Raw genomic sequence first — 72,089 nt, 5'->3', positions numbered from 1 at the left:
AAGCGCCGAATATTGCATATTCAAGCGCCTTAAATTGCATTAGTTAAGTTCTTTATTTGTGTATTTTATATAGATTATCTCCAATTGTATGTTTTTGCACATTTTCAGGTTAAATTGCAAAAAGGAAGCAAAAATGATGCTTTGTGGAGTTTTGAACATAGGAAGGTGCAATGCTGAATTCTGGCAACAGTGAAATCCGGATTTGCTCACCATTTTTGACCTACCAAACTCGAGAACTGGACTTCCCTTATAACATGAAAGATTTAGAGCTCTGAATCATATTTCTAAATCATCAAATAGTTCGTCATTCGGAGTTTGGAGCAGAGAGTTATGACCTTCTTATCAGAGGTGCTCAGAACTGCCTGACAGCAATGAAAGTCTGCCTTGTTCTTCAATTTAGACCAACCATACTTGAGAATTGGATCTCTAACAAAACATAAAGTTTTTAGAGCTCTGAATTAGTTTTCCAAATCTTCAAACGGTTTGTCATTCGGAGTTTGGAGCGCAAAGTTATGGCTATTTTACCAAAGTAGGTCCGGGCGAAGCAAAGCAAGCATGGAGCAATCTGCTCCATTTTCGAGTGCTCGAGGCCCTATTTCGAGCACTCGAAATTCAGGCAGATTGCACTTCGAAAATGGCTCATTTCAGCCCACTTGCACCTTGGTTTCTTCATTTTGTTTTCCTCTTTAATGAAGTGGTTGGAGATGTTGGTTGGTAGCCTCTTGGAGTGGATAAGATATCTAATAAAGGGAAACAAGGCCACATATATCATTAAGCTACATTTTGCAAGAGAGAGGAAAGAGAAGAGAGCAAGAAAAGAAGGTGTTCATGAAGCTTAAAGGAGGGAGCTCAAAAATTGGAGATGGAGTTCAAGCTTCTTCTTCATTCTAAGGCTCCAATGGGTAACTAACTCTTCTTCTAGGGAGGTGATGAAGTCCCTCCCTTGTAAGCATGTTCTAGTGTAGATTTTATTTTGGGATTTCAATGTATAACCTATGGTCTTGTCATGGTCTAGAGCATTTTGCTTCTTGTAATGGATCTTCATGTATTTTAATGATTATTGTTGAATTAATTATCTATCTTAGATGGTTTATTCTTTTAATCATAGTGTTTGCACTCTTATGGTGACAATGGTAGTAAGATCATGGAATAGTTTTAATGGCATAAAGTTGGAGAACTTTGATAGTCCATTGCTTAGGTTCCCCCTTTGATGGTCTATTCTTGATTCCTAACTTTATGTGCTTTCATCATTCAATTAAGGGCTTGATAATCTTTGGCTTAGGGAGCATGTTGAAGACTACACCCTAGTTTAGGTAGTTTAAGCATGTATTTCTTTGATGGATTATTCTTGTTTTTGATTCAATGAACCTCTTGAGGATATTATAGCAACCAAGGGTTGTTATGTATCATGACCATCGTTTATGTTGATTTCCCGAATTTAAATTTAGCCTAGCATGTGTATAGGGATGGAGACGGATTCACTTCCTTAGTTTTTCTTACTCGCATCTTATCTCGCTTCAATTTTTGCAAGTTTCTATTTCATGCACTTCACATATTCAATTTAGTGACAAACAAACAACTCCTTATTTCCCCTTCATCATTCTAAGAACGATTCTAGACATTTAGGTTGTCTTAGACTAGCGCAGTCCCAGTGGTTCGACTTACCCGACCAATAGCCCTATTTTACAATGATTCGTGCTATTGCGAAGGTTGATGTATAATTGACCAACCGATCATGAGCCCTCATCCTCTCAAAAGATGCTTTGAGGTGGACTAGATACTCTTTCCTCGTTGCTGATTTCACCACCACATCATTAATGTACACCTCCATAAACTTGCCGAGCATATCATGAAAAATAGAATTCATGGCTCGTTGATATGCGGCCCCATCATTCTTCAACCCAAAAGGCATCACCACCACTCAAAAGTTCCAATCGATCCGGAGCACTTAAAAGCTGTCTTTGGAATATCTTCCTTGGCTATATAAATCTGATTATAGCCTGCGTGTCCATCCATAAAAGACATAATTTGGTGCTTTGCAGCCGCATCAATCAGCTGATCAGCTATCGGCATTGGATACTCATCTTTTGGAGTTGCCAAGTTTATGTTTCAGAAATCAACACATATACGTAATTTTCCATTCTTCTTGATAACAGGGACTACATTTGATAACCATTCAACATACCTTGTAGTTCGAATGAAGCCAGCATCTAACAATCGTTCGATTTCTACTTTGACTTTATCTACCAACTCTTGAGACATTCGATGAGGTGGTTGTTTATATGGCTTGTAACCATCTTTAATGGGCAGCCGATGTTCCACCAGATTTTTGGATAAACCTGGCATTTCTTCTAAGCAAAATAGTCACTATATTGCTTCAACATGCCGATAACCTCGGCTTTTAATTCTGGTTCTAACCATGCACTAATATAAGTTGGTCTAGGCTCTGCGTCAGTGCCTAAATTCACCTCCTTTAATGGATCCTGAGTTTCTGCTTTAAGATCATCGAGCTTAGCTGGTGCTAATTCCAACTCTTCCAATTGAATTGCATCTAATTTTTCATTATTGAACCGATCGATCTCAGTTAGATTAACCAATGGTCCTGGCTCTATTATTGCTTCTTTTTCTAGCCATTTTTCGGCTATGTATGCTTGAAGCCTAATTGAAGCAGCCCTAAAGGCCTGCTGCCGAGCTGCTTCTCTTTTAAGTTTCGCTTCCATCAATAACTTCTTCAATTATAGCAAACTGAGGGAGTTTTACCTTCGGCCTAGAATTCTCCTACTGCAACTCACCGATTTCGCGATCGGCAAGACTTTTTTTATGGTTGCCAATGTAGGTCTTCCATCTATTCCTGTTCCCACGAATCAAATAGGAACACACTCTTCATTATACAAAACCGCATCGGCCAAGTATACCTTCGCCACAAATGGCTTGTCATTGGTATTCACTATCTTTACCTTATCTCTATCCCAAAAAACCAGTATATGGTGTAATGATGATGGAATACACATATTTGGATGAATCCAATCACAGCCTAATAACAAATTATAGGAAACCGTGGATTCAATAATAAAGAATGCCATAAAAGATGTCCTACCTCTAACTTCTACTTCTAAAGGAAGGATCCCTTTAGTGCTAGTAAAACCTCCATTGAAACCACAAATTGCTACATCAGTAGGAATAACATCTTCCATACTCTTACCGAGTTTCTTCAATGTGTTTGCTGGAATGACATTCAGAACTGAGCCATTGTCTACCAAGACTCGATTAACAGGTTAACCTTCTACCCACACCTTAACATATAAAGGCCTGAGCTGTTGAGTCATTGCTAACAAAGGTTTTTCAAAAACCACTTTCTCTGCTGATTCTGAGGAAAGAATTGATAAATTCTGAATTGGCTGAGTTTCCTTCTCATTCTTCTCAGTATTTGCGTTTGATATCGATGGAGCTTGAAACATTACAAGTAATACAAATGCCATGTTACATGACATCTCATCTGGGAAACTGCCAAACTGAATTCTGAACTCATTGTTGCATCTGGGCCACGTCGGCTGATGCTCCTCATCTTTATCTAGAATGCCGACTTCCTCGGCTTGTACTACTTTGCCTCCTTCCTCAGCTTTCCTTTTCTGCTCAGCCCTTCTCCTTTGTTCCCTACGTTTCTGAGATCGAGTTAGGCCCCCGTTCTGATATTGTTGTGCTTTAGGAAATTTTGGATGATTAACTCGAGTCCATCTATCTTCAGTTGAGTCTGTCCTTTGTTTCACAGTTCGTACTCTATATGAATCAGTTCCTTTCTGTACCCAAATTTCTGACTGAACCGGCGACTGCCTTTTAAAACTTGGATGCCGATTTTGAGGATGAATTTGGCTAGATATATCTACTTGCCGAGTTTGCATTCCCACTTTCAAATGGCTGTTGCTGGTACCACCTTGCCGAGGCTCTTCCCCAGGCTTTAATGGGAAAATAAGCCTCTTAAGGATTCCTTTCTTCTTTGGTTGAACCTCCGTTGACACATCTTCCTTTTTTTTTTTTTCTTTCCTTTGCAACTTGGGCAACAAACATGGTTAATCAGTGCTAATTGACCCTCCCTTAATTGCTTCTGCAATTCTGCCATCTTTTCAGGTGTCACAGTTGATGAAAGGAACTCACCAGATATCTTCTCAACTTCCTGCCGATCCTCTCGCTTGACTAAGCTTATCACATTATTAGACATGATCGTGGGGAATGGATTGGTATCCACCTTCATGGTCCCTGAAGTTTTCTCTGGGAACTTCAAAGTACCTTCATCGATAGCTTTCTGTAATACACCTCGTAGAACAGTACAATCATTAGTAGCATGGTTCCAAGAGTTGTGATACTTACAATACTCTTTTCCTTTCAAGTCATTTGCCAATGGAATCTTATGCCCTTTAGGCAAAGCTATCATCTTATCGGCCATCAAGTGATCAAAGATTTGATTTGTTTTTTACAAGTCGAACGAATAATTCTTCCCGGTATCGGCAGGACCTTTCCTTGCTGCCGATGTTGATGACGATGAGGCATTGCCCCCCGTAGTCGGTTTAGGTTTAACCAATGCCTCACAAACATATGGCTTTTTGATATTGACTTCTACAACATCAATTTCTAATTCATCTCCAACCTCTGCCGAAAATACCTCATAATTAGGGTCCTTATACCAAGTACCCTTAGAAGAATTCTTCCTTTCCTTCTCTTCTTTTAGTATTTCCTCATACCGATAGGCTCTGTCTGCTAAATCGAAGAGATCTTGAAACTCAACCCCATCAAACCTCTTGCGATGTTCAATGTCTAGGCCATTCAATGCCAATTTAATGTATTCTGATTCTGGTAAACTTACTCGGCATTTGAGTTTAGCCTTTCTGAACCTAGCAATAAAAGTTTCTACTGATTCGCTCGACAACTGAGTTAAACGGGATATATCTGCCAGCGTAGCTTCTGTCTCTGTTCGGTAAAATTAAGTATGAAAAGCCTCCTTCATTTCGTCCCATGTCTGAATAGAGTTGGCTAGTAAATTGTTGTACCATTCAAATGCCGCCCCAATGAGAGAGCTAGAAAATAACCTCATCCTCAACCAAGGACTAGGGCCTGTTTCACCATATTATGCTGTGAACCTCGCAATGTGCTGCACCGTAGAAAAATGTTCGTCACCACTATACATAGAAAAATCGGGATACCGATAATTTCTAGGTAACTCATGGGCATCGACATGATCGGGGTAAGGCTTTCTGTTTACTGGCCTAGCACATCTGCGTCCCTGTGCTACCTCAGCTTGTATTAAAGCCAAAATTTGAGCCCTATCCATCCTTCATTTTGTCCCGGAAGATCATTTAGGTGTAACAGAACGAATGGATTAACCCATTCTCGTTGTTGATTAGCATTGCCTTGCCCCCCAGCAACCGCCGGAGGTACCAATAGATTAGCCTTGCCTTGGTTTTGGTTTTCAACCAACTCCTGCCGATCTCTTACCACTGGGATCGGCTGCATTGGTGGACGTTGCTCATTCTGATTATGTTGATTAATCAACGGTGGTTGATACATCGGTACTACTGTTATTGCCGGTAAATCTGACAATATCGGCGGGTTACCAATCGGTACGCCAAGAGCAGGACTCGGCACATTGCCGATTGTAATACCCAATGGTTGAGTTGGCATCATGCTAATTGGCATTCCGAGAGTTGGATTTTGCAACACTGCTTCTGTCATTGTTGTCCTTGGTTCTTCAGGAATAATCACCTTTGATGAAGAAATTTGCCGAACCAATGACTCATGCACATTTGAGGGTTCGGCCTGATCAGATCAGCTTTGAACTACCGATAATTGATTTGATACTGTATCCATTTTTTGATTCATCCCGTCCATGCGAGCATTAACTTTTTGACTCATCCCATCAATACGAGCTCCCAAACGGGCCTCCTGGTTTTCCATTCCCTGCCTAATGGATTCAAGTATTTGCATGAATGGAGCATCCGATGGGAAAGAAGCTCCTGCTGTATGAGATCCGGCTTGACCAGTTGGCTGGACTTCCTCATCTTCTTCATCATTTGAATTCGTATTCTTTGTGTTCCTCTTGGGAGGCATTGTTGTTGTAAATAAATAATTCACCTAGTAGGTCCCACCGGGCGTGCAAAAATGTTGACCCTAAAATCGGCTTTATGGAGCCAATCTCAAATTGATGTAAGCTGGGTGTGCCAGAACCACTTGTGTGGTTTGATTATAAATAGTCAACGTTAGTCCTTTTGAGAAAGTTGACTCTCAGACGACGCGAGGAAAAAGGGAACAAATAAATTCCTCTTTTGGGTTCAAAAATGCCTTAGTTAAAAGGACTTTCCGTAAACAATTTATAGTAACGTAATAAGAGAATAGAAAGGGGAAGAAATAGATATAGAAAGTGATAGGGAGAAGAGATAGGGAGAAAAAGATATAAGGAGAGAAATAGAACGAGACTGAAATAGAGAGGGAGAGAGATAGATATAGCAATGATGCTATTTGAGGAAAGTGCTTGAGAAAGCAAACAAAATAATAAATTGATTCTAAGGGTGCTGAACCTCTTACAAAGCATGCTTATAGCATTATTTATAGAAAACTACGTAAAACAAATTCCTATATGCAAGTATTTTACTTGTATTACTGTAATACCCCTAATTTCAAAAGGATAGTCTTGGTATTTAATTTGTTGTTTTAATTGAATTTTTAATTATTTAATTGTTTATTTGAATTACTTGAATTACTTGAATTATTTGTCTTATATGACTTAGAATTATTTGAATTATTTGTCTTATGTGAATTAGTTGAGTTATTTGACTTAATTTTAAATTGGTAAGTTGTTTATATGATATAATTTTTATTTCTTTGAATCACTATTTTAATGTACTTATTTGTTTTCATTTAATGATTTAATTTAGGGTTCTTTTAAGAAATCACGGTTGTAGCCGACGTAGGTTTTAATTAAGTTTTTTATGGGCCGATTAGGATTCAGTTTGGGGCTTGAATTAGTTTAGGGTTTGATATAACTCTATAAATATGTAGGATACGTCTGTTTAGGGTTTAAAATAAAAAGAAGATAAAACCTATTCACGTCTGTGGAGGCAGAGAGAGAACAGAGGAGGAATTTGGCAGTCGAAATCGCCGGAATTTTAGAAAACGACGTAGAGATTTTGAACAAAAGTCTCAAAAGCAAGTTCTAATCCTATCTCTGCTCCTTAGACTCATGTTCTTTGCATCTTTAATACAATTCTAGGATCATATAAAGTTTAAAATTCAAGTAGTATGCATGTCTGAGTTTTTAAACTGGACGTAGTTGCAAGATGTGTATTGTTGGTTTAAATTTCCTCTTTGCATAACTTCTATTTTAAATTCATGTCAATTGGTGTTTTAAGCATTTAATTAGTCTGGAACTTGTTGAAAACTACAAGCAGTAATCTGGATTACAGTGTTTGAATTGTTTAAATAATAAGCGTTTACAAACTGTAAATTGTCTGTGTTGAATCCTTAATGTATAATTCAGATTTAAATCATTGTTGGTCACTAGAAAAAGAGGTTAATGGTCTCTGGAACACCTTAGAGTTTAGTTTAGACCTTTTTGAACCTTAGGTTTGGAGGACAGACAAACTGGACGTCACCGGAATAGACACAGGGGACGTGGTTGAAGAGAAGAAGCAGAGAGAATGGGAGGAAGTTGGAGGCGGCTCCATGAAAACATGGAGCCTGCTCAAAGTTCCTTGGAGGTGGCTCCAAGTGGTTTGGAGGCGGCTCTATCTTGGTTGGAGGCGGCTCCAACTTGTTTGGAACCGCCTTTTTTCAGTTCTTCAGTTTTCTGGGTTTTTGGGCGACTGTTTGGGCTGTGGAACTCGGATTTTGGGATTTTCTGATTCTAGAGGAAGCTATCCTTGGGTGTTTTGAGATGTTCTAAGTCTAGTTAACACTTGAGAGAGTGGATTAATGCTTAATAAACCAGTAGGAGTTTATAGCTCGAACACCGGTAAGTCTCGACGGAAATTATTTTATTTCAGTGCAGAGGGATTTTAAATTACTGAACTTTAATTTATTTATTCTCTGTGAGTGGAAGTTTTAATTAATATGATATTATTGATAGTGGACAAGCATGATAATTAATATGGTTTTATTAGACTTGTCATGGTTTTATGGACGAGAAGAATAAATTATCTGCATGCTCAGAGTAAGATAATTGGTAACGAAGATATGGGATGAACATGATGCTTATCTATTTAATTTATGTTCATCATGGAATTAATTGATATGTCTGATTACTTTGATCTATCAGTTACATAAGCATGTTAGTCTATATTTCTATTTATGCTTATTATGGTTCAGTTGCTATGTGCATTGATTATGTATTCTATCAACTGTTGAATGGATTGGATTGTATGTACCGGTATGGGACGGTGACATACTAGGTTTGGATTAGCTCAAATTGCTAAGTCCTACCTACTTTGGAATAAGGGAATGGATCACAAAAATAGAATCCTCCTTCTGTATAAGTCTGTGCAGTTGAATAAGCTGAACGACTTAAGTCTGTGCAGTTGAATAAGCTGAACGACTTACTGGATTTCTTATGGATGAATGTGAACAGACTTTAAATATATTATTATGGTACCGTGACTTGAGCTTGAGTCTTAGAGTCAACGGTTAAGGAGCGTATATGCAATAGGACGCGTAGCTGGCTATGCTAGTTGAGGTGTACCCTGTTAGGCTTAGGTAGTCATGCCTACTCAGGTGCGTTTTTCATGTTACCTTTTACTCAGGTTGAGACCCGTATCATAGTCCAGTGAGAGTCCATAGTGTGGATATATATATATATATAGACACGGATTATATAGTTATTTTTGAGTTGGTTAGAGTATATATGCGTATCGAGTCTCTACTTGGATTGTAGTAGGATAGAACTTGTTCGTGGGCCTGACCCACTCCTATTTTTTAGGTGTACGTCAGTTCCAGGCTTGAGCTTGTTCATACTGAGCAGAGGCGATCTTCCATTCTACCAACGATGTAGGACTTCTTTCCATATATTAGATTTGGATTTTATCTTCAGTTTTACTTCCATTCAGTTTGGGATTTTTATTAGGGGTCCATTAGAGATGGATTCCCGAATTGTTTAACTTATGGAGGTTTTGGATTATTGGGATTTAAGTATATTTAATATTAAAGGATTTTATATTTTAGTTTCTTTCAGCTCATTATATTATTTCTTAAATTCACTTTGTATTCCGTGTTCGTTTTAACATATTAATTGTTTGATATCCCTCGGGTTTGGGCCTGGGCCTGATCAACCCGTGTCTCGGATCCGAGGGGTATCACAATTACAACTCTATCACATAACTAACTACTAAATCCAAATCAAATTCATCGATAGCCTAATTATTAAACTAAAACAAACTAAGTTGCTGATAAACTATACTTAGCTAACCTTAACCAAAAGATAAAACCACAAACTGCAATCCTTATCCATTTTCAAATTCATCCCAATCCTTACACGCTAGTTATGCTAGTTTCCTTCAAAACCCATGTTACAATCGGCCCATCTACCAAACCAACTCCTTACCAAACAACAATTCGAGTCTCACCTTGCAATTGGCCCATATACCAAACCAATTCCTTACCAAACCGCAATTCGGTCTCCACCTAACTCCATTGTTTAACCCAACAACGCATGCCTCCAGCCCAATATCTTTACAGCCCAAATACCTTTATGGCCCAAATACTTTAATGGCCCAAATACCAAAATGGGTGTCAACAAATAGCATCAGTGCTATCCTTTTTGTTTTATTGTTGGATTATAGGTTAAGGGGGGTCAATAAGCGCTATCTTGAATCAACACCACTACACCGAATTGATAAACATTGATTGAAAGGAAAAAATTAAGAGAGCAAGAAATAAAAATAAAATCAGAGTGCTGAAAGAAGAGAGAGATCGACCTGGATAAAGCGGAAGAAGGGAAGTTGACTTGAAAATCACATTCTAGCAATGATATGGTGGTGTTGGAGATCTCTGATGCGGAGGGGGTAGCTAGAGTCAGAGAGGGACACCACTTTTGTTAAGAAGATATGAAATAGTGTAGTGTGACTTTAATTTGTTAAGGATTAAAGCGATAAAGTCCAAGTTCCTGACTTTTTGTTCTTTAAATTGCAGCACTCATGAGTCACGTGTCGTGTCTTTTAAGTGCGACAAGTTCACAAAGGGGCTTTTAAGGCTGGGCTCACCAACATGACTTTTAAGGTTTAAAAAAAGAATTTCACTTAGGACCATTCAAGAGTCCATTTTTTTGGACCACCTGAGAGCCTCATATATTACGGGAATTACATCCTACCCTAATATTTATGCTAAACAACATACATGCAATTAGGCTAATTAGCCACTGAGGACACTCATACATTACCCTGTGCTTCTAAACATAGCATAGCATAATTTAAAATCCAAATATGATTCTTTACTTTGATTATTTTCAAACTTTTCAAGATATATATATGGACAAGGAAGAAGTACTTCTCTAACCAAAAAAAAAAAAAAGGAAAGAAAGAAAACCAGACAACCTATTCTTCTCTATTTGAAAGTTGTACATACAAATCCCTGCATGTTTACAACTCTTTTTTTGTCCAAAATTTTTCTACAAAAAGTGGTGTTAAATTCAACCTGATCTAATAGTAACCCAAGTTCCTGATGACCCTAAATCACCCTCCTCCTTCTGTTGCATTGGCAATGCACTATTTCTTCTGCCACTTTGCATAATCAAGAATGGAATTCTGCTCGGAAGCTCACCTTCATCACGCATTTCATCCTCTTAATCATCGTCATCAGAACCATCTTCATAGTTTCTAAAATCCAAGACACTCGCTGGTGAGCAAACATCTTCCTTTACTGAATTACTACCATCAACGAATAATTCCCCAGTAACAAATGGATGGTTTTTAAGCTCGATTTCTACTAGATCTTCACCTACAAAATGGCTACGGGATTGCATCATTTTGGGGTTTATTTCTGACCTGTTTTGGGTTCCAAGGGTCACATATAAAAGGGGGATTGAACCATTTTGTAAAAGGTATTCATTTTATGTTTTATTTTCATTAAGTTTTCAATCTTCAAAAGTTAGAGATTAGGGTTTGGGGTAGAGAGAGAAGTGGAGGCATAAGAAATATCTTTAGATACACTCTCTTTAAGGTTTCAAGCAAGAAGAAGAAGAGGAAGAAGATGAAGCCATATTTGGGGATTGCTCTTGAGAACTCCTTGACCACATTCACCTCCTCCATGATTGGCTAGGTTTCTCCTTAGGGCTTGGATGAGCCCTAATCTTGTAATCTAAACTCCAGTCTTTCAATTTTTGGGGATTTATATATTGTAATTTGTGCTATAGTCTTTTGTAATGAATTTTGGGTTCTCTTATGATTTCTATGGTTAATTGTTTCTATTGATTTTCTATATTGGTTGCATGTTATCTTATGTATGATTAATTGAAAATCAATCTCTGCACTAGATATTTTTTGTAATTGAATTTAGTGATGGCTATGCATGATTTTCATTAGATGTATTTGCTGATTAATTTGATGGATTATACTTAAACTTGATGGGTTGTGCTATAACTTAGTTTACTTGTTATTAGGTAGACAATTCATGCTTGATTTTGATAGTCCATGGCTTATTATTGCAAATCGCATTATCCTCTTGATTGATGTGTGCAACTATTGTTAATTAGTTTGATGGATTTTGCTTAGGCTTGATGTGTTATGCTACATCCTAATTTACTTGTTGTTAGGTAGGCAATTCATGCTTGAATTTGAAGGTCCATGCTTACAATTGCAATTTGGTAGTCGTATTCTGATTACAATATAATGTTATCTCCATTAGTTGAAAGCATGTGGTTTAGTGAATGAGTTTAGTGGTGATTCCAATGTTATAAACCTCTCTTCCTATCATTCAAACCCTATTCATTTAGTTTAATTTCCATTGAATTTTAAATTAATTGAGTTGCAGTTTAATCAACCAAACCAAACAACTCTTTTTTCAATCTTAAGAACCACTAAAGTTGAATTTGATTCTAGCACGTATTCAATCCCTGAGGGCGTTCCCTTCTCACTATGTTTCATTGTATAAGTGTTAAGTGACTTTTATAAATTGTAAAAGTTGTGCCCATTTAGCATACATTTCTAAATATTCTAAAAGTGTACACATTTTTTGTGCACTAGGAAATTCACATCAAGTTGGAGGAACTAAAGCAACTTTTTTGATTTTCCCAAAAGAAATTTTTGTTACCAAACATGATTCAGATTTTTACCCAAAACACAATAGTTATTTTTTGATATTGACCAAAAACATAACACCTAAAACACATTTTAGGCATGCCAAATAAGCCCTTAAATTCTTATTTTTTTAAATATAATTTTATGCATAGATACTCGTCATTAGCACATTTTTTTTTTTTTTTTTAACCCAAGCTCAATTAAGTTGTGTATTCATTGCATCTAAACCATTTGAATAATATTATCTTTAGAATTTGGTCTGTATTTAATCTAACTTAATAAATGAAATCATGTGATTCAATCCTAGAAATATTACTGAAAAGTGGTATTGGTTTTATATTTGCTGGACATTTTTCATTTTAGTGAAGTTCCTTCCTGACCTAGTTTACGGCTCAAGAAAAATGATTCTAAGTGATTTTGCTGGAGGAAGATACTACAACTGAGGCCACTTGCAAGGAAACTAATCAAACACATAGTAGGCAATGGAGCATCGACCCACATCTGGTATGATTTTTGGCTTGACAGGCCCCTGTCCCTATACACCCAATGTAATGGTAGGAGACTTTATCATTGCTACCACATGGAGGTTCCCTCCCACACTCACTTCCACTCTCCCTGAACTGAACAACATCCATCCTCCTAATCCCTCAACACCAGACCAATTCATTTGGACAGCAGGACCTACAGGGAAATACAGCCTTAAACATACCATAGCAACCATTTCCCAATCCCTCCCCAGCACTATGGTCCAGGTTCGTTTGGAACTCCATTGCCATTCCCAAGCAGAAACTGATCTTATGGATTACAGTCCAATCTAAACTTCCCACTCTAGACTCCAAATGCATTTCTTACCTTAAATCACCCAATGTATGCCATCTTTGCTCATCCCTTCCTGAATTACACTCCCATCTCTTCTTTGACTGTGAATTTGTCTCCCCTATTTGGAGGTTCATTCAAGACAAGTGCAGGTTTTACACAAGAAGCAATAACTGGCCACAATTTGTCACTTGGGCTGCTCACCACTGGAATCAATCTAATCCCAAAACCCATATGTGTCGATTAGCCCTTACCTCCATGGTGTATCATATTTGGCAGGAAAGGAACAACAGGGTTTTCAGAACCTCTCCTTCTTTGCAATCATCAGTGTTGAAGCTCATATGTAATTCAATTGTGGCTGCCCTAAGATCTTACAATAATTAAAGCTTCTCACAATTAGCTATGGAATGTGTCTACTCTCCAGCTGCAGTTCGTCTGCCGCCACTTCCCCCAGACCTGTAAGCAGAGGTCAAGCCTCAGTTTGGCTGTAACCAGCCTTGTCACCGAAATTTGCTGTTGTTGGGTTTGTTGGGACATCCATTCCTAATGGCTACAGTTGTTAGCAATGACTGTCTCTCACAAATTGTTGGGGCTTCTAGCTCATTGTTGATCTCCAATGCTTAGTATTAGGTTGTGATTATGTACTGCTACTTTTCTTATTGGACCTTTCTTGGGCCCAATGGTACATCTTATTATTAATCAATATATTTGTTTTATCGTTCGAAGAAAAAAAAAAAAAAAAAAAAAAAAAAAAAAAAAAAAAACCTACTACTTTCATGTCATTATATATATATATATATATAGTTAAAATATAATTTAAAAAAGAAAATAAAATAATCAATTCTGATAATGTTACTCGTTTTGGCAAATTCAAAAAGAAAGAAAATAATATGAATTTTGATTATAGGAATTGAACTTGAATCCATATATAGCACATATATATAGTTAAAATATAATTTTAAAAAAAAAAAAAAGAATAAAATAATTCATTCCCATAATATTATTTGTTTTGTCAATCCAAAAAGAAAGAAAATAATATATATATATATATATATATATATATATATAAATATATATATATATATTGGTAATGATATAAGAAATAAAACTGAGGAGATGAGGGAACGGCTACTGCAATTAGCACTCCTCTATACCTAACACTCCTTTATACCTACAGTTTAGGTGCAGTGAAACTTAATTGAGCTTCAAATATCTATAAGATATGCATTATTCACGGATATTTAATTCAATTATGGTTTGGAAATATGGTTGTTGTGCCTTGACAATTAACTTCTTTATTTGTTGATTTTCTCAAACATATCCATATTTATATATATATTATCTATATATATTGATATTCTTATATAAATGGAAGTAGAATTTATATATTTGTTATTGTTATTAATAATAAATAAATTACTCAAATTTCCTTTTACAATTTCTATCTATATATTTTATAATTATCAAAATAAATATAATAATAGAATTTTATTTTTATTCAATCTAAAAAAACTAATAGAATATATATCTCTATACCTATATATTATTACTATAAATGAACTTCTCCTTTTGATTTTAATTTTCAAATTTGATGCTTTATAAATATATTACTATTTTAATATAATATTTTTACTTCCAACTTTGTTTATTTTACTTGAATTACCCTCACCGTCTCGCGTGCGATATTATAATGTAATACCCATGGTGGAGTTGTTATTTTTTAATACATACGCGTGTGTGTGTGTGTGTGTGTATATATAGCCCTAAAACCCTTCTGCCTCTAGGAAGAGCCAGATAAAGCTTCAAGAGAATGGTGGGAAACAAAAGAAAGCCAGAATCAAGTCTTCCATGTGATATCATATTCAGTATACTATTAAAACTATCTGTCAAGTCTCTATTGAGATGCAGGTGCGTTTATAAATCATAGCTTGCTATAATCTCTGGATCCCAATTCGTGAAATCGCATCTCAACGAATCAATCAAGTTGGACCGTCAAAGAATCTTTCGCTGGGACCAGCTGTCCAACTATTTTTTCTCTATGGACTGTGGAGGTTTTGATGATGATTCAGAGGAAAAACTATACCTTCCAGTTGGGGAGTATGGGGAGTTCATTGATAGGGCTCAAGTGGTGTGTTACTCTTAGGTCTTGACCACAAGACGTGTGTACTGTGGAATCCATCCACGAGAGCATACAAAAAGTTGTCTTGTCCGTCTCAAAAGTATTATCACAGCTATAAACCATGTGGACTTTGCTATGATTCTTCCATGGATGATTACAAGGTGATATATATCTCTAGTAAAACAAAATCTTTTGTGGTTTTTAGTTGTTTCAGGTTTCAACGTTGGACACAGGCTAAGTCGTTCCCTTATTCGGGTTTTCTTGGTGATATGGTCACTGTGAATGGAGTGTTACATGGGGCTGCTTTGAATTGGAGTTGGAGTACGAGTTCATCAGACAGTGATGGTGACGGTGATGACAATAAAAGCTCCCTATATGAGATTGTTTACTATGATATGGTGGATGAGAAGTTCAAGGAGATGGCGCCACCAAATTGTTTAGATGGGGGAGATAAGTTTCGTTTGGCGGTCATGAGTGGATGCCTGAGTTTATATTGTAATACCATTGATAGGAACTATTCTAAGGTGTGGACCATGAAGCAATATGGTGAGCAGAATTCTTGGACCAAGTTATTTGTCGTCCCTCGTTCCGCAAGACTAACTCCAAGACATTTAGTTTATGTGAAGCCATTGTGTGCTACGAAGAAAGGTGATGAAGTTGTGATGATAGTTGACGACGGAACGATATCCATCTATAATCCTGAAAAAAACAAGTTCAGGAGTCTTCGGCATACATGCATAAAACAATTAAGTGTGGTTTTAGTAGTGGATAGTTTAGTTTTGCCCACTGGTATGCCTCGAGTACGAGGAAAGAGGAAAAGGGAACTGTAAGGTCGACGGAAATGAACTCATCTCGATCTATTGTTCTTGCTTCTCTTCAATTCCTAAGTTAATTCCTTTCTTCTGTGCAATGTATAGCTATATGTTTGAATGTTAAAACAGTGGATGTTTTGGAAAAATTCTTGTTTTGTAGTTTTGAGTACGAATTAAAAAGCTACATGAGCATGCTAGTTATTTATTTATTTTTTCTTATCTATCAGTCAAGCACATTATATATATATATATATATATAGAAGTTCCCTCTCGCTATGAGGGGGGTTCCGGAGGAGGACTAAGACATAGAACAATGCTCGAGTATTCAGGACAAGTTTACACATGGTGTTGGTTGCAATATTTGCCTTCCAATGAAGAGAAAACTATATAATGAGGGCTTTCCAGTTTGCAAGGCAATTTGTTTGTGAATTCAAAGTTGTTCTCCTATTGTTGAACTTTTATTTGCATTTAAGTATTTTTAAATCTTTTATTTGCATTTATGTTTAGATCCTCATATATTCAAATTTTTCTTTTATGTGTTTGGAAGTACTAAATTGATGCTTTAGATTTAGGGCTTGAAAAAAAAATAATAATAATTTAATTAAATTTTTTTCAATTTCAAATCTAAATCCGAATTGATACTCCTAAACATAACATCAGTGTTTTCCTTCTTGAATTTACGCCAGTACTTCAAAGTGCTAAAAGAAAAGAGAGAGAGGAGGGGTAGTCGACTTGAAAACCACATTCTGGCTATGATATGGTGGTGGTGGATTAAAGTGATAATTTGTTATTTTTTTCTTTTTAATAAAAGATTGGTCCCACTTAGACATTTTGTTCCCACCTGTAGTTACTTTTAAGTGCCACAAGTTCACAAAAGGACTTTTAAGAGTGGTCCCATCAATATGACTTTTAAGATTTGAAAAAATCATTTCTAACAATATGAAATTTTGTTTTAAAAAATTCATATGTATTTATTGACAAATTTTTTAAAATTTTTTTTCTAAATCATAAATATTTATTTCAAAATAAAAAATAAAATAAAATAATCAAAATCATAAATTTATTTTTTACAATAAAAATAAATTACATATAAAAAGAAATAGTAAAGAAAAAAACCAAAAGAAAAAAATAAAGGGAAAAGAGCCGTTGCTTGTGGGCCAAAGAAAACAAAAAAAGAAAAAAAAAAAAGGGATAAGAGCTGCAGGGCATGTGGGGCTTGTTTGGCTCGCAAAGGACTTGTTACCAGTTGCGATGTCATTTGCTAGCTTTCCTCTGGGTCTCACAGATTGCTAGCTTCATACCAATTCACATACTAGCAACACTGACTCCAAAGCTAGCAAACAAGCCCTTGTACCGGTTGCTCTTAGAACGTTCATGTAAGACCCGTGTAAAATACATATATATATATTTATATCATATATTTATTTACTTAATATAATTTAATGGTTATCTCTGTTTTAATTTAAATGGGTGATTGTGATAAAGTTTGTTAAATAATTTAAATTTAAAAAAAAAAACTAATTTATCTCACCAGACTCCTTATATCTCTATAACTCTCTAATACGTTTTATTTATATATATATAAAAAGATATATTAGCACGATAACGGGAGAAAAAGGGACCAGAGAGAGTGATTTGACGTCGTGTTTTCCTGCAGTAGCCGGGGGAAAGGAACGGTAATCGGGAAGTCGCGTAGAAAGGAAGAATTATTTATACCAGGCAAGTTAATCTTGCTTTGTACTTTTGTATATAAATGTGACTCGGCATATTATGTTCTTCGTCTATATAATTTATTTTTATTATGTCTTATTAAATTGATATAAAATATTTTAATTATAATACGAACAAGATGATAATTATATTTAAGTTATTTTTATGTGAACTTGGGATAGAAGGATCTAATCTGGAATATTTTTATATAACTTTATACATGTATGAACTGACTGAATTAATTTTTAAAGTCTGGATCATAGAAACTGTAAAATAATTTTATTTATTGGTTTGTTAAGGTAGTAGGGAATTAAAATAGTATATGGATTTGTATACGTGTGTGTGCGGGTGTGTGTGTGTGTGTGTATATATATATATATATATATATATATATATATATATATATATTGTTTTCCTGACAGTCATGTATGGATAAAGCAACCACAGTTGTGGACAAATATGATAGTGTGGTGATCGGACAAAGGACAATAGTTTTATTCGTGAACAAGGGTACAATTTGGAGCATAAGATTCATTTTTTTTTCTAAATAATTAATGTACCATGGGTTAGCCGCATGTCATGAGATGTAAACAAATTGGTCTGGTAAGAGTTCCAGAACTTATAATATAATAGTCATGGAGTAGCTGAAGTTCTATTAGTGGTTGTTGTACAACTTGTAAGAATTGATTTTCTCTTTATGTGTTAGATGGTTCATGAGTCATAATTGATAGCTATAGTACAAACTGTGGGTTGACTAGAATTGGTTTTGTCTTCTTGTAAAGTTTGAGAGGATGATTGGTTATTGGTTAGAGACTTAAGAAAATGAATTCAGTCTTGAGAATGAAATGGGCCAGTATGTGCAAGCAAACCCACGAGCAAGCTATTGTTAGGCTTTGGTTGAGTTACTGGAAATAGTGTAAAATAAGGTTCAATAGTTATTTTAAAATATTAGGAATTGTGCAAAGTAGTAGTTAAATAATATTATAAATTATGGTATATTTCTAGCTTCTCAAATCATGTGGTGGAATTTTTTTTTTAATTGTTTAATGTATATATAAACATATCATTATATATTTTCAGTGTAATATATAAGCATGGGATATGATTGGATTAGTCGGAGGAGTAGTCCAGGACTGACTTAGTGATGACTTTTGGGTATGGTCAGGAACCTACCTATTTGGGAGTGCACTACCCTTTTGTTATGGCCATGGGTCTAATGAGCCCTTATTGTGTGAACGTGATCAGGGATCATCTGGAAGTAGACGTATAATCCAGCCACACGTGTGTTTTTGGTAGTCAGGGACTATACGATTCACACCACTTTATTGAACGGGAGCCAGGGGCTCATGCGAGATATGTGGATTTATTAAATAATAAATAATAGATATTTATTGGGTTTATAATTAAGTGGGATTTACATATCTGATTAATGCACTTATTTGAGCTGCTTATATATATAAGAATACAATGTGAGGTTAATTTGCTGAACGATGATTGTGTTTAGCATTTATTGCTGAGCTTGTGAGCTCACCCTATTATCACATTTCAGGTACACGTTGAGTAGGAACGTGATGGAATCACATGATGGTGATGGATTTTGGCCAGCTTTATGTATTTTTTTGGTTTAGTTAATTTTCGCATTGTAATAAGAATGGCGATATTTTCTTTTGAGTTAGTTCATTTAGGTCCAATTATCGTGGATTATTTTTGACAAGGTTGTTTAATACTATGGTTGTATCAATTTAATAATTAGAGGGTGGTTGAATCTACCTCTTTATTTGATTTATTTATTTATTTTTTTTTTGTAATGTTGTGGTTCTATAATGAAAGTTATGCCAGACTTTAATACAAGACAGGAGTTCATGTATTTAAGATTTTGGGGCATGACAGTTTGGTATCAGAGCCTAGGTTAAGAATTACCTGGCTAAGAGAAGTGATAGTAAGAATAGGAGCATATACTTATACGAATTATTGTTCTCTTACCATGCTCCAGTTTAAGTATAAATTACTTGTGAGACTTATCATTGACATTCTTTACTGGAAATAGGATGTCAGGAGCTGGAAGAGGCAGAGGACGACCTACTAGAGGTAGAGGTCAGGGGGGTGCTGGTCGTGGTGGTGTTGACCATGACAATGTTCAGTTGGAGGATGCACCTTATGTGCCAAATCCTATGATTGGATTTATCAGAGATATCCGTAAATTGGGGGCTGTTGAATTTACTAGAGCTACCGATCCACTTGATGCTGAGAAGTGGATTGAAGATATGGAAAAGTATTTTGAGATGATGGACTGCACTGAGGTGCAGAAAAGGAAGATTGGTGCATTTCTTTTATCTGGTGAGGCGCGCCAGTGGTGGCAGTCAGAGACCAGGATGGTTGTGGACATTACAACTATGACCTGGGATGATTTTAAAACTCGGTTCAATGACAAATACTTTCCACAATCAGTGAAGGAGAAGAAGGCAGCAGAGTTCACGCAGCTGGAACAGAATAATGAGATGTCAGTTAGTGAGTACGAGAGGAAGTTTACAGAGCTATCCCGATTCGCTCCTCACATTGTTGCGAATGAGTTACACAAGGTTAGAAAGTTTGAGCGAGGATTGGTCTCTTATGTGAAGAAGTTTGTGGTGGGTCATCGTTTTGACACATATGCTAGAGTGGTGGAATGTGCTATGGCAGTAGAGGAGAATAATAACATTGCCTTTCAGAAACAGAAGGAGCGTAGGGCAGAACAGAAAGGTAAGGGGGCTAGCAGCACTCAACAGAATCAGAGTAGCTCTCAACAGAATCAGAGGGGTCAGCAGCAGCAGACACAGAGAAACTGGCAGGGTCAGTCTTGGCAGAGAGGTAAACAAGATTGGCGAGCAGGGAAACGGCAGAGAGTTGGTGAAGGTGAGCAATCCACAGCTTTAGTACCAGCCACACCTCATGATGCACAGCCATATCAGTTCAGCGGGCATTGCTACAATTGTCGTGAACAAGGACATTTGGCTCGTAATTGTCCCAAGCCTCACAAGAATAACCAGCAGAAAGGTCAGGCACCACAGCAACAAGGAGGTGCAAGGGTTTATGCAGTTGTTCTAGATGGGAGACAGGATCGTGCACCACCAGCAGTGGAAGGTACACTTACTATTTATGGCAGTATAGCTAGAGTATTATTTGATTCAGGTTCTTCATTTTCTTTTATTGCACTATCATTTGTGAATACACTAGGATTAGAACCTGGACATATGAGTAATGCCTTATCTATTACAACTCCACTCGGGAGCGCGACGACACTTGATAGAATATGTCGTGCTTGCCCTGTTACAATTGGGGAGTTGGAGTATCCTATTGATTTAATAGTATTACGTATGAGAGAATTTGATGCTATACTGGGTATGGATTGGTTGGCTAGATATCATGCTCAGTTGAACTGCCATGAGAGGATTATTGTATTCTCAGTTCCGGGACAGTTTCCTTCTCGATATAAGTGTGGGGAGTTTGAGGGCACCATGACTATGGGATTTCTGGCCCACATCGAGGTGGTTGAGCAATGCGTGACTATAGAGCAGTTGCCTACAGTGTCAGAGTATGCAGATGTGTTTCGGGATATTCCGGGTTTGCCTCCTAGGAGGGCAGTGGATTTCTGCATCGACCTCACTCCTGGTATTTCACCTATCTCTAGGGCACCTTACAGAATGGCGCCAATTGAATTGAGTGAGTTGAAGAAGCAGACTCAAGAGTTGCAAGATCAGGGGTTTATTCGACCTAGCACATCACCGTGGGGAGCACCTGTTCTTTTTGTCAAGAAGAAGGATGGGTCACTCCGCTTATGTGTTGACTACCGTGCGCTGAATAAGGTCACTATTAAGAACAAGTACCCATTGCCACGCATCGATGATTTGTTTGATCAACTCAGAGGGGCGCAGTTGTTCTCTAAGATTGACTTGAGGACTGGGTACCATCAGCTGAGGATTAGGGATGAGGATATTCCTAAGACTGCCTTTAGGACTCGTTATGGCCTCTATGAGTTTTTAGTCATGCCTTTTGGGCTGACTAACGCTCCGGCAGCTTTTATGGATTTGATGAACCGAGTGTTTCGACCTTACTTGGATCAGTTTGTTGTGGTATTTGTTGATGACATTCTGATATATTCCAAGACTAAGGAGGAACATGAGAGACACTTGAGCATTACACTTCAGACTTTGCGTGAGCATCAGCTCTATGCTAAGTTTGAGAAGTGTGACTTTTGGCAAGAGCAGATTCAGTTTTTGGGGCACGTGATCTCTAAGGATGGAGTTTCAGTAGATTCTGCCAAGGTGGAGGCTGTGATGAGTTGGAAACGGCCTACTACTGTCACTGAGATTCGTAGCTTCTTAGGACTGGCAGGATACTACAGGCGTTTCATTAAAGGTTTCTCCAAGATTGCTGCACCATTGACCCGTTTGACTCGGAAGGATGTGAAGTTTGTTTGGGATCACCGCTGTGAGCAGGCATTTGAGGAGTTGAAAACGAGATTGACTTCGGCACCAGTTCTTACCATTCCTGTTAGTGGTGAGAGATTTGTGATTTACACAGATGCATCACATCAGGGTCTTGGCTGTGTTTTGATGCAAGATGACAAGGTGGTAGCGTATGCCTCTAGGCAGCTTAAGCCACATGAGCAGAATTACCCTACACATGATCTGGAATTGGCAGCAGTGGTTCTTGCATTGAAGGTGTGGAGGCATTACTTGTATGGCGAGGAATTTGAGTTATTCTCTGATCACAAGAGCCTCAAATACCTCTACACTCAGAAGGAGTTGAATATGAGGCAACGGAGGTGGATGGAGAAGATGAAGGATTTTGATATGACCCTTCAGTATCATCCTGGAAAGGCTAATGTGGTAGCGGATGCCTTGAGTCGAAAACCGAGAGGATTAGTTGCCTTTATGATGATTCAGGAGTGGATGATGTTAGAGGCATTGGCAGAGTTTTCTATAATGCCGAGTTTTCAGAGTACAGGGGCTCTTCTTTGTAGTTTGACTGTACAACCTACTTTGATCAGCCGGATCATTCATTCTCAGACTCAGGATGACAGGTTACAGACCAAAGCAGTTGAGGCTGTTAATGATGAAGGTAATGTTGACTGGACATATGGAGCTGATGGTGGTATGAGATTTCGAGGTAGGCTATGTGTTCCAGACTTAGCAGACCTCAAGAGAGAGATTTTAGAGGAGGCACATCACTCTAGGTACACAGTGCACCCAGGTGGCACTAAGATGTATCATGATCTTAAGAGGCAGTTCTGGTGGGAAGGCATGAAACGTGATGTGGCAGAGTTTGTATCTAGATGTCTCACTTGTCAGCGAGTGAAAGCTGAGCACCAGAGACCAGCAGGACTATTACAGCCTTTGCCTGTGCCTGAGTGGAAATGGGAGCATGTAACGATGGATTTTGTAGTGGGGTTATCGAGGTCGATACATAACCATGATACAGTATGGGTGATAGTGGACCGATTGACTAAATCAGCTCATTTTCTACCCATTCGAGCTACTGATACTGTAAAGGAATTATGTAAGATCTACATTAGAGACATAGTTAAGCTTCATGGAGTGCCGGTGTCTATTGTCTCAGATCGTGATCCTCGTTTTTCATCTCGATTTTGGAGTAGTTTCCAAGCAGCTTTTGGTACTCCTTTGAGTTTGAGTACTGCTTTTCATCCTCAGACCGATGGCCAGTCTGAGAGGGTCATTCTGGTGTTGGAGGATATGCTTCGTGCTTGTGTGCTAGATTTTCGGGGCAGTTGGGAGGATCACATACCATTGGTTGAGTTCGCTTATAATAATAGCTATCAGGCTAGTATCGGCATGGCACCATATGAGGCACTTTATGGTAGACCTTGTCGTTCACCTGTATGTTGGGCTGAGGTTGGTGATGGTAGTTTTTTGGGGCCAGAGTTGGTGCAAGAGACTACGGAGAAGGTTGCCATCATTCGAGATCGACTTCGCACAGCTCAGAGTCGACAAAAGAGTTATGCAGACCGACGCCGTCGTGCTTTGGAGTTTAGCGTGGGTGACTTGGTGTTCTTGAAAGTATCACCAATGAAGGGGGTTACGAGATTTGGTAGGAAGAAAGAGAAGTTAGCTCCTCGATTCATTGGACCTTTTGAGATCACAGAGAGGGTTGGAGTGGTGGCATATAGATTGGCTCTACCACCTAGACTATCAGCTGTTCACGATGTTTTCCATGTCTCTATGTTGAGGAGGTGCTTGAGGGATGAAACTCAGGTCATTGACTGCACAGAGGTCCAGATTTGCCCTAATACGACCTATGTTGAGACGCCTGTTCGCATTGTTGACAGTATGGTGAAACAGTTGAGGCGGGCAGAGATACCTCTGGTGAAGGTACAGTGGAATCATCAGGATGAGAGAGAGGCTACTTGGGAGCTAGAGTCAGAAATGAAGGGAAAGTACCCACATCTATTCGAATAAGGTACGCAAATTTCGAGGACGAAATTTCTTTCTAGGAGGGTAGAATGTAAGACCCGTGTAAAATACATATATATATATTTATATCATATATTTATTTACTTAATATAATTTAATGGTTATCTCTGTTTTAATTTAAATGGGTGATTGTGATAAAGTTTGTTAAATAATTTAAATTTAAAAAAAAAAACTAATTTATCTCACCAGACTCCTTATATCTCTATAACTCTCTAATACGTTTTATTTATATATATATAAAAAGATATATTAGCACGATAACGGGAGAAGAAGGGACCAGAGAGAGTGATTTGACGTCGTGTTTTCCTGCAGTAGCCGGGGGAAAGGAACGGTAATCGGGAAGTCGCGTAGAAAGGAAGAATTATTTATACCAGGCAAGTTAATCTTGCTTTGTACTTTTGTATATAAATGTGACTCGGCATATTATGTTCTTCGTCTAAATAATTTATTTTTATTATGTCTTATTAAATTGATATAAAATATTTTAATTATAATACGAACAAGATGATAATTATATTTAAGTTATTTTTATGTGAACTTGGGATAGAAGGATCTAATCTGGAATATTTTTATATAACTTTATACATGTATGAACTGACTGAATTAATTTTTAAAGTCTGGATCATAGAAACTGTAAAATAATTTTATTTATTGGTTTGTTAAGGTAGTAGGGAATTAAAATAGTATATGGATTTGTATACGTGTGTGTGTGGGTGTGTGTGTGTGTGTATATATATATATATATATATATATATATATATATATATATATTGTTTTCCTGACAGTCATGTATGGATAAAGCAACCACAGTTGTGGACAAATATGATACAGTGTGGTGATCGGACAAAGGACAATAGTTTTATTCGTGAACAAGGGTACAATTTGGAGCATAAGATTCATTTTTTTTTCTAAATAATTAATGTACCATGGGTTAGCCGCATGTCATGAGATGTAAACAAATTGGTCTGGTAAGAGTTCCAGAACTTATAATATAATAGTCATGGAGTAGCTGAAGTTCTATTAGTGGTTGTTGTACAACTTGTAAGAATTGATTTTCTCTTTATGTGTTAGATGGGTCATGAGTCATAATTGATAGCTATAGTACAAACTGTGGGTTGACTAGAATTGGTTTTGTCTTCTTGTAAAGTTTGAGAGGATGATTGGTTATTGGTTAGAGACTTAAGAAAATGAATTCAGTCTTGAGAATGAAATGGGCCAGTATGTGCAAGCAAACCCACGAGCAAACTATTGTTAGGCTTTGGTTGAGTTACTGGAAATAGTGTAAAATAAGGTTCAATAGTTATTTTAAAATATTAGGAATTGTGCAAAGTAGTAGTTAAATAATATTATAAATTATGGTATATTTCTAGCTTCTCAAATCATGTGGTGGAATTTTTTTTTTTAATTGTTTAATGTATATATAAACATATCATTATATATTTTCAGTGTAATATATAAGCATGGGATATGATTGGATTAGTCGGAGGAGTAGTCCAGGACTGACTTAGTGATGACTTTTGGGTATGGTCAGGGACCTACCTATTTGGGAGTGCACTACCCTTTTGTTATGGCCATGGGTCTAATGAGCCCTTATTGTGTGAACGTAATCAGGGATCATCTGGAAGTAGACGTACAATCCAGCCACACGTGTGTTTTTGGTAGTCAGGGACTATACGATTCACACCACTTTATTGAACGGGAGCCAGGGGCTCATGCGAGATATGTGGATTTATTAAATAATAAATAATAGATATTTATTGGGTTTATAATTAAGTGGGATTTACATATCTGATTAATGCACTTATTTGAGCTGCTTATATATATAAGAATACAATGTGAGGTTAATTTGCTGAACGATGATTGTGTTTAGCATTTATTGCTGAGCTTGTGAGCTCACCCTATTATCACATTTCAGGTACACGTTGAGTAGGAACGTGATGGAATCACATGATGGTGATGGATTTTGGCCAGCTTTATGTATTTTTTTGGTTTAGTTAATTTTCGCATTGTAATAAGAATGGCGATATTTTCTTTTGAGTTAGTTCATTTAGGTCCAATTATCGTGGATTATTTTTGACAAGGTTGTTTAATACTATGGTTGTATCAATTTAATAATTAGAGGGTGGTTGAATCTACCTCTTTATTTGATTTATTTATTTTTTTTTTTTTTGTAATGTTGTGATTCTATAATGAAAGTTATGCCAGACTTTAATACAAGACAGGAGTTCATGTATTTAAGATTTTGGGGCATGACAGTTCAAGCATCCCTTTTTTAGAACAGCATTAGAGTCAGAGAGGGACGCCACTTCTGTCTGAGTCACAGAGGGACACCACTTTTGTCAAGAAAAAAAAAAAAAAAAAATGTACTGTGACTTTAATTCGTTAGGTTAAAGTGATAATTTGTTATTTTTTTCTTTTTAATAAAAGATTGGTCCCACTTAGACATTTTGTTCCCACCTTACTTTTAAGTGCCACAAGTTCACAAAAGGACTTTTACGAGTGGTCCCATCAATATGACTTTTAAGATTTGAAAAAATCATTTCTAGCAATACGAAATTTTGTTTTAAAAAATTTATATGTATTTGTTGATAAATTTTTTTAAATTTTTTTTCTAAAGATTAAGAAATAGAAATCATAAATATTTATTTCAAAATAAAAAATAAAATAAAATAATCAATATCATAAATTTATTTTTTACAATAAAAATAAATTACATATAAAAAGAAATAGTAAAGAAAAAAACCAAAAATAAAGGGAAAAGAGCCGTTGCTTGTGGGCCAAAGAAAAAAAAAAAGAAAACAAAAAAAGAAAAAGAAAAAGGGATAAGAGCCATTGCTGCAGGGCATGTGGGGCTTGTCTGGCTCGCAAAGGACTTGTTACCTACTGCGATGTCATTTGCTAACTTTCCTCTGGGTCTCACAGATTGCTAGCTTCATACCAATTCACATACTAGCAACACTGACTTCAGAGCTAGCAAACAAGCCCTTGTACCGGTTGCTCTTAGGACGTTCAAGCATCCCTTTTTTAGAACAGCATTAGAGTCGGAGAGGGACACCACTTTTGTTAAAAAAAAAATATATATGTACTGTGACTTTAATTCGTTAGGTTAAAGTGATAATTTGTTATTTTTTTCTTTTTAATAAAAGATTGGTCCCACTTAGAGATTTTGTTCCCACCTGTAGGTACTTTTAAGTGCCACAAGTTCACAAAAGGACTTTTAAGAGTGGTCCCATCAATATGACTTTTAAGATTTGAAAAAATCATTTCTAACAATATGATATTTTGTTTTAAAAAATTCATTGACAAATTTTTTTAAAATTTTTTTCTAAAAATTAAGAAATAGAAATCATAAATATTTATTTCAAAATAAAAAATAAAATAAAATAATCAAAATCATAAATTTATTTTTTACAATAAAAATAAATTACATATAAAAAGAAATAGTAAAGAAAAAAACCATAAAAAAAAAAAAAATAGACAAAAATAAAGGGAAAAGAGTCGTTGCTTGTGGGCCAAAGAAAAAAAAAACAAAAACAAAAAAAAAGAAAAGAAAAAGGGACAAGAGCCGTTGCTGCAGGGCATGTGGGGCTTGTTTGGTTCGCAAAGGACTTGTTACCTGTTGCGATGTCGTTTGCTAGCTTTTCTCTGGTCCCACAGATTGCTAGCTTCATACCAATTCACATACTAGCAACACTGACTCCAGAGCTAGCAAACAAGCCCTTGTACCGGTTGCTCTTAGGACCATTCAAGCATCCCTTTTTTAGAACAGCATTAGAACCTCATATATGAGGTATTATATCCTACCCTCACTAAACAACATACAATTAGCTAGTGAGGTGTGAGGACACACATACATTACCCTTGCTATGCTTCTAAACATAGCATAATTTAAAATCCAAATCTGATTCTTTGCTTTGATTATTTTCAAACTTTTCAGGATATATATATATGGACAAGGAAGAACTTCTCTAACAAAAAAAAAAAATACCAGACAACCTATTCTTGAAAGCTGTACATACAAATCCCTCAGTGTTTACAACTCTCTTTTTGTCCAAAACTTTATACAAAATGTGGTGTTAAATTCAACCTGATCTAACAGTAACCCAAGTTCCTGATGACCCTAAATCACTCTCCTGCTGCTGCATTGGCAACGCACTATTTCTTCTGCCACTCTGCATAACCAAGAATGGAAATCTGCTCGGAAACTCACCTCCATCATGCGATTCATCCTCCGAATCATCCTCATCAGAGCCATCTTCATAGTTTCTAATATCCAAGACACTCGCTGGTGAGCAAACATCTTCCTTTACTGAATTCCTACCATCAACGGATAATTCCCCGGTAACAAATGGATGGTTAAGCAGTTCTTCACTTGTCCACCTCCTCTTCGGATTCCTTTCCAAGCATTTCGCCAAGAAATCCAACCCTTGTTTCGAGAAGTGCACCGGAAACTGAGGCACCCCATCGCTGCACGCGATCTTCAAAACTGCAGCCATTGGATTCGAAACCACATCACCCCAGGGAGGCCTACCCGTAGCCATTTCAATAACTGTGCAGCCTAGTGACCAAATATCTGCAGCGAAATCCAACCCTTCGTTTCTCAAAACTTCAGGAGCCATCCACAAAGGCGTCCCGCCCATTGATTTACAAAAATGTGTTGAACGTTCATTCGAGTGCTTCAAGTCGATGGCACATCCGAAGTCTGCTAGTTTAACGTTCCCAGATGAGCCCAAGAGCACATTCTTGCACTTGAGATCGCAATGCACAATGCCATTCTTGTGCAGATACTTGAGACCCTGAAGAATCTCTCTCGTGTACAAACGAATCACTCTCTCATCCAACACTCCACCGAATTTCTCTGCCACGTCGGCCAAACTACCCCCACACATGTACTCCATGAAAAGATCGAGCCTCTTTTCACCGGTACTTGCTGTGTTCGTCACATCCTTTCCTATGCACTGGACGGTGTAAGGAGAACTCAAATTCTCGAGAATGTTAGCCTCGTTCTCGAGAAACTTTAGTCCTAACTCGGATTGTGAAGATTTCACAACAAAAAGCGCTCCGGTGGCTTTGTTCATGGCCAAGTGGACAGTACCAAATGATCCGGATCCAACCAGTTTTCCCTTCATCCAATCGCCAGGCTGAGGAGACAAGCACTGGCCATGGCCAACCATTTCTTTATCTTCACTGAATTACCAAGACAATCTCAAATTGTGTTTCAGAACTCAACTCATAATCTCATCCATTTATGCCTTCATAAGGCATATAAATTTGAGATCCCAACTTTTTTTCTCTCTTTCCAATATATATCTAAACTCAATATGAAAGAATATACAACAAATTTAGAAAAAAAAAAAAAACAACAGAGAATCAAGAAATAGCTACAAGGGAAAAAAAAAAAAAAAAACAGGTTGGTCTTCAGCCCCAAGATTTTAAAGAATTAAGAAACAATGAGAACTAGTAACAATTACAGAACAGAAATCTCACCAGAACCAACAAAAAAACAGGAGATACAGAACTCAAAACAATAAAAAATAATATGTTTGTTTTGCCAAAATCCTAAGATAATACAAGCAAATCCCAGTGAGAAGAGCGGTTTCCCTTTCGTCGGAAAACCGCCCCGGTGAACTGAGCACCCTGTTTTTTTATCAGCAGTTAATGATGATTATGTTTTAAAGTTTGTGTGTTGAAAAAATGAATTTGAATGAAGTTTCTGTTTATATAAAGGGTGGTTGGGGAAGAGGACGGTTGGTGATCCAAGCATTGTGGAAGGCTTGGAGTCTGATTGGGTAGGGTTCTTCCCAAAAGGGATGAATTGGCAACTGCCACGTGGCATTTAATGTTACTTTTTGTGGTTGTAGTTGGGAGATTTCTATGTAAATTTTGTAGGCATATAGTTAGCAGATTTTACCACGTGGCAATTCTCTGTTATCAACAATTTTGGGGAAGAGCAATAGATCACGCAAAATATAAAAAGCTAGTCCAAATTTTGATTTAACAGATTGTTAGTCCCAACTCTCTGTTATGGGTTTTTTCTGTTATCAACAATTTTGATTACCACATTGTAATAATGTACATACTAAAAATAAGTTGTTGACCTCAATAACTTATTTAATCCATCAACAATACATTTCACGATTCCAATAGTTTGGTTAAATCGAATTATATTTCATGTTTTCTTATTCTGAATGATGAACCAACAACATACAGCATTTGATTTTGCCCATCTTGAAAATTCAAAATTTTGATAGAAACTTGTCTCACCACAACACTCTTTTGCAAGTGTAATCATAAAGAACCTGCAAAAGACTTCTCGAAGCTTCCTCTTCCGGCAGCTTAAGAAGGTGAGCAACTCTTGAGAATCCAGCATGGTGCCTGAACAAAGAATCTTCCTTTACTTCTGGCTTCGTCTCCTGCTCGCAAGGTTTCGGTTGCGTTAACGCCCATTGCATTGCCCATATGGCCAGAGGGCGCATGTAGCCTAGAGATCTGTACTGGTCCTCCATGTTCCAACCCTCTGGAGTTTGAAAAGAATAGCTGCCAAAGAAACAATAATACTTCAATGAGCTAGCTTAAAGAAATTCTGTGGGTAAATGGAAACTTATGCATTAGTGTCCCAGATGTGGATTGTTCAAGTAGTAAAACACATAACTAGGTTTATTCTTCATAAAACAGCTTTCAATTAGATCATCCATAATCAACACAACTGAGTGTTCAATTTGCATCCGCCTATTTGGTTTTCTCAGATCAACTTATGTACAGAGGATCCCACTTTTTTTCTTTTTTCTTCTGTTTTTTTTTTTTTTTTTCTTTGCTAGGTATTGAGGTTCCAAAGTTTCTGGACAAGTGTGAATGTTGTAGAAAATTAACTGTAGACGCTGTATTCTCATTATTCTTAACCCTAACAAAATAGGGACAATATATACAAACACAAGAAAGGCCTAATTACATAATGGCCACTAACTATACATAATTACAATTTGGCCCAACATAAAAATATATATACGCATAAATATTCCAACACTCCCACCTAAGATGACCATTCGATTTATATAATAACCCAAAACCTAGAGCTTGCTTGAGATATCTATATATATATAAATATATATATATATATATTTCAATCAGGGGAAAAAAAATATTGAATAATTCGAAGAACAACATTCCAATGTGGTACACTAGGAGCTCCCATGAAATCACACCACTAACTGCATATAAAATGTCACGTCGGGTGATAGTGAGATAAATTAATTTCCCAACTGGACGTTGATATTTGCCATAATCGTCAAATAGATCACCCTCGGATAAGAGTTTTAAATTTGGATCCATAGGAGCATCATCACGACGATCATCTAACATACGCGTTTCTTCTAATAAGTCCAACACATATTTCCTTTGACATAAACTTATACCTTCCTTGGATCTAGCATCCGCAATCCCCAAGAAATATTTGACTTTAACCAAGTTTTTAGTGTGGAACCGATTTTGCAAAAACAATTTCAACTTAGCAATGCCGTCAAAATATCTCCTATGAAAACAATATCATCTACATACACCACAAAAAATATAAAACCAGTTCTAGTATGTTGGTGAAATATCGAATGATCCGTCTCACATCTGTTAAGACCAAAGGCAAGTGTTGCCTCAAAGAATTTTTCAAACCAAGCCCTTGGAAATTGTTTCAATCCATACAGGGCCTTTTTAAGGCGACATACAGCATGATGAGACTCCTTCTGAGCAACAAATCCAGGTGATTGCTTCATATAAACTTCTTCAAGTAAGTTACCATGCAGGATGGCATTTTTCACATCTAATGGAAATAAAAGCCAATTACAATTGGCGGCAATGGAAATAAGGACTCGGATGGAATAAATCTTCGTAACAGGGGAAAAGGTCTCATCATAATCAATACCATAGGTCTGGATATACCCCTTTGCAACAAGACTAGCCTTCAAATGTAACTTTCTTTGAGAATGTTCCTTATTATTCTCACGAAGGCAATTATTATGAGGACTCTGTTCTTCAACAATATGTTCTTCCAACTCCAATTTTTGATTCTGACATCCCACCAGCTCTTTGTGTCTATGCTCATCACCGGAAATGAGTAGTTAATCATGTTCCAATAATTGTAGTAAACCTAGTCTTGCCACTTCCACTAGTCGCTTCAACGCTTAGAGATTCTTCCATCTCTTCGGACTCTGATATTGATAATCCTATTGTTGTTCGGAAAGCTAAAAGGTCTTGTACCAATCATCCTATCTAAAATTTTGTATCATATATTAAATTATCCTCCTCCTTTCAAGCTTTTTCTCTGTCATTATCCTCTATTGCTCTTCCTAAGTCCTAGAGGGAGACATTTTCTCATCCAAGGAAAGCTATGGAAGAAAAAATAAATGCTTAAAATTGGGACCTTGTTCCTAAGCTTGCTGATACTCAGGTTGCTAGTTGTCGTTGGGTTTTCACTATTAAACAAAAGCCCGATGGTACCGTCTCAAAGCTCGCCTCGTTGCTAAAGGCTACACTCAAACTTATAGCCTTGAGTATACTGAGACGTTTTCTCCTATGGAAAACTGAATTCTATTCATGTGATTATCTCTCTTGCCGCTACTCTAGACTGGCCACTTCATCAACTTGATGTTAAAAACATCTTTCTGCATGGTGACCTTACTGAGACAGTTTATATAGATGAACCACTTGAGTTTGAGTCCAAGGGGAGTGTGTGTTATCTCAAGAAGTCTATGTTTTCAAACAGTCCTCTCATGCATGGTTTGATAAGTTCAGTACAACAATGGTAGCTCATGGTATAACTAGAAACCAGGCTGATCACTCTTTTTTTTTAAGAAAACACATGTGGTATCATGATGGAATACAAGTTTTAATCCATCACTTGAGTTCTAGCTTCCTTACTGAGGATTTGGAAAAACTTCAGTATTTTATAGGAATTGAGATGGCTTGGATATCTTGGTTCGAAACCGGTAGCTACACCGATGGAGACTAATGTAAAACTTAAGGTGGATGATGGTGATCCACTCGATGATCCCGAGAAGTATTAGAGACTTGTAGGTAAACTTAATTACCTCACAATCACTTGTTCAGACATCTCCCATGTAATCAGTGTTGTGAGCCACTTCATGACTGTCCTCAGGCACCCCACATGGAGGCAGGTGTACACATCTTGAAGTATCTCAAGGGTGCTCCGGGACATGGTCTGCTTTATAAATCTTCTAGACATCTTCGACGGTCCACTACGGGTTACTGCACCTTCATAGGAGGAAATCTAGTAACTTGGAGGAGCAAGAAACATTGAGTTATTGCTTGTTCTAGTGCTGAAGCAGAGTATCGTGCCATAGCACACACTACCTGTGAACTTATTTGGTTGAAGACTTTTTACAGGAACTTGGGATTTCAGTCCAGTACCTAATTGCTCTTCATTATGACAATCAGACAGCTATTTATATTACTAGCAATCCAGTCTACCATGAGAGGACTAAACACATCTAAGTAGCTTGCCATTTCATTCAATCTAAAGTTGACTCAAATGAGATTGTGACACCTTTTGTTCCTTCTGGAAGTCAGCTGGCAGACATCTGCACTAATGCGCTTCTGAAGCACTCTATTGATTCCATATGTAGCAAGCTGGGAGTAATTGACATCTACTCTCTAGCTTGAGGGGGAGTGTTGTATAGAATAGTATGAGTTGTCACGTGTATTATTAGTTGTCACACTCACACATGTACAGTTATATGACATTGTATACTAGGGTTTACTAGAGCTTTTTGTCACCTACCCCTCATTACTATGTATAGCATGGTATATGTTCAGGGTTTACTTATTCTCCACTCACCTACTCCTATAGTGTCTCATATATAAACTGTATGATTAACTAAATAATATATATGTTTTTGTTGAGAATGTTATTATAGGAACCCTTAATTAAATTACTACTTGAGAGAATGTTAACATTGCCATACTTGGGCAACAAGTTATTGCCATATTTGTATTTGACTTTCTGTGTAATTCCTTTATTATAAAATACTTGTAGAGCAAGAAATTTCTATTCTCTAGCTATAAATCTTCCGATCCCCAATTCAGCTATAAATAGAGGTGGTTATTGTAAACAAAATTTAAAGAGAATGTAATGAAAGAGATGTAACCCTAATGTTAACAACCATCTACTCCAAAAGCCTAACATGGTTGTATTAAGCTTTTGGAGTAAACGGTTGTTAATATGGTATCAGAGTAGGTTTATCATGCTCTACTTTATACTCAACTTGTCTCGGATCTTCTAATCAATTCATCTTGGACCTTCGGACAACTCGTCTCGTCTCAGATCTTTTGATCAACTCCTCTCGGATCTTCAGATCAACTGGTCTCATCTTGGATCTTCGGATCAACTCGTCTCGGATCTCTAAATCAAATCGTCTCACATTTACTCGTCTCAAACTCTAGATAAATTCATATTTAGTTTCATTTTTTTTTTTTTTTTTTGGGGGGGGGGGGGGGGGGGGGAGGGGGGGGGATTAATGTGCAATTCCTTTATTATAAAATACTTGTAGAGAATGTATGAAAGAGATGTAGCCCTTTAGGCTTTGTGTGTCGTGGATGCAAGCCTTAGTGGCTAAGTTATATTATATTCTTGTGTTCTTCATGTTTTAATTTCTCTCTTCAACTTTTTTTGTCTCTCTCAACAGTTTTCGTATATTCTCTCCCTTTCAACACATCTTTTGGTGAATTCAAGAAATCCTAGATTCTGTTTTGGATGTGGCTTGAAAGGAGAAAGGCTACCTGGAATTCCAAGAGGCATCTAGCACTATTTCCTAACCACATGGTACCCATATCAGGAACATCCAATGTTGGAACTGATATCGTACCCAAGTTTTAGAGTGGGATTAGCTCTTTTGGTGAGTGGTGGAGCTCTCATGAGACTGAATTTCAAGAATTTTTGGAGTAATTCTTAGCAGCATTGGTTGTGTGTTCCATGGGAATTGGTAGTGACTATATACAGATTCTCCAAAACCACCCTCATTCAAAAAATTCATTCACCTTTGCTTAGTAGTTGTGGCCTGTTGTTGGGCCAACCACTAACGTGTGGTTCTTCATACTATATTCTATAAGGTCAATTTGGCTGATAGTAGGATTCAGATCATTTCCAACAAAGACATTAATAATAACAACATGCCTTTTTCCCAACTACTTGGGGTCAACTACATGAATCCTATTTTTCCATTCCACTCTATTTAAGGCCATACCCAGTCAAACCACATGTTATCATATCATTCCTTACTAACTCTACCCATTTTAACTTTGATCTTCCTCTTCGCCCAATATTACCCTCAATGTGGACCGTCACCCATCCTAACAGGCGCACTTAAAGATCTGCTTTGCACATCACTAAACCATCTTAAACAATTTTCTCTCATTTTACCTCCAATTTGTGCTATTCCAACCATATCCTAATTTTCTCACATTTCCGCCACTCACTTTATGCATATGCTGTTTCCTAACAAAGATATGAAAATAAAACATTAATTAGAAATCAACTCAGTAGAACATAACAGATTACCAAGGGTTGTATCCCTGTGGTACTTCCTCACCTTCCAAAGTAGAAGGTTGAGCATTTAGGGAAAAAAAAGAGTAGAAGGTTGACGGTTCAAGTCCCCATAGGGACAATGTCGGTGTGTGAGTTTCTTGCTTGGAAAAAATATATATATATATACAGATTTCATGGACAGACACGATACAGCGTGGATACACTGACACAACAAATCATAAAAGAATGGGACAATCTGTAGTAAAAAATCTTTATCCATAAACATCAGTATGTACTACAAATATATATATATATATATAATGCATTTTCTAAAATACTTGTACTAAGAATTGCTAAATGTAGAAGATGAAGTTTGACATATTTTTTGGAGATTGGTGCGACTATTCTCTTACTATTTTTTGCCTTTAATTCTGTCCTTATATTAAGAGGTGTTCACAGCATGCTTGACCTATGTTAGCCAGGCGCGATGTAAAATTTTCTTAAAAGAAGTTGGAGAATTTGGGGTGTGTTCTACTTGTTCCTAAGAGTTTCATACATGACTCATACTAAGATGTATTTTGCTATGCAAATCATAAAATAGGGAGTGTCTTACCAAGGGTCAGAGATAACAAAAATTATTTTTCAATTATGCACCTGTCATGAAGGTGTTATACACGTATCTAGGAGTGTCCATAAAGTGACAGAGTCCAACATGGACATTACATTTGTATAAAAACGTCCATGTGTCTTTGAAGCCAATAAACAAGGATGTCAACTTCTATTGGCTTACCATCTACAGCGTCTAAATCGAGACGTGAAAGCCAGTTAAGCCTACAAACATATTTCAAGTTGAAGAACACTCTCCCCATTATTGTATTCCCTAGCAAGTGTTTGTTATCAACTTTACCAAAATTGTTAAAAAAAAGGAAAAAATAAAGAAAGAAAAAGGTTTCAAAGTCTTTATGATGTATATTGTAGCTTTAAGGTATGCAAATTTCGGGAATGAAATTTCTTTAAGGTGGGTATATGTAATGACCACCAAATTTAATAATGTAATTGAGCATTTACTTTAAGAATAAAATAGTAGATGACACTTAAATAAATAGTAGTCAAATAGTAACAATAAGAATGGAATGAGGACATAAACACGAATGATAAAATTAAAATATAAAAACCTATACATGTAACAAAACATAGTAAATAGAGATTTATTATAAAATGGTAGCTTTGTCGGATATTAATTAGGGTTTCATTTAAGTACTTTGTCTGCACACTAAAGAAAAAGAAGTAGGACTAGAGAAATTATAGAAATCATCTGAAAGATCAAGTGATGATCTACCCTTTTTACAATTCTTATCATGTGCTAGTAGGTATTATTACGTTAAACTTCATGAATTTTATGATTATGTTGATGTTTATATACACACATATGCACGCACACATATATGGCGTGAATTCTAAAATTCTAATCAGTGAAATTCATCTATACAACATATGGGAAATTGTTGGATTATTAGTAATAGTGAAGACAGATATGAAAGTCATCCTCCTCCTCCTTGCCTTAATAGATAAGAAAACAGTATGATCAAATAATCGTGAACCTTGTGTATGAGTTGTATACAACTATATGCATATATATATACATGGGTGTATATAACTAAATAAGCAACCATATATGAATAAATGTAAAATTCCAGGTCACTAAGTTCAGATTTAGGAAAAGCATTGATCTTATGAATAGAGCTAGTAAGGAAGGATGCAATAAGATGTGATTTGGCTGAAGCTATGTATATTACCTTAAATCTAGCATAATGGAAAATAGAATTCACGTAGCCAACACTAAGTAGTTGAGAAAAGGCTTTGTTGTTGTTTGTATAAAAATTGAATGTAGTTGAAGTTGGAAACCATAAACCATGGCTGAACAAGAATTTCAGTCCACTAATTCAACCGATTTGAACCGCTAGCATTGCTTTTGGATCTAGAACAAAAATCCCGTGATTCGAGTTATGATTAGAAGGTTTTTGGGGCCGAATTCATTGCATGAAAAGGCTGGTAAGGTTTCTGGGCAAGAAACAAGTTGAGGAAGATGATGATCCAGGCCAGCTCATGCCCACTCCCAGGGCTGGCATGGGGGAGAGTGTGGGATGCCAAAATAAATCATTTTCATCTGTAGAAGTCAAATAAAAGGAGTCTTAACTCACCCAAGTCCTTTTTCAGACCAAGCAGCTTCATGGACTCCACTTGCAGTTTGAAATGCCATTTTCACCATGTCTTCATGAATCATACCTGCAGCGACAGCATAAGTAACTCCGGCCCATATTTCTCTCGACTGCATTGATGAAAGATCAGGTGTTCCATCAGGCAGCATCCCGTTTACAGCCCCCCGTCTCCCATCCTTCACCTTTAAGACGTTGAAATTATAAACCTTCTCAAGTGCAATTTTTGCTTTTTCTTCATCAACAATTGGTAGGAGACCACATGCTCGGGCATACCTAGAAAGCAGCTAATTAACTGAGTACAAGTTTATTACCATTTTATTCAATACAAGCGAAATACAGTGTATACATACTGAACAATGAAGTCAACCTTGCCCATCTGTCTCTCTCTCTCCCCCCACACATACACATTTATGCATTTATATATACATACAAGTCTATAAGCTCAGTGGTAGCATGGGAACTAACTAGGTAATGATGACATGGAGAAACTTAAGCATCATTGGTTAGCATTTCAGAAGTACTTTTCTTTCTTTTGAAAAGAAAAAAATAAAGCAAATTCTGCTTTAAGGTCAAGAAAAGTACTTCAGAAACACTAACAAATAACAAAAAAATTTAATAGAAGCACCTTTAGTTTCATCTCATTGTTTCTCAGAATGATCTTGAATCATTTGATATTAATAAATATAAAGAAGTTAATCTAATGCAACAGACCATTGCCCAGCCAGCTGATCCGCTTGAATAGATGAACTCGTACTACCACCACTGTTGTCATAGTTAAAGTAAGAACCATTCCATAACTTCTCATATACCGTCTTTGCCTTCTGAAACTTAAACCAAAAGTAATCCTCAGATCCCTTGTCACCAACTACACGTGCCATAGCTGAAGCAGCCTGCAATGCTGCCACCCATAGCCCACCACAGTATGCACTCACACCAGAGGCAGACCATGTATCATATGTCTGATCAGGAAAGCCATCATTTTCTATCATCCCATCCCCATCCCTATCAAACTGGTCCATAAAAGCAATTGCAACATAAACTGAAGGCCAAACAGCTAGCGCAAAGTTCTTATCACCTGTGGCAACCACATCCCTGTAGACTTGCAGAACAAATTTTGGATTCAAATCTTTCCAACTATCTGTATTAAAAAGACAATATGCATTTACTTGAAACCATGGATCATTCATTCCAATATCATGAGGAACAGCACCGAGCACCTTCCGTGAGACCCATTTTCCATTATACAAAAGTTTCATCTTACTTGGATCGTGCATCATTACTGCTGCAGCAAAGTCTCTTTGGATGCCGAGTTCAAGTTGTGGGAATAGCATAATTAGTGCAAAAGATGCGTAAAAATGAACATCGCATGTGTTCCACATGTGATATTCTACCCCTTCAAAGTAGAGGAATTGGCCAATGTTTTCCTCTCCCTGTTGAAGCAGATTTGTTCCAAAAGCAGAATTCAGTGATATCGGAGTGTACACCTCCTCAAGTATTGAAGTCATCCTTTCAAGAATTTCAACAGAAGTTTCATTTTGATGGGCTACATTGATAGGGTTTTTAACATCTAAATTGGACCTATCAAGAGAGAACTTTCTTTCGGCAATGGTTGCTAAACTGTGCACTGGAGGTGATCCATCTGTAAAAGGGAAAAAGAATAAACTCAGATTCGCATAATTTGGACAATATTGAGAGAGTTAGTATATTCACAAGTACCTGTCCAAACTGTTCCCCCTGAATTAAGATAGTAGAGCTCATTGAAGAGAGTGATTGGGTACCTGTAGATGAACCATGGAAAATTCGTAATCTGACTATATGTGCAGTTAGCAATTGAATCATCCAAGCTCACCATTCAGGAAGCCTCTTGTCTTCAAGAATAGGTCTTTGCCAAGCTTCTATCTGGGACTCCCAATGACTGTGCTCTATGTTTAAGAGATGAAGAACAAGGACTTTACTAACTGATTTTTTGAGAAAGAAAATTCTAATAAAACGTTTCATGAATGTAGTGATGCTAAAGAAAAATGAACCAAATTTAGAATTCATGTCTTGCATCCAACTGAAAAAAAAATAATAATAATAATAATAATAATAATAATAAATTGGAACCCAAAACTCAATACCCTTTTTAGTTCAAACTGAACCATCCCATAAAGGAGGCAAGAAAACATTACCAAGAATAGCATCGCGCGCAATATTTGCTGCAGCATCTCCATGAGTGCCATAAAATTTGGTGTAACGCCTGTAAATAAAATTGTTTTTCAGAAAAAAGCATGATGTTTTAATCTGTGATTTTGATCAGACAAGCTTTTGGCAACCTACCTGTGATAAGTCCTTCCACTTGTAAAGTTTACTTGAGGGCAGTCCCATGCCATTGAAAATGTGACAGTCTGTACTGCATCTGATGGAATTGTTAGAGAAGCTGCGATGGCTGCCCCAACAGAAGATCCTGGTTCTGAAGGCATTGACATTTCAGTGGAATTGAGGCGATCAAAGGATCCATGCTATTAGAACAGAAGTACAGATCAAAGTCTGTGGAGAACGATGATAAAATAAACATATAGGCAGAAAAGTACAGATAGACTAACAAAAGAAATACAAGATAGAAGGAATATAAGTATAAAGACTTGAATGAAATAAGTATAAAATCTTGAATGAGATGAATAACTCATTCACAGCTCTGGTATTTATATATAAAAAATGCACATGTTAATATTACAAGCAAGGAAATTAAACAAAATCATGCAGATTATATGCCTAGACATGTGCGTAAATAAAGTCAAACTCCATGTCTATGTGCCTACACATGGCTATCATGATTCGTGGCTATCATATCACGGCTAATATGGTAAGTCACATCCCATGATTTGTGGCTACTATATCTTGGCTAACACACCCCCTCAAGTTTGTGCGTGGATATCTGAGATGCCCAACTTGGACAATGCATCCTCAAACACGATCTTGCTAATGCCCTTCATAAGAATGTCTGCGAGCTCCTAAGAACTAGTGACAAATGGAGTGCAAATTTGACTAGAGATGATCTTCTCTCGAATAGAATGATGGTAAACCTCTATATGCTTAGTTCTGTCATGCTGAATGGGATTTGTTGCAATGCTAATGGCAGACTTCTAATCACAGTAAAGTGAAAATGGAAGCAACACTGGAAGGCAGAAGTCTGTCATCAATGTTCTTAGCCATAACAACTCACACACTCTAAGAGTCGTAGCCCTATACTATGCACTAGATCAAGAGACAACATCTTGCTTCTTACTACACCAAGTAACCAAGTTGCCACCAACATTAGTACAGTAGCCCGAAGTTGACCTCCTAAATGAAATTGATCCTGCATAATCAGCATCTGTCCAGGCCTCAACCCCTAAGTGACCATGATTAGAAAACAAAATACCACAGCATGTACACCCGTTCAGGTAGCGAAGGATCCGAATAGTTTCATCAAGGTGAGGGGTGCGAGGATAGTGCATGAATTGACTCACAAAACTCACGGCATAAGCAATGTAAGGTCAAGTCATCGATAAATAGATGAGCTTCCCAATAAGTTGCTGATACTGACCAGCATCCGACAATAACTTCCCCTCAGAATCAGCCAACCGATGATTATGCTCAATTGGAGTATCAGCACGACGATCGCCAAGTTGACCAGAAGCAAAAAGAAAGTCAAGAACATACTCGCACTGATAGATGAAAATGTCAGCCTTGGCTTCTATTGGTCAGGCCCTATCCAGCGATGATTTAGTTACATATGTTCTTCAGGGTTTGGATCCAGGTTATGAGATAATTATGACAGCTACACTGAATATGAGATCATTATCACCTCCAAAGGAAAGAATAAGCCTCAAAAAGAGACTACGACACAAATTTACGCATTTCAAAAATAAATAAACTAACAGAAATAAATAAATGAGATGGAGTATAAATTAAGTTTTTATGAAAATCAAACTTTGTTCAACTATCCTAACTATTCATTCTAGGTCATGGTGCATCAGAATTTGTCAAACTTAGGTGGGTTATACATTTGCTGAAAGTAACTTGCAGTAATTATTTCCAGGCTCTTTAAATTTATTTTATTTGATCCAAGTAATATTTCATTTCATGTTGTGGAATTTGTTCAAAAGTAGAAGTGTCTAGAAAGTCAAAACTCAAGTACAAATAACTCAGTATAGGTAAAACCAATTTCAAATGAAGTGCACACAAAGAGATATCTTCACGTTAAGATGTAAAGGGAAGTATGACAAACAACACTTGAAAAGTGAAACACCATGAGGTATCTCTACGTGCATTGCATACGTACAAAACTGGGCCAACTAACCTCTTTTATTTCATGCCACATGTCTTTTGCGGTGAAACCGGGGGAGTCTCCAGATATCACAAAGCAAGGGCACTCTGAGACATGAACAACATCTGTCTCTTCTGCTGCAATAGCAAAAGTAACTGGGGGTAGTTCATTGGCAGTCCTGTATTAATGTATATTGGCTGTTAGGGAGAAACTAAAATTGATGTGATTAATAATTGAATGTTTCAAAATGAATTTGGATAAATTTTCAAATATAGAGAAGAGGAACTTGCATGTGATGCAGGAGCACACCATGAATGCCATCCTTCGTCCTAGTAAAATAAACATTAAAGGAGTTTAGTATTAGATACATAATTCTACAGAAATAGATATAAGAATACAAGAATTATATATTTATAGAACTTCAACTTAATAAAGCCTTAGTACCAAGCATTCCAATTACTTGGTGCCAGCTAATCAATATTCTATAAGTAATAAGTCAATTTAAAATATTCCTGAATGGATCAACCCAATCTGTTTTTACCCGATCTTTGAATTGAAGTGACGACCAGACAATCCAGAAACCCCACCAACAGAATTCTGAATGCACATTAAACAAGAATTGTTGCCATCAGATGCGATGGTTTATCGCATGCCATATTCTTTCAAAAGTCTATGCAAGACACAGGATGAACCATGAAAAGAAATTATTGACAAAAATATTACAATAAAGATAAAACTAGAAATTGGTGGAAAATCATTAATTTGTTGCAAGAAAAGATAGAAAGAGAACTTACGGCCCATGTGAAGAGCAAGGTGACATCTGCCGAAGTCTTTCCTGAATTAAACAGCTGAAGAAAATTGAAACCACCTTTTAATATCAAATTGAATGTAAATATATCAACTTCCCAACAAATAAATTTCTGAGAAGTTCTAACCTACCGTAAAAGTAAATACTGTTACAGGGAAGCTGCTCTCCTTATAGTTATGGGGAATGAAAGGGGAAATTTGACGACAAACTATTCGAAGTTCTGGATCAGGTTCTCCTGCAAGAAAAGAAAGATACATCTCTAGATAAATTTTCCATGATGAAGGTCCACTACACTAAGAAATATATCAGTAGAACATAAAATTACCCTCATATACGGTCCAAGCCCTTGGGAATAATGCATGATATGTGGAATTACGTCCATTCAGATTCCAGTCCCAAGATTCAATTCCTGAAGCTGAACTCTCTCTGCTTATCCACATTATTTTCAGTGATGTCTTTATTGGTTACTTTGAACATGAAAATTTCCATGACTAAACAAAATTGATTCTAGCTTCTACTTTCTTCGTTTCTTTAAAATTCATTCATTTAGCAACTCAAAACACAGAGGGGCATATGAACAACATGCCATTTCAAAAAAGAGATTGAAGTCCTAAGGTAGTGAGGCAATGTAATAGTGGCTTACTTTGACACTTCTGGGCTCCCTGGGCACAGTACAGTAGAATACTTTTCACCAGTTGAGCGTGAAACAAAAACCTGCATAAGAGATTCAGTCCAAATTAAAACAATTCTTATAATTTGGCAAGGACTAAGTTTCAGTAACAACTCAACACTTATATTAGCTTTCTGATGTAATTATGAAAATATAAGAATATTCCGTTTTACAAACACATTGTTTACTTTTGGCAGGTCTACTACTAACACACATGAGGCTATCAAATCTAAAGTTCATAATGGAAAATTTGAACTTTTCAACGTGAACTTGAAAGGGGTACTCTTTGATAAAGCTTGTCTACTTCACATATTTACTTGATTCATATCTGCAAACATAATGACTTTTACATGTTTATATAGTTAGTTGAAATTCAAAACATAGTTAAGAAAATATTTTCATTTTGCATTTCTGTTTAAAGTTTGTGATTTGGATTAGTGAATAGGATTTACCCCCTCTAGGTCTAGATTGAGACACTTGTGCACTCTAACTATCAGAGCATAGGATTATGATCCTTATCCTTCAGGTACAAAATTTTTGTCTCACTTATGGTGGATCATAGGTAGAGTAAAAAGAAGCAGATCAATGTGCTTATTGGTAACATATTTTTATAAATTCATTTTCCTTTTTACTCTTTGCTGATGATATATTGGTCCATTATGAGAATGTTTATCTGACTGGCATGCTAAAAGATGAGTTATTTAAGTCATTTGTTATGAAGATTTAGAAAAAATAATATAGAAAATTCAGGATATGATGATTTTTCGTCATAGGAAAGCCAAGAAGTTACATCAGTCAAAGGAGAAATACGTCAAATGGATTCTTTAAAAGTTCAATGTTAAAAATGTGAAGTCATTTATCACTCTTCTTAACATTCATTTTTCAGTTGAGTAAGAGCTCATGATCCTCTACCAAGGAAGGGAGAGAAGAGATGGCAACAATTCCATAATGTTGTTCAGGAAATTTTCATGCATGTTTGACACAACCTAACATGGTTGTTGTGAGAAAACTTCTTGCAAATCTTGGAAGAAAGCATTGTGTTAATCACCATCTACTCTAAAAGTGTAAGCTTTTGGAGAGAGTATTTAATTATTTATACACTCTACCACACCCTCTTACATGTGGCCAGATTTCGGTCCTACGCGTGTACAATTATAATTATCAACGTGATGGTAAAATTTAAACTTCATACCTTTTGGCTCTTATACCATGTTAACCACAATCTCCTTTAAAATCTTAGGCTTTAAGAAGGTGTAATTTAATTATTCATACACTTCAATAGAAACAGTCACGTGAATTCTTAGAGACTTAAAGGTAAATTCCCATTTGTGTTTTGAGTTTCAGTGACTCCAATCAATATTGGAGGGTTCATATGCTGAAATGGCAGGTCACCTAGATAGTAGAAAGGTTGCTTCTCAGTTCCATTCACTTCTATTAGAATTGTATCATGCTATTCTAAAGACCAAATTAAAACTCGGATGCAACTCGGCCATGACAAGGACAATGACTAAGTTGACCCGATATTGCAGTGAGCCTGGGAGTCATGACCAAATCAATGCGACTCGACTGTGATAGGGTGACAGCCGTATCACGGCCACAACGATGTCATTTCAATCATCCAGCTATGTTAACCAGATTTAACCAAATTTTATAATTTCTTTCTTCCAAATGATTTTCTCAAACCTCCAAACACATCAAAACAATTTAGATCTCTACAAATCCAAAAGTGAAAAACACAAGATTTCCTATATATAGAAGCTTTCCGATCTTGCAAATAATTGGTAGGATTATATTTTTTTTTCTACTTTTCACCTAAATCTAACATGAAAATGTAGTTTTAACATCTTATTCATGGAACTTGCTATGAATCTCCCGATCTACTTATTTTTAAATATTTTCAAAAGGGGTATCTGACTTACATTCGTACATTGTAGATATTTTTTGTTTTTTACTTTTCGCCTAAATCTAACATGAAAATGTTGTTTTAACTTAGATTTAACATACTTGTTCATGGATCTTGCTATGAATCTCCTGATCTACTAATTTTTGAATATTTTCGAAAGGGTTAAGTGTTTCATATTCATACAATATTTAAATCATGCTTTTTTTTTTTCCTAGTTATACTTTTTTTGTGTCGTTTATTGTAAACATGTTCTAATGTTTTATGTTTTGGATTTTTATTTTTTCTGTTTTTCTAATTTTTTTATTTTTTAACTTAAATTTGTTTGAGTTTTTTGTTTTAATTATTTGTAAAACGTATATGTGTAAGTAAATTATTAAATTATAAATACATATATCTGTAGCGCCATTCCGAACTCGCCCGGCCACTGCCACCTCCAATCCACAACCCAAAACAATCCGGCCGACCCTTGATTCGCAACCGCCGTTCCACGCTCGCCCGACCACCGCCACCTCCAATCCACAACCCAAAATCGATCCGGCCAACCCCTGTTTTGTATGTGTGTGTGTCTATATGTATATATATATAGATAGATATATATATGTGTGTGTATATATGGATGAGATTGGTGTGTGTGTGTATAGATAGATATATATGTGTGTGTGTGTACATATATATAGATGAGATTGATGGGTGGAGTTGAGGGGTGAATTGGATGATGGTCTGAGAAGGAGAAAGAAGAGGAAAGGTGTATGTTGGGGGTAGTTTGGTCACAAAATAGTCAACGGTAGGTCAAAGGGTAGCATAGTCATTTAACACCTTAAAAGTACTACGACCCCACCAAAAATTGACATTTGGGGTGTAAGTGAAATGCTAAACCACTAATTCAAACATAAGTGAAATTTAAAACAAAATGTTAATGTAGCTGAAGAATGACCTAACCTCAGGGGGTGTGAGTATAATTTACCCTATATAATATGTTAGGGTGAGAGCTGAGTTAAGTTTTTCAACTCTCACCAATTCCCCAGTTGCGTCAACTCTTATTCTTTCTTTTCTTGTGTAACTTAATCTACAAACCCTACAAACTCTACTAAACATTAGTCATGTTGAACACCTTTAAATATTGAATAAAATCCATGAGAAATCACTAAACATGTTTTTATTGAATTCTGGAGTTAGAAGTCAAGTATCAGTTCGTCTTGATTAAGAATTTTAAGATGGAAAAAACTTCACAATTGTTATGGCTAATACTGTTACACTATCTCCATTACAGTGCCTTCATTACACCTCATGTCCATGACACTGAGACTCTGATTGCCTTTTATTTAACTGAATATGGCACGTAATTTATCCATGGACAAAGAAAAAATAGTTCCATGTTCCTAACTGATGTAAGCTTCTTCTCAAGTTAACTATTAGTTTAATGTGTGTCCCCTAATTAAATCAATATCCCCCTAATTAAATCAATATCGTTTCCCAGGACACCCATATTACCTCTCTACGGATCTTGAAATACCCAATTTTACCAAACAATTACTCCCCCCCCCCCCCCCCCCCCCCCCCCCCCCCCTCCCTTTCCAAATAAAAAACTATCATGAATAGTCCAGGTGGCTAATTTCTATTATAATCTATTTTCCTACAACAGATAAACCTTCATAATGAGGAATCTCAGGTATTAGAGGAAAATGATAAGAGACAAACTGATTCGAAAAGGACCATGGAACAAAAAGTTGTAATGAAATGATTTTCTTGTAAAGGTGAACTGTTCGAGAATGACACAATGATATGCCATCAATAAATGCATCAGACTTACTGAAAATTGATTTGCTAAAACTGGTTTGTCTTCACATACTCTAGGGAATAATTGCCAACGCAGAAATTCGCCTTTGTAACTTCTTCCGATGCTTCCTGCACTGAAAATTGTAATCTTTCAACAACCAGGAGAAAATTGAAAGATGTGCAATTGGTCAATGGAGGTCCTACAATTGAATTTCAAATGTCATGATGAAAAATTGTCTAGATTAGGGAAGTCAAAATTATAACATAGCGGCCAACAAGAATAAACGTCACATGGTGCCAACAGAATACGATGAAATTCGTGGATATGAAAATCATTATCTTGTTCCAACATGGACATATTGTGTCAAACACAACAACTGAAAAGGAAGATATGAGACTAAGGCTTTGAGATCCTTTGATGAGGAGGAATCTCTCATTAGGGCTTTGAAATATTAGTTGGGTGATGGTGAGAAATTGTAAATCTATAGAGGAGAGAGTTGATTTTTCGGGTTCATTGGGTCCGTAGGACCCCCTTTTTGGCTTCATCCTTTGTGTAGTCTTCAGGATGCGTTCCCCTCTTGAACGCTTTCTAATACATCTTTACTTATCAAAAAAGATATGAGATCATGGTTTAATGTGTGCCTGGGAACTTACTATATTGAATATCTTGGTTGATCTTTTTCAGGGTATGTGACTGAAGTAAAAGAATAATTCAGTCAGAAAGTTAGCAAATTATCAGTCCTTACAAGCCTGTTTGGGTTTGGAGTTTATTTGTACTTCAACCTTTGGACAGGGATTCGAGGTTTGCTAAAGGTTTTGGAGGAATTTTTTTTTTGATAAGTAATAATAAATTTAAAAAGGCGTTCAATAAGGGAACGCGTCCCATAGACATAAGAGAAACCGGGATCTAAGGCCCCAAAGAATCCAAAAAAGAAATTAAATCATCAGAAGAGGAACAATAACTTATGTTCACATAACTGAAGAGAGAACGAATAATAAAAAGTTTTAGTGCCGCTGTAGACGACTCCTTTCCTTCAAACATTCTACTATTTCTCTCCCTCCAAATGCACCACCAAATACAATGTGGTACAGAATTCCAATAGTCACGAACACTCCTACTCACACAACAACCTCTCCAAGCATGAATCAGCTCCTTAGTGGAACGTGGCATTACCCAATACATGCCAAATAGCCCAAGAATAAGATTCCAGCAGTCATGCACTACAGAACAATGCATTAGGAGATGATGGACTGACTCCCCATCCTGCTTACATAAGCAACACCAATTAACAAAATAATTTCCCCTTTTCCTCAAATTATCGATCGTCAGAATCTTACCCCAAACGGCGGTCCATACAAAAAAAGCCACCCTAGTAGGAGCCATAGAGCGCCATATAGTCTTCCATGGAAAATCATAGGGTGCAAAATTAGACAAACATAAGAACAAAGACCTAACTTCAAAACGACGGTGAGAAGAGGGAATCAAAATCAAGTTGTCATAACCCCTGCCAATTCCTTCCTGCTAATACAATTGATCCAAGAAAATGCTCATATCTTCTAACTCCCAATCCTGAAAAGAACGCCGAAAAAGAACATTCCATGTAATTCCACTATTATCAGGCTGATAACAATTAGCTACGATGGCATGTTTATCAATTGCAATACTATATAAACTGGGAAAAGTACGACATAAAGGCTAATTCCCACACCAAAGATTATCCCAAAAACGAACGCAACTACCATCACGAACTTTGAATCTAACATGAGAAGAAAAGGCATCCCATCCTTTCCGAATGGATTTCTAAGCCCCAACTCCTCCTGTAATAGAAACCGGACGTGTAGTCCATCCGCCAACATCATCCCCATACCTGCAGGAAACTAATCTATGCCAAGGGCGGTGTCTTTCCTTCCCATATCTCCACAACCATTTGCCTAGAAGAGCTTGATTAAAAAGAATCAATTGTCTAATACCGAGACCCCCCAGTTTTATAAGCTTGCAAACTTGCTCCCATCTAACAAGGTGATACTTGAACTCTTCTCCCCTTCCTCCCCAAAGGAAATTCCTTTGAATTTGTTCAATTCTATTAGCAACGAAGCATGGAATTTGGAACATAGAAAGAAAATAAGTGGGAAGGCTTCATAAAGTGCTCTTGATAAGAGTAACTTTACCCCCCATTGACAAATATTGCTTCTTCCAACTTGCCAACCTCTTTGCATACCTATCAATCACAAAATCCCAACTCCCCACTAATCTAAAAGAAACCCCTAGGGGGCAATCCCAAGTAAGGGATAGGAAATGAGCTCACCCTACACCCAAGAACTGTAGCTAGAGAAGAGATGTCTTGAACATTCCCGACCGGAACAAGCACACTCTTGGCCACGTTAACCTTTAGCCCGGAAACTGCCTGAAAGCAAGCCAAAATGCATCTCAAATATCTAAGTTAAGACACATTTGCATCACAGAAAACCAGACTGTCATCTGCGAAAAACAGATGAGAAATCTCCACCTGATTTGCAATATCTCTTCCCACCCAAAATCCCTTGATGAGACCAAGATTCTCTGCCCGGCGCATTAGTCTGCTTAAGCCCTCCATAACAATAAGAAAAAGAAAAGATGACAATGGATCACCTTGTCTTATACCCCGAGAGCACCTAAAGAAACTGGCTGGAGAACCATTCACAAGAATTGAGAACTTAACAGACGAAAGACATGTCTTAATCCATGTCTTCCATCTACTTCCAAACCCCATTCTTTGAAGCAAATAGAGAAGGAAATTCCAATTTACATGATCATAAGCTTTCTCAATATCAAGTTTACACAGAACTCCAGGAACACCATTATGCAACTTTGAATCCACACATTCACCAGCGATAAGAACTGAATCAAGAATTTGCCTTCGTCCAACAAAGGCATTTTGGGAATCTGAAATAATCCCATCCATAACTTCTCGCATTCTTTGAGCAAGCACCTTAGCTATGAGTTTGTAAATACAACCCACTAAGCTAACAGGACGAAAATCCTTAATATCTGAAGCGTTTCCCTTCTTAGGGATGAGGGCTATAAATGATGCATTAAGCGATTTCTCAAATACACCTGTAGAATGAAACTCCTGAAAGGTACTCATCACTTTATTTCTATCAACCGCCCAACTTTCCATCAAAAAACACATAGTAAACCCGTCAGGCCCCGGGGCTTTATCCCCATTGCAACTGGATAAGGCCTTTAGAACTTCTTCTTCAGTAAAAGGAAGCTCTAGCCCATCTCTCTCCATCTCAGAAATAGCCTTAAAAGGAAGACCATCAAGCTTGGGTCGTAACCTAAAGGTTCTGTATAAAGCTTCTGATAAAAAGAAACAATCCCGCTACGCACCTCTTCCTCCCTCCACAACTCCACACCTTCTACCTGTATACGTCCTATGTGATTACTCCTTCTATAGGCATTAGCAAGTCTTTGGAAAAATTTTGTATTACGGTCTCCCTCTTTCAGCTAAAGAGCCCGGGATTTTTGTTGCCACGAAATCTCCTCCATACAAGCAATCTCAGCAAGAACTGCCTGACAGGAAGCTCACCTAGTACAAAGAGACTCCACATTCCCACCCGCCTCTTCTAGCCGATCAATCTCAGAAAAGTCAGCAAAGACTCTGTTCTTCCTCCATTCAAGGTTCCCAAAAACATCCTTATTCCACTGCTTAAGAGCGAGTTTGAGAGCTCTCAATTTCTGTGTTAATATGAAGTTGGGTGCACCTGTAACGATCGCTCCCTCCCACCATGAACGAACTGTCCCTTGGAAGTCCTCCATTCTCAGCCACATATTCTCAAAACGGAATGGGGTTTCCCGAGAACACAAACCCCCACAATCCAAAACTAAAGGAACATGATCAGAGATAACCCTTTCTAATACCGCCTGAACAATATCCGGGAATTTTTCTTCCCACTCCCCAGAGATCAAAAATCTATCCAATCTTGAGAGAGTAATTGGGTCTCTACCATTAGACCAAGTATAGGTTGCACCTTCCATTGGTAGATCAATGAGAAGGTGTTCATTAATGAAGTCAGAAAACTGATCCATGTCTATGGACCTTCTTCCCCCAGTAGACCTCTCTGACGGGAACTTGACTGAATTGAAATCCCCACCCAAACACCAAGGTAAAGAGCACAGACCTTGAACGTGGCTTAGTTCCTCCCATAAAATGGGTCTCTGAGTATCAATATCCAGTTCATAGACCCCAGAAAAGACCCATCTGAAATTATCCTCTTCCATCTGAAACTCACAGGAAACAGAAAATCTCCCCTTCCACACATTCATTCTGGACATCCACCTTCTATCCCACATACCTAAAATACCACCCGAATAACCTGTAGCATCCAAAGCCTCCCATTCCACAAACCTTCCCCCCCACAAACTTCTAACCACCCTATCAGTAATGGATGCTATCTTGGTTTCTTGCAAACAAATAACCTGGGCCCCCCATTTCCTTAAAGCTACCTTCACCACCCTCCTCCTATTCGGGTCATTGAGACCACGAACATTTCATGTAATGATTCGTAGCTTCATTAAAAACCAGTTGAGATTAACTCCCCTCCCCCCTTCTTCAAATTCCTACTCCTAGTCCTGCCCCTTTCCATCACCACGTCTTTCTTCTTATCGTAGTTGACGTCAGAGATGAGATTCTTAATCTCGTGAATCCCTTTTTTTGGAGAAAATTAGAAAACTTATAACTGGTTACCAAAAAAACCAAAAAAGAAAAGAAAAGAAAAAATGTTGAGTGGAATGGAAAAATAGGATTCATGTAACTGACCCCAAGTAGTTGGGAAAAAGGCTTTGTTGAATTGATTATGTTCACTGAACCAATTTGAAGTAAACAAAAGATGGATTCTTTTGTAATTACCCAAACAAAGGTTAGGCATGGCAGACACAGAAGTCTTCAACACATCAATCCTCAGTAGAGAGACACATTTCAATTTTCAGATTTTAAATTCTGAGGATATAGTCTAAAGAGACATTGATGAATCAATATTATAAGCTTGTCTATTACACTAATATGTTTGATAAAGAATAAATTGTGCATATGAATTGTGATCACAAATGAACACTGAGGAATTTACCCAATACCACCTAAGGGAACACCTTGACAAGATGTGACAAAGCGCTTCGTAAAAGGGTTCATAAACACCCCCTGCAACAAAAAGGAAATAAAGTAAAGGTACTAGTCAAACATCAATCAAAGTTCGACATTTACAGTAGAAGAAACTTACCTTTCCCTTGGCAGCTTCTTCTTGGACAAGTCGCCAAAGCCGATAACCTATTGGAGCCTACAGAAAAACAAAGAGACATTAACAACAGCAAGAGGACAAAGAGCCACTGAGCCAGTACCAGAGAGGATAAAGATTATTTTAGGAATCTACATGACCAACATGGAATCATGCATCTACATGTACTTCTGCGGTATCATTAATTGTCATGCAGTCAACCATATATGCAAGTGAACATAGTGTATAGTGTTACAAATAAAGTTTCAGAATTGAGCATAGGGTATAGTGTTATACCACACTTGAATTCAGTTTATGTTGTAAGTTGTGGTAGACTGGCCCGTAGTTCCCTCATCTATTTTTGAATAAAATATATTGAAAAAAGAAAAGATTCATCCCCTACTGGAGTTCTGTCTTACTTCAGTTCCTAAGTCTTAAAGAAAGGTTCGTAGCTCGACAAACTCCAAATAGGAAAAAGCAAGATATACTGCATCCGCAGCAACTGAAACATTACCAGACGCACCCTCCCATTTCACTAGAAGTTGTACATGCAGTTTTTTTTTTTCTTGTAAAAAGAATGTTAACTTTCAGATTCAGTACATGAATTTCAGTTTTTAAAGTTACAAAAAAAGAGGAACACCAATCCACTGGCGCGGAGGACGGGGGTATTGAATTCCATCATCTCCTAAATTCTGGAGAGAGCTCAAGTCAATGTGTTGGTGAATCTTTATTTTTTTATTTTTCATAATTGTATGTTGGTGAATCTTTAGTGTGTGAACAATAAGGAGTTATCAAGAAAAGCTCTCATACTTCAGCTATTATTGAGATTCACAGAAGAATATTGATGTAGAAGCCTAGACCATAGACATCTTCAATAGTCTTAGCAACTTGAGCATGACTAACTTCAAATATCCTGCACAATCTTCTGAATTTTCACTATTGCACCCTTCAATTAGAGAAGTAACTTCTTTGTTGAACAGTCCTGTCATCTTAAATCTGAAATTACACTTATTTAACTAAAGGACTGAACTTGCTGCAAAATATTGTATGTATGTGTGAGCAGAGGATTCATATAAGCTGCTTACCATATGAATTATCTCTTTCAGTTTTAGAGTGAATGATGAAAGGGCAACTCCCTCACTATCTACTTTTCGCTGCCAAGTCATAGATGCAGGTTTCCCTGGGTCAACCTTAACCTGGAAAAAGAAAAGAAAAAAGAGACATTTTAAGGGTTAAGGTATCAACTCTGAAACAAAAATATCATCAGACAGTGCCTCAATTTGCCTCTGTAATCTCAAAAGCCTTAAACGGTGCGCATCAATTTTTATAACCCATAGCCTGATTGGGAATTGCACACGAAGAAGAACCCAACAGATATGCAAATGTGGTTATAGACCTAAACGAAGGATGAAAGGTCCCTCTTTTAATTTTTGTCAGTGTCTTAGATTTCATGATCACTAATTTCAGTTTCAAATTTAATAAATCATTCTACAGCATGACCAATCAAAAAGCAACCACAATTTTTTTTTAGAATGAATAAATAGCACTTTATGTCATGTGTTGGCAATTTTGGTGTCACAAGCTTTATTAGATTGTAATTTTCTATCTTATTTTGAGTGCCTAATGAGTTTGGAAGGAAATGTAGATCTAAATTGAATCTGAAGAATATACCATGGTCACCAAGTCAGCAATAGTGTAATTTGAGTAATTTTTTAATGTTGTGCTAGGAAATTGCATCAGCTTGATCACATCAGCGCCTCTGTCTTATGTAACTCATTTGCAGAGAAACTTTCAGTTCATTATATTATCACAAAAGAAAATTTATCAATAGTCAATCTTTCAAATACGACCGTTGAGAGAAATTGAACATCGACGCAGCTGCACAGGTTATAACACTACTGATTTTTCATCACATATTGAAAATGATACAATTTATAATAACACAATTAATTATCTGAGAGAATTACGCACATAAGCAGTTTATGGATTTATGGTCGCATAACCAATTCTACATACTATATATATCTAAATCACGGCATTATGTAAGTAAGGTAATATCATAATATAACATAGTATCTGGGCTTATTTTAGGATACAAAATTAATGTTGAGAGATCGGTTCGGTCACCTAACTTCAAAGGATAAGAGTCCTTCCACTACTCAAACTTCTACAATCCAATTGGTGGGTCTCAGTGCTCACTCAAACAGTTCTGATGCTCACGCAAAGTCTCATCTTCTTTCCCTCCTCTTCCTTCTCTCTACATACCAAAAGAGGGTGGGTGTCCACTATTTATAGTGAGGGCCACATGGAACTCCTCTGCCACATTTCATTACTGTTTTGCATTTTTGCCACCTTTGATAGGTCAACAGTTGAGCTCCATAATTCATTCAATTGTAGTCCACTATGTCATGTCACTGCCAGCATGTCTCACATACCACTGCCCAAGTAGGTCGATCAAGTGAGGAAGGTTGATTAATTTAAATCCAGTTCTTTTTTGTTTTGACTATTTTTCCCTTAGATTTCATTCTAATTCCTAGTTCCAATTTTTTCTGATCTCTAATAGATTAATTAAGCCTAATTTTTCTCGGGTATCAGGCCTTAAGCCCACATTAATGCTTTTAATCCAGTGAAAATCATTAAAGGTGTTACTTGGACTGGTTGTGATAACTCTTTATGTCAGAGATAAAACAAATAGGTCATGATTCTAAGGTTAGAATATGGACTAGTATGGTAAGCTATGTTACACGAACTTGGGTACGTGTGTCATGGTATATATTATTCACTGAACCTTGCTCTTCTACGAACCCCTTCATAGGCAGCAAATTTGTCATCAATCCTCACAACACAAGTCAAGGTTTTCACACGACAATGAAGATAAGATGGATGGTGTCATTCTTCATTAATCAACAATCATGTTCTGTAAACAATGTCTAATGATCATACAAAAGTTATCTGTAGTTCAATTGAACTCACAAAGTTGTGTAAAAGAAAGAAAGAAAATCTTTGGTATTCTCAAAGTATGCTTCTATATCTAAGAGTATATACAAGCTCTCAGGATATCCCAAGAAAGGTAAAATAAAAAACTCGCCTTTTATCTCTCTGTCAGTCTAAGTTTTTTTCTCTATCATGTAAAGATATCCTAAAGCCTTTATACAGTGTGTAGGAGTCCTAATACCAATTGAAACATGTCTGGAAACCTTCTAGAGCTTGATAATTCATACTTATCCATGTAGAACGGGTCCTTAACACAGAAGGGCCAACCATTCCAGACTGAAGCAATACATTACTCTTTAAAAGGGATCAACCCGTAATAATGCTGAGATCGCATCTTTAAGACTACAAGATTGATCTGTACGTGTTCTTTTTGAAAAATACTATGTTTTTTAACATGAAAACTCTTATGCTTTGTTTGGTAGGAGGAACAAAAAAATGGAGAAAAGGGATAGGAGGAAGGATGAAAGGGACATCCCTAGGGAAGGAGGGCACCTATCAATCCTTTGTCGAATCAATCTGCCTTCTGCCTTTCCACTCGTGGGTCAATCTCCATCCAACCAGAGGAAAGACGTTCAAGCCCATTTCCAATCTGGATATAAAAGTGAAGTTTCATTTACGAAAGTGATATCTCTTTTAGTCCAATCTTCTTTTATCTTTCAAGACAAGTATTCACCCAAACTTAGCCTAAATGATGTTCTCTTTTAACTTTCTAATATTTGTCAATAAGGTAGTAATACTGCAATATAGCAGCAAGAACTAAAAGATTATGTTATTAACAAGTTTCACATATGATAAATGAAGGTTAAGATTTGGAAAAGAAAAATACATAACTTTGATTTTAATGTGGTGCAAATCTATGGCAACATTAACCAATCAAATAACAAATATACATGTGTAAAAGTATCATAGTTTGTCTTAGATTAGTTAAGTATTTAGAACTTCTAAAGCATAAACTGAACCAATCCTAATGGTTTCTATATTAGTGGAATAGGAACAATAACTGATCTGAATCACTGACTCCACGAATTGAATCAAACTTATATGGTCTGGATTGGTCTGACGATCTAAATGGATCAATATGCACCCTAGATGATCTTATCAGCAAAAAATTCCTGCGATAGATTTAGGATGTCAATCCTTTTCTGGTAAATCCATTGTGCTGCGGTGTTGTGATACAGATGAGTCGCAGTTAGGTTTGAAGGAACTAATGGTGTTGGGCGTTAGGGTAGATAAGGTCATGATATTTGCGGTTGAGTGCTTGTGTTGCATTGTTATACCTAATGTTCTGTATGGGGTTAGTTGTAGGTGATGTTCAAAATAATTATAGTTGGCATATGTTACTGTGCGTTGGTCCTGCGAGAGAATGAGAAACGTGGATCTTTTTATGGTGTTGGTGATATACTAAAAGGGGGAATGGTTGAGGTCAAGAAAATGTGTCAAGTGTAATGGGTTAGGTTATGAGAGATCTACTTGGCATGTTATCCTCACACCTACTTTCTTACAAATAATCAGGAATCGAAGGACACATGCAAGGATGCAAAACTGACGGGTAAAGAGGACTAGGGCTGATAGCAGGTCATTGGAAGTATAAAGTTGACTGTTGTTGTAAATAAGAAAAATTTGTGAAAAACATGGGTGTAAACACCGTAATGTATGTACAAGTTTTGATGCTCAATGAAATTATACTTTGTTGTAAGTTTCCTGGGGGTGGTGTGAGAGTTACCAAATCCAAACTGCATGAACCCAACAAAAAAATTTGAGTTGGTTAATCTTGGGATGTTAAGAACTCCAAGCAGGGCCGGACCTATTGAGGGAACAATGAGGGCCAACCCTTCTCCCCAAACCAAAAAAAGAAAAAAAAAGAGCGTTTTATAAATTCCTATTTATACTGAGCTTGAAAACAAACAGAAATTTAACATGTGGCTTCGTCAATGTCTATAAAGAACCTCAGCATGAACTCAACTGAACCATACTTTTGAAAGCCTAAATTTGGAGGGAACGGTTAAAGAACATCCCCTTCATCTTCTCATTCAATGCACTTAATGAGTTATGAAATACTTTTGGTATATAGATAATTTTCTCTTACAACTTTTTTATATAAAATATATACACACATTAAGGCACCTATTGTAAAGAAAAAAATTATCTTAAATATAATTTTATTTTAATTTTATTGTCATGTTGTCGTTCAGCCCCTCTCTAAGTGAAAATTCCTAGGTCTGTTCCCGACTCCATGAATAAACTAGAGCTAGCTTGAGCTTGCCTCTTCTTATGGATGACTGTGCTTCCTAGCAAGTTGGGAGATACATCAGAATGTACTTCTGCCGTAACACTTAACTAGTCCAAATATCGAATATATGTGTTTCGGTAATTGGTAAACAATTTCATAAACACTTGTATATGCATCCAAAATTCATAGCACAAAACACATCATTGATGTAGGAAAATGAAATATTAAGTAGGTCAGAAAAAATCTGAAAAAAAAATAAATAAACAAAAAATAGAGGTGCCCACATTACTGGCTATAAGGCCTTAAGTTTAGGACTTCCAATGAGATGAACAGAAACTAATTGAAAATTTAACCAACTATAAACAGAAATTATTCCTACCCAAAATATTACCCATAACTAAGCCTAAAGAAAGAAGGGAAGGAGATAGAGATAGAGATAGAGAGAGAGAGAGAGAGAGAGAGAGAGAGAAGACATTGAAAGCTCAGTTCACAGATAAACAAAAGCATGTAGTCTACCTCATTATTACAAGAATCAGAAGATTCCTTTTCTCCATCATGAACGCCATTGACCAACATCTTTCCTGAACAACAAAATAAATAAATAAATAAAATCAGCCAAGTTGTTCAAACACAGCTCAAAATTCATACTAATTGCCTTTCTTGTATGCAGTGATAGGTCACAAAGAAGAGAGAAGTGAATTAATTACTCACAATTTCACCAGAAAATTTATAAAATTCTAATGTTAAACACAAATTATACACACACACGCATATCCACATGTTATCAACTACAATGCAAGAAAGAATTTGTTTGAAACCCAATACAGAATTGGACATACAGATTCGACTATAACCTATGTGCATTTAAAATTTGTGGGCATGTTTGAATTGGGGTCAAATTAAAGAACCAATAGAACGTTTGACTTTTTTTTATAAAAGTAGATCAATCAACGTAAGACATTCACGATTCACCCAAAAGTGTGGAACTGAATTGCATGACAAAGCAGAGCAACGTGATTGAAAAAGTAATGGAAGAACTGTAAGAAGTCTTACCTGAGGTGAGCAGGAGGTTGTGCAGAAAGTCTGAATCCGGAAATAATGGTTAGAGACGCTGTGAATGAAGACTTTTATATACCATACACAGTCAATGTTTCGTTGTATCAGTTATATAGATTCACACCGGACAGTGGAATGTTTCTCTCACTAGATTTTCATTATGTATTATCACTGAATGTCCCTATACTTCTGTTTATTTTGTGTGTGACCCGGGCCTTTTAGTTTCTTTCTGACCTAATACAAGTTATAAATATGAACAATACTTCTGCAATGAACGGGTGCTTCGCTATCCGACACAAAAGCTTAAGTTATTTGGGCCTCCACCCGAACTTACAAAGCATTTGTTGTAATCGGGTAATCCTGACTATCCGTGATGTTGATTCAAGCTGGATGGTTGGCGTGACACCGAATTAAGAAATGAGTTTGGTTCTAATATCAACAGTAACGGGACAGATGTTTCGCCAATTCAACCCAAAAATTTAAATTATTAGGTGAAACTAACACTTAACTTATGTATACCTATTCACTTCCCCGAATCCGATCTGAAAAGTTGTTACAACTTCCATCTTCCTTATGCCGCATGAGGAGAAATGTTTCTTTACATTTAATTTGTTTGATGTGTCGTTAACCAAATATCTATTTTTATAATATTTAAAAAATAATAATAATAAGTGACCGAATATATCACTTAAGGTTAAAGATGAAAATTCATAAAGATATAAAAATATATATATATTTATTTTTTAATTATTATTTAAAAAATATAAAATTTAAAATTCAGTTCTTAAAATTTGCAGTACCTAATTTTTAAAATTTATCAAAGGACAAAATCTATAACGTGGTCGGACCATCTCGTCAAAAATTTATAAGGCAGTCCAATTATATTAAGAGAAGATTCCCCCTAAATGCGGGACAGGTATTTTTATAGAATGGACAATTGAATGATAAAATTGTCGCGTCATCAATTTAAAAAAATAATAATAAAAAACAAAAGTATTAGAATATTATGTCTGTTACTATCCATGATCTAGTTTTCATTGATATTTACGTCTATCTGTCTTTTTTGGATTTTTCCTAAAGGAGATCTTTCACTTGTGCATGTTATTTTTTTTCAAACTGTCTCTTTTAAGAGGGCCTTGAAATTCTATTTAATACCAAGTTATTCCAGAAAGAATGCATTATTTACCATGGCTGTTGGTTTTACCGAATGATACACACCACATGGTTGGTTTTCTATGTTCAACGTGCATTGTTTCTTTTGGGTCGTCTCGACCCGCTTAGAGGAATTTGATAGTCTTTTTGACCTAAATCGCATTGAGCGAGTGAGATCGAATGTGAGAACGGAAATGCGAAAGTAACAAAATTTAAATAACACATAATAGAATCAGGAGTAAAAGTATACGCGAAATATGAAAGCAACATTCATTCAAAAGTATTATGTGACTTAAATTTTAAGTGCAAACTCAAATGGGTTAAGAAAATGAATGCACGGGATTGTCACTTTGTGTAAATGTTTTGTGCTTGAGGCAAGCGTTACCCCCTAGTTGACTGGTAAGTAAGTCAAACAAGACTTATCTTACAAGATGTCTTTTTCTCCCTAACATCAATGTGGTTATAAAAATTCAGGCGGTGTGGGGATAGTTAGGTACACATAATTTAGGATAAGATCATGAAAATGATGGCGCGAAAATAATATTCTGTATATTTATAGGACTAATGATGTGTTTTCTTGTGGAAGTTCTTTACCGTGGACCACTTCCCATGCAATGAACCAAGTAACACTTCCATTACCAAAAAGATAAAAAGAAAAAGAAAAATAAACAAAAAACAACCTTCATTTTCAATTTGAGCAAATAACGACAACTTTTTAATTTCATCACTGAAATACCTAAAATGACCTCGAAACAAAATAAAAATAAAAATAAATGCTGGTTTCAAAATTTTGAAATTTTTATTTTTAAAAATTGGGGTTTTTGGTATTTTGGGGGGTTTTTCTAAATAAATAAATAAATATGGGAATTTTGGATTTCTTATAAAATAAAATTTAAAAATTGAAATACCTAAAATGCCCTTATGGGTATTTTGGAATTTATATAAATAAAAAAATATTGGTCAAATTTGACAATCAGGGCAATTTGCTATAAATCTTCAAATTATACAGATTTATATGCCCATACTAAATAACAAGGGTGTCAATTTTTTATATGACAGATTTTATTTTATTTTATTTTTTTGTGCGAATTATATAGTAACACCTCAATGCCAAAGATGTGACTTTAATCCAACCCCCAAAAAGTTGTAAATCTTGTGGTACTAAATAATGTAAAGTTGCATTCTTTGCTTCAACAATCAAAACTAAAATTCCTAGAAAAACACATGATCATAGAGCTGCTTTCAGAATTAAATGACACTTAATATCTTCAAGTTCATGGAGGTGAGGGCATATTTGAAGACAAACTCAAAACTAGCGTGACCAAAGTTGAAACAGTAAGATTGTTACTTTTTTTTCTTTTTCTTTTTTCTTTCCCAACTAGTATAAGATAGTTATTTGTTGGCCCAAGAGGGCCAAGAGATTAATTTATCCGGTTTACTTATGTGAATAAAAGTTGAATTGAGGTATTAAAAAAAAAAAAAATTAAGTTGAAATGGTCAATAGAATAATTGGAAAGAATTGGAGGAAAAGAAGAAATTTTCAACTTTCGTGGGCAGTTTGTAATTAATAGTAATATATACGCGCATAAACAGCCGGCCAACAACCTGTTTGGCTGTTTGTTTTTGGGCTTCCTCAACTTTAGGCGGTTGAGGAGGTGGCTTTTTTTTTTTTTTTGTCCATTTTTATATTGTAAAGGATCAATTTTTTATTTAATATATATGTATATATATTATTTTTGGAACATGATTTTTGCACGGAGTAATTGCAATGAATTGTTAGATATACTTTTTTAATTAGTTAATTATGCAACAAATAAAAAAGTGAAACCCTCCACTTAGTTATATTTGATATAAATAATCAATTAAAAATTATCCCATTAGGCAATTCACTGCAAGTGATGGGTAGTAAGTAAAAATTATTAGGGATTTGGATCTTCTAAATTAAATATTTATCCTAAGTTGAATTCGCTGCATATTGACACGTGATATTTAAAATCTATCTACTGCTGATGTTAAATCACATCAACTAATTTAAATAAAGTTTAAAAATTATACCGTTTTGATATAAGAAAAATTTATCAAAGTTTAAAAATGCACCGTTTTAAATTTAAAAAAATTCACCATACTCTAATGACGTTTCACGTTGTTATCTCTCCCTCGTCTTTTCCAAAAAAAAAATCCCCCCTCCTCTTTATTCCTATTTAAACAAGTTGTGATAGTCTCTATTTCTCTTTTAACCTCACGTTCTCTCTCATCGTTTCTATATATAGGGTTTTTGGTTATATTTTCCTAACTCCAAAAGTTGCATGTCTTGCAATCACATTTTCATCCATCTTAATTCCATGACAAAGAACCCAATCGTGGGAATGAGCAAGAGGAGAGATAGGGAGGAATTTTTTTGGAAAGATGAGAGAGAAATAACAATGTTAAACGTCGTTAAAGTATGGTGAATTTTTCTTAATTTAAAAGAGTGCAGTTTTTAAATTTTGGTAAATTTTTTCTTATCTCAAAACCGTGTAGTTTTCAAACTTTATTTAAATTAATTGACGTGGTTTAAATATTTTCTAAATGTCACGTGTCAATTTGTAACAAATTTAGCTTAGAATAACTTAGGGAATATTTAACTTAGATGATCGAAATCTAATTATTAGATGGTCTTTTCTATTGACACTTGGTGGACCAATTCAATTTAAAGTATTGGATTAAGAAATCTCAACAACAGTTTGAATTGAACTAGTCCACCATATGTCACATGGTTCATAATTTTTCGAAAATGAGTAGAAAGTTTAAAGGGCAAGAATGAGGAGAAAGTCTAGTATTGTTGATTATTGAAAATGGTAAAAAAATAAAATAAAATAAGGTATATTGTTGATTATTGTGTCCCTCTGTGGCCTTTATCAAGCAAAATGAACCATGAATTTCTTGATAACATATATAATACTCAAATTGTTAATGTCTGTACTAAATTTTATCATTTGGGTGACTTTTGGTTGTTCCTGATTTGTATGTTTGTGTGTTCGGTGTTGATTTCTGATGTTATATTAGTTCCTAGTTCATGCGTGTCAAATAACGAATCTCAAAGGTTGAAATTGGTTTTGGTGACCAAATGGTTTAATTAAAGAAGTACAGTAACTTGTTTGTTTAACAATCGTGTCATCTTAAATATGAATATTGTACTCATTTAGAACCAATTTTATTTTATTTTATTTTATTTTTGGATAGGAGAAAAAGCTATACCATTTTGGATGGAGACGTCTAAAACGTGAAACAGGTAATTTGTGGTAACAGTTGTAGAAGGGTCATTTTCGTAAGTTCAATGATTAATTAGCAATTCCCTTTAAATTCCTTCATTTCTTAAAATATATCCTATCACATCCCTTCAAATCTAATACTTTTTAAAATTCCATTGCTCCAAACAGGACAAATTCCTTTTAAAGTCCAATTGACATATCAAAATATTGGGTTAATGTTAATAACTTATTTTAAGAGTCAACGTATTAAAATCCTCATAATTACGGGACGGGGATGGAGAAAAGCCACCCCACCCATTTATAGTAATAAATTACAATTTTGTCCTTAAACTTTATTTTATATTCAATAATATTATGTATATATTAAGCAAATTCTAGTTTATTCTATTCCTATAACTAAATATTCTTTTGTTATTATTCTTATTTGGAAGTTTCTATGTATTATTTTGATATTTTTATAATAATATTAAGTCTCAAGTTTCAATTGAGAAGTTGAATCTTGTTTTTATTCGCATAAGAAAAATTTTGTTTTCAGTATTTACTTTCCTTACATTTCGTAATATAATTACGAAAGTATTCAACAAAACCCGTTCTCGCCTTGCCCCCTTTAATAAAGGATTTTGGACGGGGATGGGTTAGCTATTTTAAACAGGGATTGAGAAGGCCTTTCCGGCACCCATTGCCATTTGTAATTAACCTAGGGCATAGCCTCTTACCTCTCCTCCCTCGAAGGGGAGGTGAAGGATTGGGATTCGTGTCTCATAATGTATAGTTGGGAGTATTTACCTAACCCTAAAAAAAAAAAAAAAAAAAATGCGAAGGTATGGTTGATATTCAAACTAACCTGTGTCAATTGCCTTTGCCAAACATCATGCTCTTCTGTAACTGCATGTGACTTGGTTACCTTAAATGGCATTTGATCATACATACATTTCAAGATTCCAATAGTTTGGTTGAATCAAATTATATTACATGCAATATTTAATGTTTTCTTATTTTGAATGATGAACCAACATCATGACAGCATTTGATTTTGTCCATCTTGAATTTTTAATTTTTTTTTTCATAAATGGTGCTGTATTAAGAATAGAAAAACGAAGTACAGGTGCGCAGAGGGCATACCCTCAGAAAGAGAAAACAATACAAACAAGATACGGATATGGCGTATAACTAAAGAGAAAGTACAAAGCAAACTGAAGAAACAGAGTGTTGCACAAATAGATCTGTATAGTAGCATTCTGGACTTCCAAAACCTCCAAAAGAATATGTCTAGCCACTGTCTCATGAGATGACAGAGCAGTCCCATGAAGTCTAGCATTCCTCTCTCTCCGCAGAGCCCACAAGGCAGCAGAAACGAACTTCTAAAAGACTTGGAACCATGATAAAGCTGATCACACCAAAAGAATAAATCCCAAGCAGTAGATACCTCAGCAAAGTGCAGCATATGCCCATCTTGAAAATTCAAATTTTTGAGAGAAAATTCTCTCACCACTTCTCTCTTTTGCAAGCCCAGTCATAAAGAACCTGCAAAAGGCTTCTCGAAGCTTCCTCTTCCGGCAGCTTAAGAAGGTGAGCAACTCTTGAGAATCCAGCATGGTGCCTGAACAAAGAATCTTCCTTTACTTCTGGCTTCATCTCCTGCTTGAAAGGTTTTGGTTGCGTTAATGCCCATTGCATTGCCCATATGGCCAAAGGGCGCATGTAGCATAGAGATCTGTACTGGTCGTCGGTGTTCCAACCCTCTGGAGTTTGAAATGAATACCTGTATGAGAAACAACAATACATTAATGAGCAATCATAAGGAAATTCTGGGGAGAAAAAAGAGAAATCTTAACTCACCCAAGTCCTTTTTCGGACCAAGCACCTTCATAGACACCGCTAGCAGTTTGAAATGCCATTTCCACCATGTCTTCATGAATCATACCTGCAGCAACAGCATATGTAACTCCGGCACATATTTCTCTTGACTCCATTGATGACATGTCAGGTTTTCCATCTGGCAGCATCCCGTTCACAGCCCCCCGTCTCCCATCCTTCACCTTTAAGACATTGAAATTATAAACCTTCTCAAGTGCAATTTTTGCTTTTTCTTCATCAACAATTGGTAGGAGACCACATGCTCGAGCATACCTACAAAGCATCTCATTAAATGAGTACAAGTTTATAACAATTTTCTTCAATACAAGCAAAATACAGTTTATACATACTGACCAATGAAGTAAAGATTGCCCATATCTCTCTCTCTCTCTCTCTTTATTGCCACACATACACATTTGTGCATTTATGTATATATACATACAAATAAATACATATAAGTCTATGAGAATTTCAGCGGTAGCATGGGAACCAACTAGTCAATGATGACATGGAGAAACTTAAGCATCATTGGTTAGCATTTCAGAAGAACTTTTCTTTCTTTTGAAAAGAAAAAAATAAAATAAAGCAAATTCCGCTTTAAGATCAAGAAAAGTACTTCAAAAACACTACCAAATAACAAAAACTGCAATAGAAGCACCCTTAAGAAATATAAGAAGTTACAATATAAAGAAGTTACTCTTATTGCAACAGACCATTGCCCAGCAAGCTGATCCGCCTGAATAGATGAACTCGTACTACCACCACTGTTGTCATAGTTAGAGTAAGAACCATTCCATAACTTCTCATATACCGTCTTTGCCTTCTGAAACTTAAACCAAAAGTAATCCTCAGATCCCTTGTCACCAACTACACGTGCCATAGCTGAAGCAGCCTGCAATGCTGCCACCCATAGCCCACCACAGTATGCACTCACACCAGAGACAGTCCATGTATCATATGTCTGATCAGGAAATCCGTCATTTTCTATCATCCCATCCCCATCCCTATCAAACTGGTCCAAAAAAGCCATTGCAACATAAACTGAAGGCCAAACAGCTTGTGCAAAGTTCGTATCACCTGTGGCAACCACATCCCTGTAGACTTGCAGAACAAATTTTGAATTCAAATCTTTCCAACTATCTGTGTTATAAAGATTATATGCATTTACTTCAAACCATGGGTCATTCATTCCAATATGATGAGGAACAGCACCGAGCACCTTCCGTGAGACCCATTTTCCATTATACAAAAGTTTCATCTTACTTGGATCATGCATCATTACTGCTGCAGCAAAGTCTCTTTGGATGCTGAGTTCGAGTTGTGGGAATAGCATAGTTAGTGCAAAAGATGCGTAAAAATGAACATCATACGTGTTCAACACGTGATATTCCATCCCTTCAAAGTAGAGGAATTGGCCAATGTTTTCCTCTCCCTTTTGAAGCAGATTTGTTCCAAAAGCAGAATTCTGTGATATCGGAGTGTACACCTCCTCAAGTATTGAAGTCATCCTTTCAAGAATTTCCACACAAGTTTCATTTTGACAAGATAAATTGGTAGTATTTTTTACATCTAAATTGGACCTCTCAAGGGAATATTTTCTGGCAATGGTTGCTAAACTGTGACCTGGAAGTGATCCATCTGCAAAGGGACAATACCCTTTTTATTAATTTGCATAATTTGGACAATGTTGAGAGAGAGAGAGAGAGAGAGAGAGAGAGTATATTAATGAGTACCTGTCCAGACTGTTCCACCTGAATTGAGATAGCAGAGCTCGTTGAAGAGAGTGATTGGGTACCTGCAGATGAGCAATTGAATCATCCAAGCTCACCATTCCGGAAGCCTCCTGTCTTCAAGAATAGGCCTTTGCCAAACTTCTATCTGGGACTCCCAATGACTGTGCTCTATGTTTCAGAGATGAAGAACAAGGACTTTACTAACTGATGATATTTTGAGAAAGCAAATTCTAATAAAACATTTCATGAATGTAGTGATGCTAAAGCAAATGACCAAAATTAGAATATATCAATGTCTTGTATCCAACTCAAAAGGATTGGAACCCAAAACACAATACCCTTTTTAGTCCAAACTGAACCATCCCATGAAGGAGGCAAAAAAACCATTACCAAGAATAGCATCATGTGCAATATTTGCTGCAGCATCCCCATGAGTACCATAAAATTTGGTGTAACGCCTGTCAAAAAAATTGTTTTTCAGAAAGAAAAAAAAGCATGATGTTCTAATCTGTGATTTTGATCAGACAAGCTTTTGGTAACCTACTTGTGGTAAGTGCTTCCACTCCCAAAGTTTACTTGAGGGCAGTCCCATGCCAATGAAAATGTGACAGTCTGTACTGCATTTGATGGAATTGTTACAGAAGCTGCAATGGCTGCCCCGACAGAAGATCCTGGTTCTGAAGGCATTGACATTTCAGTTGAATTGAAGCGATCAAAGGATCCATGCTATTAGAACAGAAGTACAGATCAAAGTCTGTGGAGAACAGGCAGGAGAGTACAAAAGATTGACAAATAATTCGTGCTATGTATTTATTTACACTATGATAAAATCTTAAGCACCAACATATATCAAAAAATATGTTTCTCAAATTCATAAGAAACCTATAAACTAAAACACTTCCCTTTGGCAGAGGAGCAGGGACATAAAAAAAATTTGCAGGCTAAGCTAAATCAGAAAAACACAAACAAACCTAAAAGCATGTCCTTACAAACTAAATAAAATAAAATCACAAAATTGTAAACTAAAATCCAGCAGAAAACATTGGCGTGTCAATTTAAAGTTAACAACCTATAATTTCAGGAGTCATCAACTTTCAGAAGGCATCACAAAATGTAGCTTCTAATCAAATAAGCTTCTCAACAATATCTAGGCCAGTATGTCAATGGGAACTTTCTATAAAATAAATAGATATGCTAAAAACAGAACACTGAAAAAAAAAATCTGTTTTTTAACTTAACATTCCTTAAACACTGTTTTTTTTTTATTTTTTTTTTTTATGTCCATCCATTCCTAGCAAATTCAATTGGAACAGTCCAACCAATTCCCGCTGGCAAACTTGTAATGAAACTCCAAGAATGCTAAGTAGAACCAGAACTTGTTACTGGACTGGGACCCAGGAGTAACCATAACAAATGGAACTTCATCCTATTTCATATTGGAGGCGAGATGCCAAACCATGCCAAAAGCAGGTCCAAAGTATTTCTCGGTGGTATTGCATAAGTAGAGAGCTGGGCCAACTAACCTCTTTTATTTCATGCCACATATCTTTTGCTGTGAAACCAGGGGAGTTTCCAGATATCACAAAGCAAGGACACTCTGAGACATGAACGAAATCCGTCTCTTCTGCTGCAATAGCAAAAGTAATTGGGGGTAGTTCATTGGCAGTCCTGTATATACATTGGGTGTTAGGGAGAAGCCAAAATAGATGTGATGAATAATTGAATGGTTTAAAATCGAATTTGGATCATTTTTCAAATATATAGAGAAGAGGAACTTGCATGTGATGCAGGAGCACACTATGAATACCATCCTTCATCCTAGTAAAATAAACATTAAAGGAATTTAGTATTAGATACATAATTTTGCAGAAAGGTATGCAAATAAGAAAGCAAGAATTATATATTTATAGAATCTCAACTTAATAAAGCCTCGATACCAAGTATTTCAATTACTTGGTGTGAACTAACCAATATTCTATAAGCAATAAGTCAAATTAAAATATATGGGAATGGATCAACCCAATGTCTGTTTTTACCTAATCTTTGAATTGTAGTGATGACCAGAAGATCCAGAAACCCCACCAACAGAATTCTGAATGCACATTAAACAAGAATGGTTGCCATCAGATGCTATGGCTTATCTCATGCCATATTCTTTCAAAAGTCTATGCAAGACACAGGGTGAACCATGAAAAGAAATTATTGACAAAAAGATTGCAATATAGATAAAACTAGAAATTGGTAGAAAATCATTAATTTGTTGCAAGAAAAGAATAGATAGAAAGAGAACTTACAGCCCATGTGAAGAGCAAGGTGACATCTGCTGAAGTCTTTCCTGAATTAAACAGCTGAAGAAAATTGAAACCAACCTTTTAATGTCAAATTGAATGTAAATATATATCAACTTTCCAACAAATAAATTTCTGAGAAGTTCTAACCTACCGTAAAAGTAAATACAGTTACAGGGAAGCTGCTCTCCTTATAGTTATGGGGAATGAAAGGGGAAATTTGACGACAAACTATTCGAAGTTCTGGATCAGGTTCTCCTGTATGAAAAGAGAAAAGAAAGATACATCTTTACGATAAATTTTCCATGATGAAGGTCACTGCAGTAAGAAATTAATATAACGGTTGAACATAAAATTACCCTCATATACAGTCCAAGCCCTTGGGAACAATGCATGTTATGTGGAATTACTCCCGTTCAGATTCCAGTCCCAAGTTTCAATTCCTGAAGCTGAACTCTCACTGCTTATCCACATTATTTTCAGTGAGATCTTTATTGGTTACTTACTTTGTACATAAAATTTCCATGACTAGACAAAATTGATTCTAGCTTCTATTTTCTTCATTTCTTCAAAATTCATTTATTTACCAACTCAAAACACACAGTGGCTATATGTATATACAACACACCATTTCAAAAGAAAGATTAAATTTCTATGGCAGTGAGGCAATGTAGTAGCTGCTTACTTTGACACTTCTGGGCTCCCTGGGCACAGTACAGTAGAATACTTTTCACCAGTTGAGCGTGAAACAAAAACCCGCATAAGAGATTCAGTCCAAATTAAAACAATTCTTATAATTTGGCAAGGACTAAGTTTCAGTAACAACTTAACACTTATATTAGCTTTCTGATGTAATTATGAAAATGTAAGAATATTCCGTTTTACAAATGCATTGTTTATTTTTGGCAGCTCTACTACTAACACACATGAGGCTATCAAATCTAAAGTTCATAATGTACTCTTTGATAAAGCTTGTCTACTTCACATTTTTACTTGCTTCATATCTGCAAACATAATGATTTTTACATGTTTATATAGTTAGTTGAAATTCAAATCATACCTAAGAAAATATTTTCATTTTTTCATTTCTGTTAAAGTTTGTAATTTGGATTAGTGAAACCTATTCACCCCTCTAGGTCTAGATCAGGCCACTTGTGCACTCTAACTATCAAAGCCTAGGATTATGATCCTTATCCTTCAGGTACAAAAGTTTTGTCTCACTTATGGTGGATTATAGGTAGAAAAAACAGAAGCAGATCAGTGTGATTAGTGGGAATACATATTTATAAATTCATTTTCCTTTTTACTCTTTGTTGATGATATATTGGTCTATTGCGAGAATGTTTACCTGACTGGCAAGCTGAAAGATGAGTTATTTAATTCATTTGCTATAGATTTAAAATATATATATATAGAGAAAAGTCAGGATATAATGATTTTTCGTAAAAGGAAAGCCAAGAAGTTACACCTGTCAAAGGAGAAATAAGTCAAATGGATTCTTTAAAAGTTCAATGTTAAAAATGTTAAGTCAATTATCACTCCTCTTAACATTCATTTTTCAGTTGAGTAAGAGCACATGTTCAGAGAAGAAATGGCAACAATTCCATAACGTTGTTCTACGAATTTTCATGCATGCTTTAGTTTGACACGACCTAACATGGTCCATGCAAAATTGTTGCTAATCTTGGAAGAGAGCATTGTGTTAATCAGCATCTACTCTAAAAGTTTAAGCTTTAAGAGAGGGTGTTTAATTATTTATACACTCTACCACACCCAAACACATCAAAACAATTTACATCTACAAAACCAAAGTTAAAAATACAAGAATTCCTATAATTGGTAGGATTATAGCTTTTTTCTACTTTTAAATACTTATTCCTGGATCTTACAATTAATCTCCTGATCTACTAATATTTGAATATTTTCGAAAGGGATAAGTGATTTACATTTGTACATTGTAAACATTTTTCTACATTTCACTTAAATCTAACATAAAAATGTTGTTTTAACTTAGATTTAACATATCTGTTCATGGATCTTGCTATGAATCTCCTGATCTACTAATTCTTTAATACTTTTGAAAATGGTAGTAAGTGTTTCACATTCATACAATATTTAAATCATAATTTTTTGTGTCGCTTATTGTAAACATGATCTAATGTTTTAGCTTATGGATTTTAAAATTTTTCGGTTTTTTCCAATTTTATGAATTTTTAAATTAAAAACTTTTGAGTTTTTTGTTTCAATTATTTGTAAAATGTATTTGTGCAAGTATATTATTAAATTATAAATACATATATTTGTAAAATGTTTTAATTATTTGTAAAATATATTTTTGTAAGTATATTATTTGTGTAATTACACATATATTGGCATTCATTAATACTTTTTTATAAAAATAAAGGAACAAAGTAAATAAAATAAAATAAAAATTAAGAAGTTAATAAAATTGATAAAAAAAATTAAAAAATGGTAGAAATAAATACTATTAAATACTTGATATTTACACATATATTAGCCAGCACAAATTGTTTTTTATAGAAACAAAAAAAATTTAAATAAAGACTGAATTAAAAATATCATAAAAGTTGCACATATATATTCATTATAATCCATTAAGCAGATATTAGTAAACTTTAATTGTTGACAACCGCTTAAAATTTAATTTATAGGCCCGTAGTCATATCAAACACCTTTAATATTGAATAAAATCCATGAGAAATCACTAAACATGTTTTTATTGAATTCTGGAGTTAGAATTTAAGTATCAGTTCGTTTTAATTAAGATTTTTGAGGTGGAAAAAACTTCACAACTGCAATGGCTAATACCGTTACACTATCTCCATTACAGTGCCTTCATTGCACCTCACGTCCATGAGACTGCG

The 72,089-nt window shown here is 36.0% G+C and overlaps 2 protein-coding genes and 1 pseudogene across 3 annotated transcripts; all 3 read right to left on the bottom strand.

Annotated features, from left to right (window-relative positions):
- Positions 1 to 28,071: 28,071 nt before the first annotated feature.
- On the bottom strand, positions 28,072 to 30,185 carry LOC132300537 (mitogen-activated protein kinase kinase kinase 17-like). Its single transcript, XM_059797665.1, has one exon. The coding sequence runs from the start codon at positions 29,368 to 29,370 to the stop codon at positions 28,279 to 28,281; it is 1,092 nt and encodes a 363-aa protein (XP_059653648.1). The 5' UTR covers positions 29,371 to 30,185; the 3' UTR covers positions 28,072 to 28,278.
- Positions 30,186 to 30,269: 84 nt separating this feature from the next.
- LOC132300536 (uncharacterized) lies at positions 30,270 to 59,024 on the bottom strand. 2 transcript variants are annotated; one of them, XM_059797661.1, is made up of 20 exons: positions 58,921 to 59,024; positions 58,384 to 58,448; positions 53,729 to 53,839; positions 52,650 to 52,706; positions 52,500 to 52,570; positions 47,428 to 47,527; positions 43,688 to 43,758; positions 43,370 to 43,470; positions 43,176 to 43,279; positions 43,031 to 43,084; positions 42,778 to 42,833; positions 42,527 to 42,565; positions 42,270 to 42,414; positions 40,265 to 40,446; positions 40,117 to 40,184; positions 39,795 to 39,867; positions 39,662 to 39,723; positions 38,657 to 39,584; positions 37,928 to 38,218; positions 30,270 to 30,733 (listed from the first exon to the last, which is right to left on the bottom strand). In XM_059797661.1, exons 2-20 carry the CDS (start codon positions 58,441 to 58,443, stop codon positions 30,457 to 30,459), a joined length of 2,850 nt encoding a protein of 949 aa, XP_059653644.1. In that variant the 5' UTR covers positions 58,444 to 58,448; positions 58,921 to 59,024; the 3' UTR covers positions 30,270 to 30,456. The 2 variants fall into 2 exon arrangements, with proteins under 2 accessions (XP_059653644.1, XP_059653645.1); XM_059797662.1 differs by lacking the exons at positions 53,729 to 53,839; positions 58,384 to 58,448; positions 58,921 to 59,024 and adding an exon at positions 53,454 to 53,613.
- Positions 59,025 to 64,363: 5,339 nt separating this feature from the next.
- LOC132300535 (uncharacterized) overlaps positions 64,364 to 72,089 on the bottom strand; it is a 12,950-nt pseudogene continuing 5,224 nt past the window's right edge.

Source organism: Cornus florida, unplaced genomic scaffold, assembly GCF_030987335.1.
Source record: "Cornus florida cultivar Cherokee Brave unplaced genomic scaffold, ASM3098733v1 CherokeeBrave_3.0.0_Hap2_Chr03, whole genome shotgun sequence".
Classification (NCBI taxonomy): Eukaryota; Viridiplantae; Streptophyta; class Magnoliopsida; order Cornales; family Cornaceae; genus Cornus; species Cornus florida.
Note: the sequence above shows the minus strand (reverse complement) of the source record. Positions and strands in the feature narration are given on the sequence as shown.

Bases quoted from the DNA above. Each gene is read 5' to 3' on its own strand.
- LOC132300537 (XM_059797665.1), bottom strand. From the start codon at position 29,370: ATGGTTGGCCATGGCCAGTGCTTGTCTCCTCAGCCTGGCGATTGGATG.
- LOC132300536 (XM_059797661.1), bottom strand. From the start codon at position 58,443: ATGTTGGTCAATGGCGTTCATGATGGAGAAAAGGAATCTTCTGATTCT. The intron at 39,724-39,794 runs GTGAGCTTGGAT...GTTCATCTACAG, and splicing joins GACAAGAGGCTTCCTGAATG to GTACCCAATCACTCTCTTCA. The intron at 30,734-37,927 runs GTGAGTTAAGAC...TTTCTTTGGCAG, and splicing joins TGGTCTGAAAAAGGACTTGG to CTATTCTTTTCAAACTCCAG.